Raw genomic sequence first — 72,089 nt, 5'->3', positions numbered from 1 at the left:
TCCAGGATTTATACTAGGTAACGAAGGCGGATCTAGCGCTGTTAATGCTCGACCAACATCAAGTTCGGTGCCACTGTCCGCAGGAATGACGGTTTCTAGTTTGGGAATTGCCAGGTGGTATTGATGGTTGATAACAGAAGATCAATGAAAGCTGTGCTTATATATTTAATTTGTTTATTTAAATCCAATACCGATCCTGCGTCCCATCGTGGTGTTCGCAAAGTGAGAGCTGTGATTATACCGTTTCTTCTACCGAGTAATTTAACTTTTATGGGTAGAAATGTAATGAAAAGTCCTAATTCCAGGCAACCGTGTGGGAGCTATTTTCACTGCCACAGCATCGTAATTTCGAAGCATTATTATTAATGTTGAACTGCTGGTGGTGTACGAAATTAATGAAGTCCAGCCTGGTAAAAATCAGCAAATCTAACTCGTCTGTTGGATTTCGTTTGCAGGTTGTTGAACCAGAATTAGATGGGTTTTTGGGTTATCTCTCCGCGAAATCGTGTTTTTATATTTCGATTGGACATAGAAATGCGTCGTGAAGGGGGCTATTCGCATTAATCGAAATCCAATTACATAATTTTGTGCATTTCATGGCTTCGAGAGTGAACCTTCAGTGGTACCAACATATACTCTCGCGGCGGAGTTTTTTGGAGCTGCGTTGTTTATGCGACCTGAACCGAAACTGTTGTGATTTCCGTCTGGATGAATTCACGTAGTGAGTCTGCTAATTAATTGCGCGTATCTCTGCGAATTGGCTTAACAATTGCTGAACTTGCTGCGTTAAGCGAAGAAGTGCGGCATAGACCTTGTTAGCTATGTCGACTACGATTTGTAATGGCCGGTCATCAACCGTCGCCATAATCGATTGAAGGGTAGATGGTAGGCGTCTTGCCCATAGAAAACGCATTAGCGGGTACTTTGATGGTTTCCTGGTGTGCTGAGAGGATTCTAAAGCATGTTGGAACTCTTCTTTTGCTATCCTCGTACGATATCTTTTTTCGCTTCTAAAGAAACCAACCCTGTAACTGTGAGATCAACTGTAAGTATTGCCATATTTTTTGATCGGACGATTAGAGGTGGAATATCTTGTTTAAAACCTACTGCACATTCAACATTTTTTTAAATTTCCGTTTGACAATACAAAAACTACATGTAATAAGATGGAATTCGATAAGCCTAAACATCTGCGAAGTTGCGTCACTCTAGAAGATTGAATCCAGATTTTAAGATAAGCATGGACCATGAAAGATCCTGCACAGTTATAACAGTGTGGCTTGTGATGCTGCATAGTTAACAATTAGTCTGTAAATGTTGATATTCTTTGTCGGTTGCATCTCTTATTTGAATCCTTTTTAAGGTTTTGTGTATCGATTAGTACTTTCCGCAACTGATATTAGTTTAGGCGTGAATTGCAAAGTGCGCGAATGAGGAGTCAAAATGCACGCACTTAAAGTGAGACAGGAGTCATTTTCGTAAACTACCCAACCTAAAAATCCGAAAAGAATCAGGGTGGTGCGTTTAGATGAAATCTAAGCTTCAAAATATGCCCCATTCCGATATCTGCTCAAACACACTTACTAATAGTATATTACCAACTGTTAGAAATTTACTGAAATTCATCCTAAGTTTTCCAGCATAGAGGACAATATTTCATATATACGTGCTACATTTCATGAAAATCTGGCCATTAACGCCAAAGTCTTATCTGGTGTAGGTAAAATTGTTGGTATTTGCTAATAAACTCAGAGTGTGAAGTGTATGAGGTTGACTATTATTAATACATGCCTTTCCATCAAATGATTTATTTAAATCGCTTTCTGAAAAATAGAGGGCAATGGAATTTTTAGCTATGTGACACGGAGCTGTTTTCCACTCGTCGCTCCTCACATCTTCTTTTTCTTCAGCCTTTGTCCCGTTCATAAACGGGGTCGGTTCGTCGTGATCGGTTTCACCATCTTATTTTATCAAATGCCTGCTCAGGATGTAATCGCGAGGCCCATAAATCCCCATCCAGCGTATCAAGCCACCGTTGTTTCGGCCGGCTTTTGGTTGCTTACCATTGACTTCGATGTCCAGACCAATATTGGTAAGTAAATTCTCGTTAGCGTCAATTACGTGACCACACCATCGAAAACGCCTCACTCGTAGTTTTTCCACGATCAGTGCAGCCCCATATCGATCGCGGATATCCTCATTTCGGACGTGATCAAAACGTATCACGCCACCAGTACAATGCAACATCTTCGTCTCCACCGTTTATTGTCTTTTATAATCAGCCGAATAGCTGAGTGGTTAGAGCACAAGGCTGTCGTACGGAAGGCCGCAGTTCAAATCTCATTGGCGGCAGTGGGATTTGTATCGTGATTTGACGTCGGATACCAGTCGACTCAGCTGTGAATGAGTACCTGAGTCAGATCAGAGTGATAATCTCGGTCGAGCGCAGTGCTGGCCACATTGCCTCCTACAGGCCATCCTGTAGTGTACCGTTACGGTCTTGAATGAAGTGCTCTAACACACTTCAAGGCCCTGACCCAATTGGATTGTTGCGCCAACGATTATTATTATTCCGCTCTAGTACTCTATCCCCATTAAATCATGGATTCCATCCTCTCTAAAGGCCGTGCAAGTCAAGACTATAAACTAACTAACCACTCGTTCAACAAATCTTTTGAGAAAGATTAAAAGCATTAGTTCTGACATATGTGTTGTCAGAGATATCACAGATCACAACATTTCCCATTAATTTAAGCATAAAACTCTGAGAAATAAATACTCTTGAGAATATGACTTCTTCCCAATATTTCCTAAAAATATAAACTCTGAGCACACCGAAGAGCTATCTAAGTCTATTCACTCAAATTAATAATTACTATGCAAGTCGGGTCGGGTCCCCTTTTTTAAGTACACATCAAAAGTTGACAAAGAAAAGAAAGTACAAAAGCTGTGAGAACACATCAGTTTAAGGGGGTCATCCCGTGTATCGGGTTGGAGGAATCGATTTTTTTTTCTTGCATGAATAGTATCTATATATAGTGAAGAATATGTGGGCAAAGGGATTTTCCGACATTCCGAGTCGTTCAGAAATTACAGTGTTAAACAGGTAGGGAGTTTGCATCCGCGACTAGAGTACTCGACGAGAAAGAGCATCGAATCATTTTTTACCTGGGCCTTATAAATTCGAACGCAGGTATAAATATAAAAAGATGGAAAACCAATCAATTGTCTAAACTTATTTGCTGTTTGGAATAAAAAGGCTAAGGAGCACTGGAGGGCTTTCAAGTTATACTCAGTTATATTTTGTTGTAAGTATTGTGCTGTTTGTGTGTTCAGTGATTTTTTTAAATTGATCGTACGAAAAGAGATCGCTTTAACGTTCAACGTCATGCTCGCACTAAAAAACGAGTATTTCATGGGAATCGATACTTATCAGAGAAGAAAAAAGACTTCGCATTAACATCAGCAAAGAAACTTTTAACAAGCGTGAACATGGATGTTCCAATTGCGACAAGTTTTGTATATTGGATTTTGCTGGAGTTTTCACCGGTATTTCTGCAAATAATAAAATATACGTAGTAGTAAACAAGTCGGGAAACCGGAAGCTAGACGCTTCAGGTATGAAAGGTTTTGTGTATTTCTTTTATAAAAAGATTTGAGTGTGCATTTGTCCCATTAGCATGTAGCACGTAAAATATGCATATATTATGTGAAAATAGCCACTTTCAAGTGAAATTGACATTCATAGTCTTGAATTTGCAGAGGAGCGACAGTTTTGACTTTGTATAACTCTGTTAGTAATAATGAGATTTTCACCAAATTTGGCAGGATCATGCTCTATACTGTAGCCTATATTGCTGCAAAATTTTGTGACTCTAAGCTGAACTTAAGGGGAGTTTTCCTGTCAATTACTAAAAATTATAGTAATATACTATTATTTACTTTATTTAAACAGATATCGGTATGGAAGGTATTTCGGAGCCTAGGCACCATATAGTGGCATCTTCCTGATTTTTTTCAGATTTTTCGGTTTGGTAGTTCCTGAGAATGGGTTCGTTGAAAAAATGACCACTTTCAACCCCCCGCACTCCCCAACTTTTCAAGAAAAGTCAAAACTAAGACCGGCATCGAAAAGTACTAACCAAGACCTTTAATTTGATACCGCACATGATTATATTTGATGAAAAAAAAATGTATACCTCCCTTTTGCAGGTATGGGGACCCGACCTTAAATTCATCGTAAAAGGATGTAACTCACTTTATGCATAAGCGTCCACAGTTCCCATCTTTCTACCAAATTTGGTGTCAATCGCTATAACCGTCTCCGAGAAAAATGCGTGTGACGGACAGACAGTAGACCGATTTTAATGAAAAGGAATGCGTAGGACATGTCGAGAAAAGAATGGGAACGCGGCTTAGAAATGCAAAGAAGAATCACAAAGGCATTGGTGGAAAAGGGGCTGGAAAACTTACTGATAAGGTTATTAACGACCTCGTTACATTTTTTGGACTAGCTATTCGTCGACACGCAAATTCGATAGAAGGAATGAAGCAAGAAATTTGGGCGACTTTGTTACATAAACGTTCTACACACGAAAATCCTCAGCATCAAAATTGTCCTGCAGGCGAGGACAGTTGGTGCAAATGGCGCAAAGCAGAAGCTAAAGGAGAACTGGATAGTTTCCACCACGAGAAGGTACCTTTGACTGAAGAAGTTCAAACAGTCATCAAACCAATCTACGAAGATTTGTCACGAGATGATCTCTTGAACAGATGTTTAGGAGCAGAGACCCAGAATAACAATGAATCGTTAAATGCATTGATCTGGACTTTCGCTCCTAAACACTTTCATTCTGGGGCCAAGGTCGTAGAAAGTGACCTCGCTAAAAGAGCCGAGCAATAATCGGCCTTACAAGACTTTTTTGAAGAAACGGAGGGTGCTTTCTATGGACCAGGTATAGCAGATTAATGGTGAGTTAAAATTTTACTGTTGATAATCATATTTAAATTTTCAAATGCGTTTTTCTCGAAACTGCATCTTGAAAATAGCTCAAAATCTATTCAACCAAATTCTTTGAAATTTCCACGACTTCTTTAATAGATATTTCTACCGCCCGCAAAATAGGATAATTGCAATCGGACGGGTCGTTTTTTTTTTATTCACAAAACCAAAATCCAAAAAATTAAGTTTAAAAGCCCACCAAAAATTTACCTTTTAATATTTTCTAATTATCCTAGTTTGCGAACCGTGGAATATTGTCCACATTAAAATACCGTTTAGTTTTTTTCCTCAGATGAACACAGCGCCCTCCAGGGTGGCAGCAGAAAAACACCTTTTTTTGAAGATGGGTGCATAAATTGACACGTATTCCAAAAACTAGCTACGATATCAAGCTGAAAAATTTATCATATATACTAAAGATATTAGTAAACATATGATGAAAAAATCACGTTTTTATCTTTATCCAGTCCTCCAAAATAATTTTTTAAAAAAAGGCAAAAAAAACGGCCTTCACACGGGATGACCCTCTTAATTCACAAAAAGATATTGCAAATGATAATTTAACTTCAAAATATATCGCAAATGTTAATTTAAGTGGAACAGTGGAACTAGGAATATAAAGAGAGAAGGAATCTATAAAATGCTACATCGCAGAAATAGAAGTGGACGAGAAACATCTCAAGAGGCCTAGACCATAACGAAACAGAATGAAGAGGGAACGTGTGTTGGGTTTTTTGTCTCTCGCTGGAAAAGTGGACACTTGATATTGTGAGCATTTTTCACATGATTTACTTTTGAGACTCACCTCTTGCTGACAAACTTCACGATTACTAGGATTCACTATTATCTTAGGTAAAATGAAACTCATTCCTTAAGATTTTTCAAAATAATTGCATTTACACGTAATCTATGGCCTATTCCGCTATAAACATTTATCACTAAAATCTAAAATGAAAATAATTTTTGTTTAAAATATCCTCAGGATATGTAAAAGTACTTAAGGGTGTTTTCGTATTTAATTTAAAAATAGTCTAAGATGAAAATACAAGTTGTCTTATTTTTACTGATTTTACTACATTTGGCAGAAATTGGTATGCATTGTAGATGTTCACAAAATAAACGAAAACTTGCTAAACATAAATTACTCCAATTCTAATTGTTAATATGTTAATGGTCGCAAATAGCCTCTTTGCTTTATATCGCTTTCACACAACTTCTTTAATTTAGAATGATTGAATTAGTGTTTTATGTATTTTTGGCTAAATTGCTTTAAAATTTCGTTAGTAATGACAAACATTGATTTATATATTAGAAACGTTAAAGAGACAAATTCTCATCAATCTACTGCTTGCATATCAATTTATGCCAAATTGAATCTTAACTTACTTTAACTATCTTCTATAGCTGAGAACTGCAAATCCGATGAAACGAATGGGGTTACGTTTAGTAGAAGCGGCACAAAGTTAGTTATGTTATTGGGGGTATATTATATGGAACACATAAATGTTGGTAAGCGAATAGGGATAGAAATTCTGGGCTATTGTCATGGATATATGAATCGCTTCATCGAAAATTTTTTTCTCACTCCCATAGTCTTTTAAAAAACTAGAGTTTATCTGTACAATTGTATCTTTTCTTGAGAGCAATTAAATACCTACTCTTTCATTATGATTAGACTATATTTTATTGTGAGCGGTTGGTAGGGTCGTTCTTAAAAGTTCAAGTGATAACTTGCCAATTGCTTAAATATATTTATATTTACTGCACACAGAATTTGAACTAAGGTACTTTTTGTATCTTCAGGGAAACCAATAACAAAAAAATTAGTTGGAAATTAAATGGTCTTTTCCAATGCTTTAAAATTAGGTACTGTATTTTGTCGGAAATAATTCTATAAAACTCAGAAAATGTGTAGCAATTAAATAAATTAGAAGCTACCTGTGATGAATGGTTTTCTTTGACTCTGGTAAGCATCCGCTTTCCAAATTCCACCACACCGGGGTCGCAATAAGAAAATATATAAACTCCACCTATCTTGGTTTCTCAGTAAACGATTGAAGCCATCTAAAAGAACAAATTTGACTACCCGAATATTCCAAAACTTAACTTTTGTTTAGTAAAATTTTCATTGCAAAATACTAATCCTAAAAACATCAAAAATTCGGTGGAGGAAGATGTAATCGAAAAATCTTGGCATTAGACTTAGTTTTTGAAAAATATGCTGCGTTTAAAAAACTTTTGGCACCAGTAAATGCCGAGCTCTCGAACAATATCTTGACCACGCTGAATCGTACCGTCGGAAATTGCGTGCGTTAACTCTGATAGCGCGGTGGACTAAAAACACGACAATTAACAAAATTGATAATACTGGGGGCCACGCGAATTTCCATGCAACTGGAGCACCATACGCCAGCAAAGACAGAATATCTCCTGCATAATTGGGTTGTCGCAAAGTTCCCCAATATTTGTCAAGCAAAAGACGACGTCCTTGGAAAGTAGGAACGGTGTCGAGAAGCAGTAAATTGCTCTGTTGTGGATTCATTCGGTATTGGTATTTAATTGAACTGCTTGCACGTTTGATGATCAAGCCGAGTAGGAAGATAGTCGATATGAGTGCATAGCCCCAAATAGGAATAGTAATTGGCTTGTTCAGGACAATGTAACGAGGAATGGTACTCAAGAGGAAGGGAGTCACGGCGTAGCGGAGGAGCAACAATGCACCCACACCTTCTTGCTGCAGATCGAAAGAGGAAGCCAAATGATGTTCGTTGAAAATTAAGTCGAGTGTGTAAATAGCTAGCAAACTTGAGGATAACAATGCTGCTGGATCCCACTGAATATTCTCAATGATGTATTTTGCAGAATCTACGTAGTTCAGTGGCTGCTCTTGGACTGGAATCGATGGAAGCTGGACATTGCGTGAGATCAACAACAAGCTGTAGACAAAAGTTGCAATTATCGATGCACGATAACAAGCTAATTTTATGTCAACCACTCCAAACCATTTTGGGGAGATTTCTCTGCCCAGGAAGAAATCGATAATGAAATTTCCACTTTTGGCATATGGATTTAACTGATTGGAAGGAGCTTTTCGCGCACGAACGTAACAACATAAAGAAAGGCTCAGCGCTGACAAAGTGCTTAAGATAAGAAACTTGAAATAGTTCTTCCAAATAAAACTTCCAACAGGATATTTGAAGTAATGACCAACTCCAAGACCTATGAGGACGATAAGTGATGCCAGAATCGAATTGAAGTAGTATTTTCCGGTGCCACGATCATTAGGAATTATCACCACACGTCCGAAGGGAAATGATGATAGCAAATGAATCAACACCAAAAACGAAACATAGGCGCCAGTAGCGTATCTATCAAATAAATTTGAAATTGTCGCCAGAGTTGTATTGAGCACATTCACGCACTTAAAGCGACATGCTTGGGTGTTGCAAGAATATTGCAAGTACAGAACGGTTGGTGGTACCAAAAGCAAGAACAATGCAGCACCAATTGCACCTCCAAATTCTCTTGGAACTTCATTCTGGCGCGCTAGCGACTTCTTTGTAAAAGACGTTTTACTCGGATCTAGCCGAACTGGCTCGTAATTTTCTTGTTCGTTGTCTGAATATTCAGTTTTTGAATAATTATCATCGTCTTCGTAAACACTTCGACTTACTGAACGGCTATGATGGGATAGTTCCGGAGTTGGGGTTGGGTTCTTTGATATCGAACGTCGGATGAAAGATGCGATTGATGTAAGTTTGGAGACTTCCAAATCGCCACCGGAACGATCGCTGGATTGATTTTGCCCAAAGTCAATTGTGTCCAGAGTGGCTCTTGTTTTAATTGTCGTTCGAGTTGATGAACTATAGGTTGACGACGAGACGCTTTGTATCGATGATGATTCTTTCAAGTCACGTTTTAATGGCGAGATACTGATCGGTGTACGTGTGATGGTGGTTAGTTTTACCGGTGATTTTTTCTGAAATAAAAACCGAGAATATAAGTTGATTATGTGGATATTTTTCCATAAAGTGTATTTAGAAATTTCTAGCCATTCAGTCTTGTGATTATCAACCATTAAAAAAATAAATATTTTGTTTGAGGATTGAGGAACCCTAAGTCCGTATCCACTTGACGTCGAATCGGGCCAAATGTGGAGGAACTTACTCCGTCTTTTTTGGTCGACGGACTCTTCGTTTGGGATTAGCATCCACGCTTCAAAAAATAGGCGAGGCTTTTAAATCCCCATCCAACGTATCAAGCCACGTTTCGGCCTGCCTTTTGGTCGTTTACCATCGACTTCGATGTTCAGACCAATCTTAGCAAGTGAATTCTCGTTAGCGCAAATTGCGTGCCCATCGAAGACGCCTCTCTCGCGATTTTTTTTTCACAATCGGTGCAACTCCATATCGATCACGGTTATCCTCATTTCGAATTTGATTAAAACATGTCACGACACTAGTCCAACGCAACATCTTCGTCTCTGAACACGCCATTCATTGCCTTTTATTGTCGGCCAACACGCAGAACTGTAGAGGTCGACAGGACGGATGACATTGCGGTAAATTTTCGATTTGAGACCTTCGTTGTTACGTCGAGCATGGATCCGAGGTATTTAAATCGCTCTGGCAGATCACTGCTGCTGACAGTGATTGTGTCTGTTTCATGGTGATCGCTCGTCAAAAATTCAGTTTTGTTTAAATCCAATTTGAGAGCGTTTTGCATGAAGCGATTATTTCATTTTTGGACAAGTTGCTCGAGATCATTTTTGCTATTAGATGCTAAGAAAACATCACCTGCATAAAGCAGTGTATAGGACGTTGGATGTCCCGTGTGACGGTGTCCATACCAAGAACAAAGAGGAGTGGTGATAAGGCGCTTCCTTGAGGAACACCAACAGAGACACGAAGCGGTTTTGATACACCCGCCATACTTCGAACTTTACTTTTCGGATCGTGGTAGAGCCATTGTAATCGAGCGTTTAAAATCTGCGAATCGCCTTGGTCACGCTGCTCCCATTGCAGAGGTGGGGCAGCGTATGACGAGTTGCCTCTGCCCTGGTAAGAAACCGTAAAGCCATCTTCACTTTTTAGTTGTTTTTAAATATGACAAAATAAAAACTACCATGCCAAGTATCGGTTAGTTCTAGCTGAAAACTTCGATATCCAGTCGTGTCGAAGGCAGATAGAGAATGCAAGAATTATGAAGTCCCGGTAGATACGAATACCTTACGGGATTTTGGTTTCTATTACATCGTCCTGCAGTACACTATCAGAATGTACAAAGTAAGGATCAAAATCAGTTGAGTTGATTGCGGATTGGCCTCTCAATTTTGGTACCTGGATTCGAATTTTGATTGCTCATGGATGTTCGCCTTCGTCTTTGTGCTCTTCTAACGGGAAATTAAATAGACAAAAAACAACACGGAGAAACGACTGGAGATACCGTATACTATACAAAGAGTGACCTGAGACATTGTCCCGTGATCGGTACTGATAGTAACGTTAGTCGCTCGTGAATAGAGATTTTGATCAAACTGGAATAAGTTATAGCAAACTCCACCCCTCTTCTCCAAATTCCACCAGAAATAGAGACTCGATTTCATTGTTATGACTTATAGGGATCCGATCAAAAACCATTTTAGTTAGTCGAAATTCCCCAGCTATTTCCGAAAACCTAAAAAGATGGCGATATTGACCGAGAAGATATTCCCGTAAATACTGAAGCTCCACTGAAGTGACCCGTCGACATGCGCATGCACGCCCCTATGATAACCAGACTCGAGAACGTGATTCTTTTAGAAACTTCATTCCCCCTCAAGTGCTAATATCCAAAAGTCATTTAACCAATGCGTGGGATCACAGTGCAGCCTGAAAACAAACGAAATATCGTGCGAGCTTAATGAAAAACATTCGCGAATTTAGAACTGCCAAACAAAATACCGGTTCAACCGCACGCATGGAATCGTAAAACTATCCTCAATCGATGTAGAGGAGCATCCTCAATTTTTTGGCCTAACGATATTAAGAGAGGATATGAATCCCAAATGTCAAGCCTCCTGAGTATCTGAGACAGGGGGAACATCGATTGAGGATCTCTCCCGACAATGTCTCTTGTGTATTAAGTTTTACGGCTCCACGCGTGCGGTCGGACGTTATTTTGCAGCAGAGGAGGACATCCAGAGATGTATATGCATGAGCAATCGTAGTATAGAAAACTATACGAACTGGATCGCCCTCGGAATACGAGAGAACTTCATAAAATGGATACATTAATCTAGACAAGAGCCCTCCCCTTGGAGTGATATTTTAAGGTGGTCTTACGCGAATAAATAAAGGGGGTCAGTTGTGGGTGTGAAAACACTACATATAGTAAGGAATTTTTCTGAAAGGGCGTAATTTGAGTGCAGATTATGCTAATTATATACCAAAATGCACATCGAAAGAAGGTACAGAACATTGAGATCAAGAGTCGTTCAAGAAAATTGTTTTCTTTTATCTTCGCTCAACACCACACTGTATTCGGAGGCTCAAAAACATAAGACAAATTACCCCCCCCCCCCCCTCCCCTGGCAAAATGCAAACGATAGTACTAGGTATACAAATTTCCAGTAAATTTCTAAAAAAAATAATAAACTGTTATTAACTTTATTTGAACCGCCATTGGCGTGGGGAGTATTTTGAGGCCTATATATTATAAGCCACCATCATATCTTTTTTCCAATTTTTCGGGTGCATAGTTTCTGAGAACTATAGTGGCCAGAACATTGCTATTCTAACTGACAGTCAAACGACTATTAAGACACTTAGGTCCTATCAAATAAATTCTAAATTGGTATGAGAATGTCTCAACAGATTGAGCACGCTCGGCTCGTTAAATCTCTGGAGACACTGGGTTCTGAGCCACATTGAATTAAAAGGGAATGAGGCAGCGGACGGCGCTGTACAGGCCAAGTTGATGGCTATGACATTGAAAAATGAACCGGTCAGCATTTGTTTCGGTTCCCATCAATGTCGATGCTCAAGCCAATTATCATCCCCATTTACAAGTGGTGATTGCAATCTTGCTGAGAGTTACCATCCCAATTCGCATCTTCTATTTCCAAATCTTAAAAGGCTGGTTATCCGCCCACTTTTGCCACCTCATAGTGAAAGAATAACACGACTTTCTTAAGCATAGGTGCACTGCCTCCAACCTAATTCGATATCATCAAATTTGTGGCCAAATGTCTAAATTCACGGCAGAAAGTGCATACTATATACCCTGCCTTTGCTAAAGCCTTCGAGGCTCGAAATCACAGGGTATTTCTGTGTAAACTCTCTTCTCTCAGTGTTCTCATATCATTTGTTTCATCGCGTGCTACTTCAGTTCCAACTGCACTCCCGTTCCTTCTCCTTATCTTTTGGCGTCCCACAGGAACCTGTTCTAAGCCCTTTATTATTTTAACGGGGAATTACTGTTTCCATTTTTTGCGTAACAATTCATCGGTTGTGTTGGCGAAGCGTGAATTTCGAGGTGTTTCCAAAGCTGGCCGACCCAGTCATTCTGCTGAGAATATCCATTATCCAGCAGTCCCTTCGCAGATTTGAAGATGTCCCACTACAAAGTGCAGACAGTACATCAGCTGTTAGTTGTTGACCGCAAAACGCGTCAAACCTACGCTCAAGTCATACAGAATATCAACGAAGAGGAGGGTTTTTTATCAAAAAACATCATTAGCGATAAGGCTCATTTCCATCTTAGCGGTTACATGAATAAACAAAATAATCGTTTCCGAGGCACCCAAAAAGGGTGCATCACCCATAAAGAGCCATTAAATCTGCTCAAAGTTACTGCGTGGTGTGCTGTTTACGCTGGAGGAGTCATCGGGCTATTTTTCTTTGAGAATACCGCGGACCAAACGAAGATTGTGGATGGCGCGCGCTATAGAGCCATGATTACCGATTTTTTCCTTTCACCATTGAATGAATTGGGACGGGAGAACATGTGATTCCAACAGAATGCTGCAATGGCGCACATTGCTCGAGCCACAGCCGATATTCTGAAGGAAGCATTTCCGGGTCGCTTAATCTCTCGTTTTAGTGATTTGCACTGGCCAGCCAGATCACCCAGTTTAACCGTTTCAGACTTATGGGGTTTTTGAAGTGAATGGTTTATGTCAGACTTTTGAAGCCTTTAAGAGAATATTTGCCAAGAATGCGAGAAGCTCTCTCTTCTGGCAAGAGTGATGAAAAATGCCATAGAACGGGGCCGTATGGTCATCAACTCTGGCGGCGACAACTTGGCCGATATCATTTTTTTGACTATTTCCGGATTAGATAGACAAATTTCACAAGCAGAAACAAAGCTTTTCATAACAAAAATACAGCATAAGAAAATCGGGTGATTATTTTTACCCCATAATCAGCTATGTTACTGGAAAATTGTGCGTATCTAATATTAAATATATTTGACCAGATATAGAGATGGGATGTATTTTGAGGCCTAGATTTTGTATAGATACACCACTGTGTTTTTTTCAAATATTTCGGTTGGATAGGTTCTGAGAACGAGACCTGTTTAAACTTTTTGGGGCATACATTTGGGGTGCTCATTCCGATGCGTTGCAATGTCAGAAATAAGACCAATTTTGAAAAGTACTACTTGAGCTCTTTTATTTGATACCCCACACGACCATTTTCTGTAAAAAAAATTTGCTCCTCTCTTTCGCATATATGAGGAGCCCTTTCAGCGGCAACACAAAATGATGCAATGCACATGTAGTGGTTCATAGATTACATATTCTCACCTAATTTCGTAACGATAACTCCAGTAAATCTCGTATGAAAAGCGGACAGACACACCATTGAACCGATTTTAGTAAGCTTTGTTTCACCCAAACCCTTAAAAATCATCGATTTTTTTTAATCGTAACCTAAGAGCCCCCTTAAATGGAGTTTCCCATATAAATTCATGTTATTCATTGGATGCATAGGATTAGACAGATCACCCATTTTGTTTTAATCGAAAGTGCGGGTGACAGATAGACCGCCAGAAAACTGATTTCGGTAAGGTATTGTTTCATTATACATAAATAAAAAAGACCGTAATTCTTATTTGAACCACACAATCTTTACTTGATTGCTTTGAAGTTTATAGCAAAACACTCAAGCAAAATATTACTGATAATAAATGCACCGCCAAACACACACAAGCGTCAAAACAAAGCTACCTTGTAATTTCAATACCCACATTAGTACGTCCCCCTCGGTAATTTCCGATAATTCACCCCATCTCAAGGTTGCTTGAAGTTCTTGATTAACATATCAAGAGTTACCGGTCGTTTGCTTGTAGATAGTGATTCCAGCGATCCTCTAATGCTGTTACTATTGATAGATACTTCAGCTTGAAGGTGAAGGGGCTTTTCGATTTTAGAAATCTTTCTCATAGTTTAATCCCCACCGTATCGAATACGTTGCATTAATTCAATGAGCTCCAAAGAAACCAAAACGATTTTAAACATTATGTGAAGGAATCTTAAACGATTGCTGTTTGAAGAATTCCATAAAGCCGAACTGCTTCGAAACCATGTATAAGAGTACATAAAAAACACACATTGAAAATAACGATTTAGCATACATAATACACTGATAAGAATTTTTCCAATGATTCACTGGTAAATAAGTGCAATAAAAATTCTAAGTTTAAGGCCATGCAGCAACTTTCAACATTTCCAACTACAATATTCCGTTCAATGCGTTTTTTGTAGATGCATATTCCTATTCACTCGAACGTGCTCGTAACGTAAACAGGAATAACAACTAGCACTTCAAGTGGAAAGAATTTACCTACATAGCATGGACACCAGGTCTGCTCCACACTCAATAGCGTATCAACTGGTAAAATGATGTTCAAGTGTGTAAATAGTCGCGTTATGCTTTGTTTACGTGTTTTCAAATTAATTTATTATCTGTCTAATATGGAATGTAAATATGAGTTTTTCTAACTTATGTAGTTAACACAAACATATGTAGCAGAAAACGCTCTTATTTTTCAGAGTTGTTTGCCTATGTTTATCAGTCCGATAACGTTTTGCAATTCGTTATGGAGAGCGATTGTGTTTAGCGACTGTTATTAGCTTCAACACAACAGCAAAATATTTGAAAATACTTTAAACAACAACAAACATTAGTGCTGTAACATCTAGCCAACAAAAGGACTATCTTTAAATGCTTTACTAAAATGTAGCTGGTTAAACCAAACCAAACTATATTGAACTGAAAATCTGAAGATTGTCTTACAAATATCTTTCGTAATTTTGACATCTTGAATTTATGCTTAAAATTAGATCTACTTTGCGCATTAACATATCTACACGCTCTACTTCTCTGCCCACCTCAGGCAGCACCAATGTTTGTCTATTATGCTCAATTTGGACTCCACTCGTCGAGTTACTCAATTGAACTTAAAAATACTATCGGCTTCGCCTAAACTTACGCGTGTACATATTTACTTTTGTTCCAAGCCCAGAGAAGCGACAATTCTGGTCTGCATAGAAACAATTTTTGGCAAACCAAATACAACATAGATTTTGAACCCACTATGATTTTCGGGAGGAAATCGAGCGTAGCGAGCATAATAATACATATATCATCATGTAACCAGACAAAAGTATCTTTTCAGAATGAAATGAGCCGTAGTTCAATGACTTTCCCTCGTCAATCTCGACCTACGTTTAAGCATATCATTACATCTCAAAATTCTTTAGAATTTGCCACTAATGATTAAGATAATTGGATAGGGCTTTGGCATACGTACGGGTAAAGTTGGTGCCTAAAAATAATCACTAGTTTCAAGTGGGATTTATTGTACCTATTTTAGTGGTTTTCAAGACATAAGGCGGGAAACTGCTTCAGTATTCAAAGCATATTACCTAGCTATGTTCAACATAAATTTTAATTACTGTATGATACACTTTTTAAATAATTCCTGAATTTCGTGACGTTTACTTTATGGTTCAATTTTATTAGAAGTACAATTTATCAATCTCACTCATTTATAAATAAGTTTAACAAGTTAACACAAGTAGATATCTGCATGGTCGAACATTCTAGGGAGGCTGTTATGGCACGTTTGGTAGATCTTAGACAAAGAAGAACAAGTCGGAATACCGGAAGCTGGCGCTTCGGATATAAAAGTTTTGTGTTCATTCTTATGTGAGAAACTTTCTAGGGACATTTTATTCCTTCATGCTTATTTCAAAGTACAAGCTATGCTCACCCTAAAAAAAACAAGCATTGCCTAAGTTTCGAAAAGTACTAATTCAGCCCTTTCATTTGATATCCCACATAGTCATATTCTGTGAAAAAAGAATGTTGCATCCTCCATATATATGTATGGGGAGCCCCCTTAAACTTAACACAAAATGGCGCTATTTACTGTATGTAAAGGGAACAATAGACCACATGCTCCCACCAATTTTCGTGACAATCGCTCAAGCTGTTTCCGAATAGATCGAGTGACACACAGACAGACATCGACTCGATTTCACACAAAAGCTTGAAAGGGGCCCTTAATATTTCATTCGAATGTCAATTATTCCCCTTAATTATGACATCAGCATCTTATTTGTATGGCTTAGGATGCGGTAAACTCGCACGAAATTGATAAGTTTGAACTGCTATAACTTTGAGAGTACTAGCCGGATTTTCATGAAACTTGGCATATTTATGCCCGAGACTGTCCTCTATGCCGTTACTTAAGACGGGTTCTTCAGTCAATTTCTAAAACATGGTAATATACTATTAGTATGTTTATTCGAGCAGATATCGGAATGGGACAAATTCCCTCAGAGAAACGGGGGGACGTCACTCGTCAATCGCAAGAGAAAAACCTAGAATGCGATCCGTGACGGAATGGATGAGCTTTCTGCGGCCTTTCCGCACAAAACAATCGGAAATATTGGAAACACTCTGCGCGATTGATCCCAAAACAACTGACAGAACCACATAAGCTGAACAGGCCTCCACAGTTTTTTTCTCCACCACGTTGTTACTGCAGATGAAACGTGGGTTGCTCATACCTGAACCCAAAAGGCAATCTCAACAGTGGCGTCACCTTGCCAGCCTTCGCCAAAAATTCAAAATTACAATTTCAACAAAAAAAAATCATGGTATCCGTGTTTAGGACCATTAAAGCATAATTTTAATTGAATATTTGACTCACAGGAACCCCATCAACACGGCAACATACTGACACCCCAAAAAATTGAAAAGGGCGGAATAAAAGGGAATGCTTACAAAGAGGACCTACCTGTTGCACGAAAACAATTAGCTCTCGAGATAATCTACGCCTTTTAAATTCAGATTATTACCCAAAATTTAATACAACCGTTCATCCAGCATCTTACTATTTGATATTCAGTACTTTGGTCTGAAACGTTTTAATTTCGAATCGATATGAAAGATCTTGTGTTTCCCTATGTGAGGAACTTTGGAGTTCACGGAAGTTGCATAATCATTTCAAAGTTCAAATGCGCAAAAATAATCAATAGCCATTCGAACAAATAATTTACTCTGCAAAGTACTCTAGCGACTATAGTTACTTTCACACGCTTATTAGCAAATGTGAAGAAATTCACCTAAAGCTGGGGTGAAGTAGATCCTTCAAATATGGGACTTTAACATTTCACTCGAGTGTCAATTATTCTCGTTAAATATGACGCCAGCGTCTTATTTGTATGGCTTAAGATGCAGCAAACTCGTGCGAAATGATAAGTTTGAATTTCTATAACATTGATACTAATTGCCGGATTTCCACGGAACTTGGCATTATTATTATTATACTATCCTCTATGCTGCTGTAAAATTTTGTACTCCTAGGATGAGTTTAAGTGAGCAGATAACCGACCAGAACACATTTCTATGCTCCATCGATCGTATAATTTGACAAATCAGAAAGCATGTTATCAATATCAGTCGCCGTATTGATCGATAATCGGTAAATGACTACATTTAGTTCATTACAAACCTGAACTATTTGAAATCAATTTAATTATTATGGTTACCAAAAGACAATCCAGCGTCTAAGCGACTACTTCACTGAAGTTCCATGCCGACGATCATTATTCGTCAATTTGTAATGCGATTTATTTTCACTCATTGCAATTAACAAAACTTATTTACAATGATTCATCCATCACCCTTATCAATATGCTGATTCAGAGGCAATAGTTGCAAGTTTTCGACGGAGTAGAGAAGAGGGACCTTATTCTTCCTCGTCTATGCCTTTGCCATGTAGTTGGCAAATCAAAATTCATGATGATATCAAAATTTAAAGAAGATTTTGACCTTTCGGATAAGTCACGCTCTGGGCGACCGTCTTTGATTGACGACAATATTTTGAAGACCCTGCGAGAGAAACATCCTAATCTGACAACATGGGATCGCAAAAAGCTTAATTCAACTCAAAAAACCATTGGTGTGGTTATATTAGCGTTGGGTGCCACATTAATTGAGAAAAATTTCAATGATCCGAATCATCACATCCCCATGCACAAAATCGAAACTTTTTTGGGCTGGTTCATTACTGGGGATGAAAAGGCGCAGAAAACCCCCGCCCTCCGCCTCCAAACCGAACTTGACTAAGAGAATGTCAGAGAAGCACTGATCTACCTATTCCTAAGAAGGGATGCTCGGGCGATCTCAAATATATGAGGCCTATCTCTCTTCCTTCCAATATTGGAAAAATCTTCGAACGTATCCTACTAACTCACCTCAATAGACACTACTCCCCTATCATTCTACATAATCAATTCACCTTCGAAAACCTCAGATTCACCGAGCAGGCAATCCTGTACCTGCAAAACGATATCCTCAATCAACTGGAAAACAGGCATCACATCGTAACCTGCGTCTTAGATCTCGAAAAGGCATTTGATTCAGTTTGGAAAGAGGGATTGCTCTACAATCTAATTCAGTCCAATTGCCCCCTCGCCTTATTCAGAATCCTCGCAGACTTCATCTCCAACAGAACTTGCCACGTGCGCTTCGATGGACTTCGCTCCATCGACTTTCCTGTAAACACAGGAGTCCCTCAGGGATATATTCTACGCCCCAAACTTTCTAACATCTTCCTCTACGATATTCTCCTCCCTCCCGTAAACTTATTCCCCACGCCAACGGGAACTCAGGCAGCCCTTCACCGGCCCTTTTCTCCCAAAGACAGTGGTCCTCCCGCGTCAGGAGAAATCCTCTTCGCTGATTACACCATCATATATACATACGAGTGGTATCAGGCCCTCACTAGCCTCCCTCTCTCTCAATCTCCTAACCAATAGGGTCTTCGATTATTTCAACCGGTAGGCCCTTACTGTTAATTCCCTTAACTCCGAGGTTATTTGCTTCAGAAACCCCAGTGGGAAGTGCCACTAGCGCACAGTGAGGGAAAGCAAAAACCTGCATTTACGCATTGCCAACCACACACTCAACCAGAAACCAAACATTAAATACCTGGGAATCTCCCTCAACAATAAACTTAAATGCAGCCTTCACGTCAGATTTGCTATTGCCAATGCCTCTAAGGTCTGAGCTGCCTTAAAAAACCTCCTCTCATCCAGGGCCCTCTTCTCTGCCACCAAAACCCCCACATGATCAAGTTGTCGCGCGTCAGACTGAAAAAGTGGCTATCCCACCCTAACCCGCTGATAAAAAATCTCACTAAACGCAATGCATTATTACGCGAGCAGAGGTACTACGTGTCAGGGCTGGCTCTCCTCTAGGACAGTAGTTCTCCTGTCCCATCACGCCTCCCATCCCTCCTTTTATCAAAGCTCCTCCCAGGACTTTCCGCGAAGGTATAGGTCACCTTTCATTATATTTCTTTACTTAGTCCAGCTTAAGACAATCGTCCTCATGTATTCTTCGGAAACTTGGGTTCTTAGCAAGAAGAATTGCGAACTCTTGGCCGCGTTCAAGAGAACAATCCTCCGAAAAATGTTTGGCCCCCTACATGAGGATGGACGATTCCGTAGCCTACACAATGACGAAATCTATGAGCGATACCATGATCGTCCGGTTGTAGATAAAATCCGGCTTAATAGGTTACGGTGGGCGGGTCACTTAATCCGTATGGATGAGGATGATCCAGCCCGGAAAGTGTATAAGGACAATCTCTATGGTAGAAAAAGAAGACGAAGCAGACCCTTCCTAAAATGGAGCGATAGCGTAGGTCAGGACGCCAGACAGCTTTTAGGGATATCGAATTATGGACCTCGGCGCAAAACCGGGATGTCTGGAGTTCCTTATTAAGGCAGGCCTAGACTGGATAGCGGTTGTTGCGCCGTTGATGATGATGCAGGATACGCTACGCACTGTAAATGTATAGGGTGTTAAGCACGAAGACTTCCATCGCGTCTGTGAATGGCTGCACGTTGCTGCTTTGGCATGTTTCGGTCAATACTTCGCTTTGCGCTGGAGAATTTTTGTGACAATGAGACATTTTATATATATACTAATAACGTTTAATTTTTGTATTGAAAATAGACATCGAAGCTTTGATTTATTTGGTCCAGATTTGCTTTTGCCCAAGATATATCTGTTACGTTAGATGCTGCTAAGTATAAATCCTGGTTAAGAAAGCATTTATCTTTTCCAAAGTGTGACCCTTTCTAATGAATCAGTATCGTCTAACACTTGGCTTGTCTCCGGAGCAGAAGCTCATAGTTACTGCGGACTCATACATTTTTTAGCACTGAGCTATCCTAATATTAAAAAAAAAATTTTATCCAAAACCACCTTCAGGATTTTAGGAAAGATTCATAACGCAGATTGCCATGTGTCTAGTTTTACTACTGACTGTATGTGATTGACAAAAAAAAATAAAGCCCAAGGCATAGATAGATTTCGCCACTAAAAAGTAACCCCAGACCTTGAAGATGGAAAGAACGTTGTACTAGCGAGTTTTTCTGTTCGCGTTTTCATCCGCTAGCCAACATGCTGTATCTAAATCGAATTACTACAGCAAGTGTGGCATGAATTGGCAAAATAGCCGCTGCCGTATCAAGTCACATAGGCAACAGTATATTTCGAGCGCACAGATCGCTTCAAGTGTAAGAATAGAACCTGTTCCACGCCTGATACGAGCACATTACATGAAAAAACTGAGCCAACTAGTCTAGGCAAATTCCAACGAAGAGATTTCAATTAGAATAAATGACATTGACTTTAATATGAGATAAAATCTCGGCGCTCACCTCAACCTTTTCCTTAACTTCCTTGGAAATAGGTGCCGATTCCTTGCCTGCTGGAGATGTTGGCGGGACCGTTGCTGTCGGCTTTTTGCGAGTAAGACGTCCGGGTGCATCCTTTTGGGTAGTTGTCGGCGACTTTGTGCGCGCTGGTGATTTCCTGCTGGGCGATTTTCTCACGGGGGACCTACGCGCCGGAGATTTTCTAGCTGGTGACCGACGTGTAGGTGACTTTCTGGCGGGAGATCTGCGCGCGGGCGATTTTCGAGCCGGTGATTTGCGCGGAGACCGTGCCCTCGGTGGCGGCTCCGATGCACTGAGTGTGGGGCGCCCTCGTGTACGGCGTACATCCATTTTTATCTGACGCCTTTATGCAACACTAGCTTAACACTTCAAATATGTCTTATTTTTACGGAATAATCCCAGATAATTTATTCTCGTCCTTAGCACTTTTTATTTCGCTAGAATTGTTTTTCGAAAACTAACTCGAAAGGGAACAAGCGATAAGAACACATTGATTACAATCAAACAAAAAAAGAACGCGCCAAAAGCGTCCCCCTCACGCGATGCAGTTTGAATCGTGTTTTTTGTATGAAAATTATTCGCACGGCAATCACATTTAATTGTAAACAGTTGGTAATAGTAAACCACACAATTAGTTACGCTGCCCAGGTATCCACATGAATTAAAAATAATAGAAACAGCAAAAACACAGAAGCAGGAGCACAACTGACAACCGACGCCAAATGCAAGTTCGTTGCTTTTGTGGAATGCGTTGAAGGGTGAGGACCATGCGCGGCGCGTTGGCTTGGTTTCGGAGAGCGGCATTGAACGTATTCAGATTGAGATGGCGGCAGGTGTATGTCTATTGCCAGATGTAATGACTTTGTAACAGATAATTTTCTTTTAACCTAATTGAAAAACCGGTACTAACTGAATTAACAAATATTTATTATTTAAATAAATTAAATAACCTCAAATGGCTTTAAGTTGTATAATTTTTTTTGGTTAAACTGGATAAATGGAAAATTTGTTACACTAAACGGAAGGTTGAGTATTCCCGAAATAATAAACCAAATTCTTAAAGAGGCTCTTTAGTTGCTTCAGGAAAAATCACTGCAGATAGTATATAAGTTATTCGAGAAGATATTTTTATCCGCTAAAGTCGATCATACCATAATATACTTGTCTGGTATCTGAAGTCGCTTCCAAACGTATATCTCATAAAATCAAATTGGGTCTATGGGCCAATAATATATAGGTAGGCACATTCTCCTCATAAATCACGGAGTAACGGAAGATTCAGCGAAGCTTCTTATAATACAATATGAACATAAGGCGGTGGATGGTTTTACAATGAGTAATTAGGTATAGCTTAACTTCAGCCGCTATAGGCGCAACTCCAAACTATACACAAAATAGGGAACAGCTCCAGTATAATAAGTCGAAACAGTTTGGTGAAAGGCTGCGTTTATTCAAAATTTGTTTCTTGAATTTATACATTAAAACTCTCTTACACAACCCTAGCTCTAATTCTAATTTTCTCACGTAATTCTAAATTCACATGGTTTATCCATTTCCAACTTTTCGTATTTACTCATTCATTCATGTTGAGTGTCCAATTACACCGTCATTCAACATTTGAGTGAGTTGACGATTAATTTTTGACTTATGAGCCCCAGGGATGCATCATCATAGATCATATTATTATATGTATACTTAACATGGCATTTATCTCAATAATAAATACACGCAAACTTGGCTTTTTACTTAAGGGAGTTTTTCTATGTGACGCACCATATTTCAACTTTTTTTTCTAATTTTTTTTTGGCAATAAAAATAAATGTAATTTTTTCAATCTTTTTATGTTCTCAATTGTTTTCAATTGACGAATTTGATAATTGTTTGTATTTAGGGGCGGGTTACTGTTGGGAAGCACATATCCATTTGTATTAATCTTAAAAAAAAATTTCAACGTTTTCTTGTTCTGCATATACCTGAATCACGATTATAATTCTACCTTACTATATATTAAAATGACGGAATTGTAAAGTAAAATCTTCAAAAATAGAGTCAATTTTTCATTAAAAATGAAAACATACATAATCGTGGTTTGGGCCCGATCTATGGCTATGTAGAATATTGTGTAAAAATTTGAGCCAGATTCATCGGAATTCTACCAAGAGAATTTGCTTTCAAAATATATATAAAGGAAAAAATCGATTTCTGGAAACCATTACATAGGAACAAACTTTAAGAATTTTTTCGGTATGAATGGTTACACTAAATACAACAAGAGGAAATCTAGGAAATTTGATTCTTGCTTAGACGTGCAGTTCATTTTCAGTAATCGCGGTGACATAAAATAAAAATAGTAATAAAAATTGACAACGCAGGAATTCAATTTCAACCTAGACCTAGAAATTTGTTTGATAACTTCATTTTAAGACCAGAACGTTGCTTTAGAAGAATTACGTTCTGCCGTGGTTAGATTGATAATCCACATCCGCTTTTCGATACGAACACCTCTGCTACACTAACATTTGAATTACACTTCACCCCTCCATCTTCTAAGCGATCCAGTTGAGTGACATCAATATAAATATTACATCAGTATTACATTTCCAACATTCTACGCCTCATTTACAACATTGGGGTGGATCTGATGCTGTTTTGCTTATTTGAACGAAGTCTTCCCAGAATATTTCTTGACATTCCAGTTTCCGTATTTCAAAAAACACCCTTATAACAGTGAGGTTATTTTTAAAAATTAATCCTGGATCTGCAGTTAAAAGTCGAATAGCCTATTAACATTCTAGACAAAGTAATTGCCTATAAGAATACTTGCAAGATGTTAAATTGCCTGCTCATAAACTTACAATAATTTTAGGCATCTATATAAAAAAACAAGTAATACTTCCTGTGAATTTATACAAATCAACCTAAGGGCAGAAAAGGGTAAAGGTAAGTGAATGGTTTATACCAATGTAACCAATGCCGTTTACCTGAATACACCCAAATTTTTTACGCATAATGTCTGCGATAATTCTCGTTCAAAAACAGGCGGAAAGCAGTGTTTTCAAATAACCTCACATCATATTAATATTATGTTCACCAATAAATTGAACATTTTGACTGCAAACTAAAGGACCCCGTATATACCTTTAAGAAGCATATTATTAATCTGCTCCATTATTGTCATATATAACTTATTCTAATTTATCAACACATTTATGGATATATATTTTTTGGAGGACGACAATGCAACATCCAGCCAAGGAAAGGCCAAAGCAAGGGAGGAGGTGCTTTGATGCAGGCAAGGCACATGTGTAAAAATGTTGTTTCGTTCAATTTACAGCAGCAGAAACCTAGTTTCAAAATTCAGTTGCTTCTCTCAGTACAGTGCACTTACGGAACATACCATATAAAAAGCAAACTGGGGAGTATCACAATATTTTTAACAATACAACTGCTACCAGTAGCACATATTTGCAAAACAAAAAGCGCGCACCATTCACGTTCATTTAACAAGAGCAAGTTGACTATCAACAACTGTTGAATATGAGAAATTGATCAAACGCTTCGAATGACCAATCCATTCCGATTGGCGAAAAAAAATAGTCTGAATTCGAAAACTTATGAGGAGCAGACTCGCCAAAACAATATGGGCTGTCGGGGTATTATCCCCAAGACAGTTCATGAAGGTCTGTGAACTCGAAAAGTACAGGGAGTAACCGCACACAGGCGCGCAAGTTTTATCAGCAAGTCAGCAGGATGAAGCCCTACACACCTCGATGCTCATCTTGCCGAGTCAAAGGGGGAATTCTGATTTCCGACAGAATGGGCATATTGGAGCGATGGGTTGAGTATTTTGGTGAATTGCTCCACAAGCAGAATATCGGCAAGTTGGAGGTCCCGCCAACTGAAGACGACGGACAAATACTGCCACCACCAAGTCTAAAAGAAACAGTCTGCATAACCTCAGGAGTCAATAGATTACAGCCGAACTGATTAAATATGGAGGCGACCAACTACACCGGTTTATAAATTTACGCTCAAGGTATGGGGCAGCGAACCAATGCCTGATGATTGGCAATGAGGCGTTACGTGTCCCATACATAAAAAGGGAAATATCACACAGTGCAGCAATTATAGAGATATCGCGTTGCTGCGTACCATCTATAATATATTCTTCGCTACCTTGCTAGGTATGATAGCCCCATACGCCCAGAAAATCATTGGCCCATACCAAAGAGACTTCACTCCACGCAAATCAGCATCAGACAAGATTTCCTCTTTGCGACAAGCGATGGAAAAACTTTTGAAATATGGACATCAGTTGCACCATCTTTTCATTGGCTTTAAAGGCGCCTATTTTAGCATAGGCAGGATAAAACTGTACACGGCCATAAAAGAATTCGGTATCCCGACGAAATTGATAAAGCTGACTAGGCTAGCCCTGACCAATGTGCGAAGCCAGATAAAAGCAGCAGGACCACTCTCGAGACCATTCGAAATCAACAACGGTCTAAGACAATGCCCTATCATGCACGCGTTTTAAACTTGCCCTGGAGAAACTGGTCCATAATCCTGAGGTAAATACGAGAGGCATCATCCTCTTTATGTCCACCCAACTACTGGCCTATGCTGATGATATTGACATCATGGGAAGAACGACCCGAGATGTACATACTTCATCCAGATCGAGCAAGCGTCGGGTGATCTTGCGCTGCACATTAGTGAAGACAAGACGAAGTATATGTTGGCAACGTTAGCACTAAAAACCAAACAACCAACAAAATCAAATCGCACTGGTCAAACGAGCACAATAAAGATAGGATACTACAACTTCGAGACTGTTGATAATTTCTCCTATTTAGGGTCGAAAATCACAACCAATAACAGCTATGACGACGAAATCCGTTCACGGTTGTTGTCAGCCAAGAGAACCAATTTCAGCTTACAAAAACCTCCGCTCGAAACGTCTCACCATAGGGTCAAAGCTCTTACCGTACAAGACAATGATGTTACCAGTTCTCATGTATTCCTCGGAGACTTGGGTTCTTAGCAAGAGAAATTGTGAACTATTGGCCGCGTTCGAGAGAAGAATCCTCCGAAGAATGTTTGGCCCCCTACGTGAGAATGAACGATTCCGTAGCCGACATAACGAAAACAACTATGAGCGTCTGATTGTAGATAAAATCCGGCTTAATAAGTTGCGATGGGCGAGTCATTTAATCTGTATGGAAGAGGATAATCCAGCCCGGAAAGTCTTTAAGTTCAATATCTATGGTAGAAAAAGAAGGCAAGGTGGACCCTGCCTGAGATGAAGCGATGGCGTAGGCCAGGGCGCCGGACAGCTTTTAGGGATATCGGCGCAAAACCGGGATGCCTGGATTTCCTTATTAACGCAAACCTAAACCGGATACCGGTTGTTGCACCGTTGCTGACGATAATGATGATGATTTCGACAGCTTACCGTTACAGAAGTCCAACACTTAGTACTTAAGCACATTCACCTACTATACCTACAAAAAAAAGAGAATATTGGAAAGATGGGAAATAAAACATAAGAAAAGCTCGGAAATTAGAACCATTTATTCTAATTTCAGAGCGGCACATGTGAGTAAATTGTTTGTTCTAATTTGTGCGAATTCTAATTTACGAGCGGCTACTGTATTTGTAAGATCATTCTTATGTTCTATTCTTTCATAATTTTCTTTTTTCACTTTATATCAACTTTCTTTTGTTTTTCAAGTTTTGGGAAAACTCTCCCCTATTGGTTGTCGCCAGCCAGTCATTCTGTCACTACAATTATACAAACATAAAGTAAAATTCAGATAAGGCTGGATAGGCCAAACAACTGTAATAGCCACCCATTGAAATAAAATTAAGTTAGATATAGGTAAATATAATGTTGCTAGGATTCTGCCAGAGCTCTACGGTTCTGCCCGGTCGATGCTCTGTACTCCTATACCTCTTCTCCTAGACCTCCATATTGAAAACGAGGGCGTGGACAGTGATGCCCTACGGGCATAGTAACACACTAGACGAAGTACCCCGGGGGCTCTGAGCATTCAACACGGACTTCACCACACGAAAGCCGAACTTCGGAAGAAACTTTGCTGTTTACTTTCCAACTAGGGCAGAGTGAAAGACCGGCAGCATGTTGCAAGGCTATAATATATTATTCTTCACCGATGGTACGGGAATTTTCTTAGATACACACAATGTATCCGAGTCGTAAAGTCTTCCAGGTTTCGCCAGTGTATTCCAAGCGGAAGTACTGGCGATACTGGAAGCCTTGATGGCTGGGGCATGATCCGAGCCTCAAGCATAGCATTCTGATCGACAGCCAAGCGTCAAGCGATACTCAAGGACGACATTCTCCAGGCTGGTGGAGCAGTGTAGAAATGCGCTGAATTGTTTGGGCCGCACATTCAAGGCCACTCTCCTCTGGACTTCTGGTCATAGGAACATTGAGGTGAATGAGCGGGAAATTTACTTAGCAGTCGCGGAGCTCAGATGACGAAGGTTCACCACTGCACCAAGTCAAGGAGGCTCTGGCCCGCCTATAACAAAATCCGATTGTGAGAATTCTTGCGCGAATGCATTCAAGATTACCACGGTCTGCATGGAGTACTGGCGAGACTCGACATACCCTACAATTCACATTGCTGGGGCTGCGAAAAAGAGGAAGAAACCCGTAGGCACTTCCTTCGTGATTGCCCAGCTCTAGCTAAAGCCACGCTACGGACACTAGGCAAAGCATTCTTTGAGGACTTCAAAGAGATCGCTAGGTGTAGGGTTGAAGAGCTGCCTTCCTTCGTGAGCGCTACGGGCTTACTTTGAAGATTTAAGCCGACTCGACTTTGTCTCATTGCTGTTATCACACCAGTCGTGGTCTTAGGAGCTTATGTCATCAAAACGGCGCACAACAGCGGTAGTTGGGCTCCTCGGAGTGGCCACTGATACCTATTATTTCTCATAACAATATTTACTGTTTAAATGTATATCACTATTAGAGAAATAAAATTAAAATCAAATCCTTGCCTACCTGTTTAAACGCGGGGAGAAAATTTTGTCATATTCAAGTTGTTTGCCTACATTTCATGCAATAATTTTCTGAAGAAGTAAATTTGAGTTGATTATGAAAGAACCTTTAGCCCTTCAGTACACGAAATTCAAATATGAAAGTGATTGTAATTATCAGAAGGTCGACATATTATAACAAGGGGACATAAAAAAACCCAAAATCATTATTCGCTGTTTGTTAATGACTTTAAACCCAATCACCCAACCGTTACGGCAGCAAGTGTTTGAAATTTCTACCGAAAACTCATCCATCAGGTAAACCAAAACAACGTCTGCACAAATTCGGAGTCATTAAAATGCCATAACAACAATTCGACAATCCAATTTCGAATCTCACGTCTGGCCCTGCTTATTGGCAGTCTGCTTTCTGCCCGTCTGCTGTGTTATCGCTTTGTCTGTATTGTGTCTGGCGGAGCAGTGTCTGCGCTGGTTTGCAGAGTGAAGGTGACGGTATGTAAAGCAAAAAGGAAGAGAAACACAAAAGTTGCAAATTGCCAAGAAAATTGTAAACAACAATGAAATGGCTAACGACCGTGTCGGTGCTCGAGTTGTCGTCTTCGCTGTCGGCATTATAGTGATTCAAGGCTGAGTGGCCGATAGCCGGCGATAATAAAAACCGAGCAATTAGCGTCGTAGGGCGTCGCAATTTCGCAAATTCCTGAGCTCATAGTCAGGAGACGGAGAGGTGATTTGTAGTGTTTTCGGGAGTCGAGTTTTACACCGCTAGCTAGCGTGCAACGTCTGGAAGTCGCGACCTGAAAGCCTAATTTCGTGGCTCGTCAGATTCCCTTCTGGGCGCCTGGGGAGGATGGCTCTTTTGCGGCTGGCCAGGTAATTTCATTACGTTCAATTGTTGGTGTCTGCAGCTATTTTTGGACTTGCTCATGTCTTTATTTATTTCGCTCTTAGTCGGTCAATTGATTATTTCCTTCGTCCATTGTGTGGGGGCGGCGCACTGAGGCCGTGGGAAGTCATTGCCCTTAGCGCTCTACGGCAGTTCTTGTTGTGCGTGAACTAGAGATTAAAGGAATGTTGTTGTCGCTGCTTAAGTGGACATCGCGAACGAGTCATTTAAAGGCATTTCATAGACCATCCGGCCCGGATCATAATTTGCATGTGTTTGTAAAGCGGTCCATCTTCGTTTGGGGATTTCCTGGAAAAGGGATAGCAACCTACAAAAAATGACCCGGGATTTCTAATGACGATTTTCTTTCTGAATCATTCATCGCCGTACCGAGGAGGCCTCATTTATAAAATTGCTAACCCCTTTGCCAACCTAAGGGTGGCTTGGGTACATTCTTTGTTATTTTAGCCAGAAGAAAGCAATCAATCAAATTATTGTATTGCATGATTTCCTTTGCAAGGAAATGGGTGGTACTGAGCACCAACAGTACACGGGAAATGCCGTGTTCACGGCAGGCATAGTGTGTAATTATTTCTCTGTGTCCTTAGGAGGTCAGTGGACTCGAGAAATGTCTTACGTTCGCTGAGGCCAACTACCCAATTCAATAGATTTCTTTGGTTACTACGAAAACGGACGTTACATTTGTAATAACGCAGAATAATAAACGAAATCCGAATTACTATAAATAACGGAAAAGAAAAATAGACTTTAAAAACGTATTTTTAAAAACTTTTCATTATTCCTATTTCCTTACTAGAAAATGGTTGAATATTCTCGCTTTTATTGTAAATTGATAGTTACAGCTTACAATAGATATGATGATATAAATATACCGGCATGGTGACGGTCTACGATGTAGTAAAACCAATTCGCCCAAAAATAAACAAGAATAAAACGAAAGTTGTAATAAAAACGAGAAAAAAGAGGCCCCCCCGGGCAAAAAGTGACGTCAAATGAGGATAGTCTCGAATAAGTCGATCGTTTTATGTACTTAGGTAGTAATTTGTGCATGAGGACGGGGCTGCGCAAAAATTCAATCGAAGGAAGATTGACATTGTTTCTAGGCGATATTCCGGATTACTGATACCTCTTCTTGCCTTCAGCCTTTGTTCCGTTCATTTTATTTTATCAAATGCCTGATATGAGTGCAATCTCGAGGTTTTTAAATCCCCATCCAGCGTATCAAGCCACCGTTGTTCCGGCCGGCCCTTTGGTCGTTTGCCATCGACTTCGATGTTCAGAACAATAATCTTCGCAAGTGAATTCTCGTTAGCGCGAATTACGTGACCATACCATCGAAGATACCTCTCGCAGCTTTTCCACGATCGGCGCAATCCCATATCGATCGCGGATATCTTCATTTCGGATGTGATCAAAACGTGTCACGTCACTAGCCCAATGCAACATCTTTGTCCCCATTACAGCAAAACGTTGTTCATTGTCTTTTATAGTCAACCAACATTCATAACCATAGAGAGCGACAGGGGCGGGCAACATTGCGGTAAATTTTAGATTTGAGACGTTCGTTGATACGTCGATCACAAAGAACATCAGTTGTAGAACGCCTCTTCATCCAGGTTGCGTTACTACGTGAAGCAATTTCGTAAGGCAGTTCTCCATTGGTTAATAGCATTGACCCGAGATATTTAAATCACTCAGCTCTGGGCAGGACACAGGCGGTGACAGTGATTGTGCCCGTTTCATGGGGATCGATCGTCAAATTTTTTTTTTTTTTTTTTTTTCAGGTTGAATTTGAGATCGTGTTGCATGAGGCGATCATTCCATTTTTGAGCAAGTTGCTCGAGATCATTTTTAATAAACCTTATTAAAATCGGTTTATTGTCTGTCTGTTCGTCTTTTTTTTGACTGGGGGAAATCCATCATGGGTACGCATCTGGAATCTAGGACAGGCATGCCGGACTCTTACCGACTAAAACTTCCCATATTTTCTCCACACTCTCCCCGCGGGACAACCGTTCCTGTATTGCTTCGCGGGGCTGTTCAGTTCTTGTTGTTCACTCTAAAGGAGCTCCTACCGCTTTGCGTGGCGTTAATTGCAGTAGTGTTCAATATATGTCTTCGCTGTACTTCTGCTGCTTTCAGCTGCTGGTGGATCGGTTTCACCATTGCAACTACCGCGGCCAATGCTGTATTTAATTGCACCATGTACCTTATCAGATTTTCCACCGTTAAACGGGTATTTAGCTCAAGCTTTCTCCTTGAGCTTCTAAATCTTGGGTGGGCTAAGAAAAACGTGTTCTGCATTTTCGGTTGCATCGGGCGATTCATCTAGACCGAACCTATAGAGGTAATTCCTGCATCCACCGTTTCCGGTTAAGAACTGAGTCAGATCGTAACTCGTATCATCGTGGCTCCGTATAGTACATATCCTTATGTTTGGGATAAGTCTGTGTGTCCACCGGCCATTCCCCGCCTGGTCCCATGTTGTGTGCCATGCAACCAATGACGGCATACGGTCACTTTACTCGCTCGCTTTCTGATTTTCGTAAAGACGACTTGCCTCATTGGTTAGAATATCTACCGGGATCATCCCCGCAATCACGCATGTCGCCTCATAATCGATATGCAGCTTAAACCTGTTTGCGATTTTCTCCGATTTTTATCGAAGACGCCCACATTTGTGCCGCGTATAAAAGTACAGAGCTGACAACTCGCTATAAGAATAATCGTCGACTGTGCTTTGGGCCGCCTACATTTGGAAGCATCCTTACCAATGTTGAGCCGATAGTCGCCGCTTTCTTCCCAGTAAGCTTTAAGTAGGGTTTATAGCTCAGCTTGGAGTCAAATATTACTCCCAGGTATTTCAGTGATGGCTGAGAGCTAACAACATGTCCCCGATGCAAATTTCAACAGTTTTCTATTTCCACCGCTTTGTAAACGGCACCAACTCCCTCCTGTGTTCGGCAAGCTCCAGCCCGTGGTCTTTAAGCCAAGACTTGGTCGTCCGTATAGTCTCATTCGCATATATCTGTACTTCGTCAGGGTGATTGGATGTTATGACCACTCCAATGTCATCTGCGATTCCAACGATACTGGCTTGTTTAGCTACTGGAAGCTGCGAAACTCCTGCGATTATTACCTACATCTTCGACCCTTCGTCCGTATCATAAAGTAGCGTGCGCTGTCGGAAGTAATCGAAGATTATATTTAATATATATTTTGGTGTTTGTGCCGCGATGAGTGCTTCGATGATATGTTTCCATCTGGCAGAATTGAACGCGGTCAAGAGTCACCAGTGCGCAGTATTTCTCTTCGTTTTTTTTCTGGTTAGTTAAGAAACCAGTTTGGTAGCATCAACCGCTGACCGAGCCTTCCGGAAGCCGAATTGCCTATTCGATAAATAACCGCCACTATCAGTTAATGGATATAGCCGGTTATAGATTATCCGCTCGACGACCTTGCCTATTGTATGCAGAAGACAAATAGGTCTATAGGATGGTGGTTCATCTATCGGCTTACATGTCTTCGGGATCAATACAAGCTTTTGTATTTTCCACTCTGCCGGATCCTTGTTTTAGGCAGTCTGTAAATACCCGTGCAAACATCGCTCCACCGTTCAAATGAGTTCACTTTATGGTGATATTGATGAATTGATGTATACGAATGACGTCATGTATGGCTTAGAGTGCAATAAATTCACATGAAACACAAAATTTCACCTTTTGAAACAGTTGGATTTCCTTCAAACTTCCCAGAACTATGGCTTAAATTATTCCTTATAAAGGTGCCAGATTTTGTACCAATAGGATGAACTTAACTCTCCACTGGGCACCGCACCAGGCGCGCAAGTTTTACCAACAAGTCAGCAGGATGAAGCCTTATACACGTCGATGCTCATCCTGCTGAGACAAAGAGGGAAATCTGATTTCCGACAGAATGGGCATATTGGACCGATGGGTTGAGTACTTTGATGAGCTACTGAACAACCAGAAAATCAGCGGTCCCGCCAACTGAAGATGACGGACAAATACTGCCACCATCAACTATAAGAGAAACATTCCGTGCGATTCATCGGCTAAATCATAAGTCGCCAGGAGCCGATGGAATTACAGCCGAATTGGTTAAATATGGAGGCGATCAGTTACACCAAGTGGTTCATCAACTTGTGCTCAAGATATGGGACAGCGAATCAATGCCTGACGATTGGAAACGAGGCATTATCTGTCTCATACATAAAAAGGGAGATATCACAAAGTGCAGCAATTATAGAGATATCACGTTCCTGAGTACTATCTATAAAACATTCTCCGCTATCTTGCTAGGCCGGATAGCCCCATACGCCTAGAACATCATTGGCCCATACCAAAGAGGCTTCACTCCAGGCAAATCAGCAACAGATTAGATTTTCTTTTCGCGGCAAGCGATGGAAAAACTATTGGAATATGGACATCAGTTGCACTACCTTCGACTTTAAAACCGCCTATGACAGCATAGCCAGGATTAAATTTTACACGGCCATGAGACAATTCGGTATCCCGACGAAATTGATAAGACTGACTAGGCTGACCCTGACCAATGTGCGAGGTCAGATAAAAGCAACAGGAACACTCTCAAGACCATTCGACAGCAACAACGGTCTACGACAAGGGGATGCCCTATCATGCGTCCTCTTTAACCTGGCTCTCGAGAAAGTGATTTCTGACGCTGAGGTAAATGTAAGAGGTACGATCCTCTTTAAGTCCACCCCACTACTGGCCCATACTGATAATATCGACATCATAGGAAGAACGACCCGAGACGTACAAACTGGCTTCATCCAGATCGATTAGGCGGCGCAAGATCATGGGCTGCACATTAATGAAGGCAAGACGTCAGCACCGAAAACCAACCAACCAAACAACATCAAACTGCACGGGTCAAACGGGAAGAATAAAGATAGGAGACTGCAACTTTAAGACCGTTGATAATTTCGCCTATCTAGGGCCGAAAATCACAACAGATAACAGCTACGATGATGAAATCCGCGCACGGTTGTTGGCAGCCAATAGAGCCAATTTCAGCTTACAAAAACCTCCGCTCGAAACGTCTCACCATAGGGTCAAAGCTCTTACCGTACAAGACAATGATGTTGCCAGTCCTCATGTATTCCTCGGAGACTTGGGTTCTTAGTAAGAAGAATTGTGAACTCTTGGCCGTGTTCGAGAGAAGAATCCTCCGAAGAATTTTTGGCCCCCTACATGAGGATGGACAATTACGTAGCCTACATAACGACGAAATCTATGAGCGATACCATGACCGTGGTTGTGGATAAAATCCGGCTCAATAGGTTACGGTGGGCGGGTCACTTAATCCGTATGGATGAGGATGATCATACCCGGAAAGTCTATAAGGGCAATATCTATGGTAGAAAAAGAAGACGAGGCAGACCCTGCCTGAGATGGAGCGATGGCGTAGGTCAGGACGCCAGATAGCTTTTAGGGATATCGAATTGGTGAACCTCGGCGCAAAACCGGGATGTCTGGAGTTTCTTATTAAAGCAGGCCTAGACCAGGATACTAGTCTGGGTGGACGCATGTCGCCAAGTATTTATTGGAACGGGATGTATTTTGAGGCATAGATTTTGTATAAATGCATCACTGATATTTCTTAGATTTTTTGTTTGGATAGATTCTGAGAACGAGACCTGCTGCATTTTTTTGGACTCATTTTTGAGCCCTCACTTCCTTATGTTTCACCCAATATCAAAAATATGCTTCGAAAAGTACTAATCGAGCCCTTTCATTTGAAAAAATGGAAAAAAATTTGCACCCTCTCTCGGATGTATGAGGCCCCTTCAACTCAAAGGAAAATGGCGCAGCTTGCTATATGTAAAAGGATTCACAGACCACACATTTTGTTCCACACAGAAACTTATTTTTCTATAAAATTATTAACAGTTAAATAAGTAAAAAAAAGTCTTAGTTCATTTTTCATAATGAAAACAAAAGTATATTCTGGACGAACTATATATGACTGGAAGCATCTAAGAGATAACGGAATGTTTCTCAGTATTAGAAATTTTGGAGGTTTCTCAGTAACAGAAATTTTGATCTATACCTGAAGACATAATTTGGACGAAAGTAACTTTGATCTTCTGAAAAAATTGCTAATAATCATAGCAACTTAAATGATTATTACAATTTTCGATTTATTGCTTATGTTGGTTCTGAGTGTTGACCAACTATAAAAGGCAATGAACAGCGTCTTGCGGTAATGGAGACGAAGATACTGTGTTGGACTAGTGGCGTGACACGTTTTGATCACATCCGAAATGAGGATATCCGCGATCGTTATGGGGTTGCATCGATCATGGAAAAATTGCGAGAAAGGCGTCTTCGATGATATGGTCACGAAATTGGTGCTAACGAGAATTCACTTGCCAAGATTGGTCTGAACATCGAAGTCGAGGGTAAACGACCAAAAGGCAGGCCGAAACAACAGTGGTTTGATACGCTGGATGGAGATTTAAAAGCCTCGAGATTGCACTCAGATCAGGCATTCAATAGAGCCAAATGGCGAAACCAATCACGACGAGCCGACCCCGCTTGTGAACAGGACAAAGGCTAAAGAAAAAGAAGATTTATTGCTTTTGTTTTATTAATCAAAACTTGAATTTTATAGTCAGTTTATACTTATGAAACATACTTTAGAGTACTTTAACTGTAATGCATTGGCTCCTCGAATTAATGACCTCCACAGCATTAAAAATTAGTGTCAATGCTTTGAAATATGATTGACACCTAGAATAGGAAACGGTTTCGACATTGATGAAGACACCGACCGTTCTGGGTAGTGGCGGTCTGCTTTAGAGATATGAGTACATACTTGGCACAAAAATCATATAAACGTCCAGCCGGCAGTAGCATAACCAAATGACCGCATAATAGAATAACAATGTAAATGCAATGCGTCGATAATGCATAGAACTAGATATCTTACGTGCTACAAAAGTTCGAGGCTCCACATTTCCCTGTGCAAAATAAAACAACATCATTTTCCTCAGGACATTTTTCCAAAACACACAATCATAGGTTTATTTTTAAGAATATATCCGTTAGTTTCATCTAAAGCTTTCTCTACAATATTGAACTCATCCCCAACACTATTGAAGGTAACGAACGCTTGTCCCTTCATCTTCCCGAAAAGCATTAATTTAATACTAATATCCCCATCGCTTGCTACGTATCTCCTGTAAATCTGTCTGAGGTCATCTTCGCTCGTATCTTTGCTTAGATTCTTAATATACAACTTGTTCGACTTCTCACCTCGCTGATAATTCTTGAACACAGGCAGATCCTTCCATTGGCTTTCAGGAATTTTGTTCAAACTCAACTCGACACCAATCAACGGAATCACGTCGGGGCTTCCTTCAGCCTGGACTGTTGCATTTTCGACATTCTCATGATGTACGCTAGTGTCTTCTTTAGGTAGCGTAACAGCAGAAACGTTGAGGGAAATTTTCCGGTTCAAATTGCGGACGTCGCCTTCAAAGACCTCTTCCAGCCTCTCTTCTTTCCGGGAGGCAGTCGGGGGATGTTTTTCATGCAATTGTGAAGAAATGATTTTCCGTACTTTTGATTTAATCACGGCATTGTCAATCTCTGGTTGTCGTTTCTTCCTTACTCGAACTTTGGTGTGCTCTTCATCAGATTCTAATTCGGATTCGTCACTTGCAAGAAGTTTTTCTGATTCGGGTTTATCGGTTTGTGTTTGTGCATCGCAGGGTTCGCCGGGCGGCACGAAAGGTCGAATCAGTGGCAGAAAAGGAGGCTCAAGATTCATCCGATTCATTAAATGTAAAACTTGATAGTAGAATTTGACGTTTGTTAGCAAAGCTATGGAGATACTGTCGAGGATTGTCCGGTTGATTGGAGGATAATTGTACTTGAGGTACGGCGGAGGAGGCTGCTCGAATCCATGCGGAATACTTGTCGCGTACAAATGCTTTAAGATTTCAGGCACTTGTGGTGATTGCTTAGGTTGTTCACTTTCTTGAGAGATCGCCGACTGCTTTCGTAGCCCCAAATATTCGACAGAAAGTATTCGTCCGAAAAATTCACTCTGGTGTAAACTTTGCAGTGCGAATGTGGCGCTTCTTTCATCCAGAAAATGAAGAACGGCACGACACCTTCCATAACTCCTCACGGCTGCTACGTTGAATCGATTTTTGAGCACATCTTTAATATCTTGCGTGATATTGGGAATATTTTTCACTAATAATTGCGTTTGCTCCATTGTACACAACCGAATACTTTACATTAGACTGGGTGAGGTTAGGATTTTGTTATGACTTTTCTGTGCTTATCAATGCTCACGACTGTGAAGTTGGCAGATTGAATAGTATTTGGCGGTAAGTATAGCGGTTGAATTTGAATTGAGATTTAATTTCTCAGATTCATTTATTGAGCAAAGAAAAGAAATACATGCGTGGTACAAGAAGAATAATACCTTAAAAGCTCACGCGTGACTAATTAAGTATGTTACGCTAACCTACGGAAATATCCGGCCTAGCCGGTTACATGGTATAAAGTGAAAAGTTGATGCATGCCAATGTTCATTTGACATAACGTGTGCTTAAACCTAAGAATAATTTAAGCCTTACAACTAAACAAACATAACATAAAATAATACTCCGTATTGGAAAGCAAGAAAATTGGAGTTTTTCGGCACCAGTGGACAGGATTGATCGACGGGTTTGGAGTAAAGTGCAGTCCTTTCTCAATGGCGGTTTCAATCTGAGAAAGGGCTACCTTTTACTTGATTTGGACCTGTGCAAGGACAGTGACCAAAGGCGGGAGGGCTATGGGATTGCGGGGATGTATTGTGGAGCCTAATTGGAGAAGGAGGGCCCTTAATTTAGGGCAGAAGTTAAGGGGGTCATCCCGTTTGAAAGCCATTTTTTTCGCCTTTTTTGGAAATTTTTTGTGGAGAAGTGGATAAAGATACGAATACGAATTTTTCTCCATATATTTATTAGTATCTCGAGCAGGCGTACCATTTTTCCAGCCCGATAGCATTGTTCATTATTGAAATGCAGAGCAGTTTACCCGTCCGTCTCCAAAAAAGGTGTTTTTCTACTGCCACGCTAGAGGGCGCTGTGCTCATCTTAAAGAAAAAATGTAAACGGCGTTTTAACGTACAGACTTAACTACAGTCCGGAAACTAGGATAATTAAAAAATATTAAAAACTAAATTTTTGGCATCGCCTTAAACTTTTCTTTGTGAATTAATAAAAAAAAAACTACTGAATGAATCGCAATTATCCTAGTTTGCGGACCGTAGAAATATGTTTTGAACAAGTTGTGAAAATTTCAAAGAATTTCGTTGCATCGATTTTGGGCTATGGTGGCAGCAGATTTTCAATATGCAGTTTCGAGGAAAACGCATTTAAAAAGTAGAATGTGATTTTTAACCATAAAATCTTAACTGATCATTAATCTGCTATACATAGTCCATAAACCTTAGGTTTCTTCGAGGAATACATATACAGCCTTGGCTTCAATTCTTGTCCTTTTAGTGAAGTCATTCGAACGTCGTTCCGACCGATAAATGCGCGCTTTATTACGGCGATCGACATAAATTTGGCATGTGACTTATTACGTTTTTAACACTATAATATCCGAACGACTCTGAATTTCAAAAGAGAAATTCGACCCCTCGGATCCGACACATGAGATGACCCCCTTAATGATTACAGATATCACATATTGTACAGGCTAATTAATGTTGATTGTCTTAATCTGGACAAGGTAAAGAAAAATAATGAAAAGTGATCTACACCTGCGCGAGTTTTGGTAAAAGGAGGAGATGAAGCTGGGAGGGGCTGCGTGATGATTTAGAAGAGAATTACTGTCCGAGAGGAGAGCCAGCCCTGACACGTGGTCCTCTGCTCGCGTAACAATGCATTGCGTTTAGCGAGATTTTTTATCAGTGCGTTAGGGTGGGACGGCCACTTTTTCAGCCTGACGCATGACAGCTTGATCATGTGCGAAATCATGGGGCAAACCCCGGAGAGGTGGTACAGGAGAGAGAATTTTGTGAAATTTTAGGTTTGGCCTTCTGTATTTGGCCGTGCATTTCTTGAGTATCGTCTTTTCTAAGCGTTGGAGGGCTTCTGCTACGTTTGGAGACATGGTAGCCCATGCTGGGAAACCATAGGTCAGGATTGAACCAATAAAAGTTTTGTATGATGGCATGGAACAGACCTGGAATGGGAGGAGGTTTTTTAAGGCCTTAGAAGCATTGGCAATAGCAGATCTGACGTGAGGGTTGGATTTAAGTTTGCTGTTGTTGGTTTCGGCTTGAGCGTGTGGTTGGCAATGTGTAAATGCAGGTTTTTGCTTTCTGACACTGTGCACCAGTTGCAGTTTCCGCTGGGGTTTCTGAAGCAAATAACCTCAGACTTAAGGGAATTAACGGTGAGGGCCCACCAAGTGAAATAAGTGATGACCCTATTGGTTAGGAGAGAGAGAGAGAGAGGCTAGTGCGGGCCTGAGATCGCTTACATAGAGGATGGTGTCATCAGCGAAGACGATCCCTCCTGATGCGGGTGAACCATTGTCGTTGGGGGAAAAGGATGGTTGAGGGGTTTGAGTTGCTGTTGTCGTTGGGGATAAGTTTACGGGAGGGAGGGGAATATCGTGGAGGAAGATGTTAGAAAGTTTGGGGCCTAGAACAGATCCCTGAGGACTCCTGATTTTACCGGGAAGTCGATGTAGCGAAGTCCATCGAAACGCACTGGCAAGTTCTGTGTAAGATGAAGTCTTCAGGGATTCTGAATAAGGGAAGGGGACAATTGGGCTGAATCAGTTTGTAGAACAAGTCCTCTTTCCAAACTGAATCAAATGTCTTTTCGAGGTCTAAAGCGCAGGCTATGGTGGTCTTGCAGATACAAGATTGCCTGCTCGGTGGATCTGAGGTTTTCAAAGCAAAATTGATTAAGTGGAATGATAGGCGAGTAGTGTCTGTTGAGGTGAGTTAGTAGGATACGTTCGAAAATTTTTTCTAATATTGAAAAGAAGAGAGATAGACCGCATATCTTTGAGATCGTCCGAAGACCCCTTCTTAGGGGTAGGTATGAGGAGGTCTGATTTCCATGATACCGAGAAGTTCAGACAGTTGTTGAAGAGGGTGGCGAGACTTTCACTGATGGTGGACGCACACTTCCGCAGGACAAAGTTAAAGATGTCGTCGGGGCCCGAAGATTCTTTATTGTTGGACCGGGAGATTGCAACTTCGACTTCTTCTATGGACGTAAAGAAGGAGGCAAATGGGCCTGTTTTGACTCTATTAGCCGGGCAACTGGGGGAAAAGGGACAAAGGTAAGACCCTTCCAAGCTCAACCTTTAATGGCGACCACCGAGTCCCAGATGGGGTCCGCTGACGATTTGGCTCTGAATAAGTGGCTGAAATAGTCTACGCAAGCGGGTATTTTTACCTCAGGGCAGTGAATCTGGAGGTTACCTATTTTTATCGGGATGTAGTTGACGTTAATATAAAAATTTTTTCTTCCAACCAATCGTTTAATTATTGAGAAAACTTGTAGGCCAGGTTTGAGGGATTTGAGGAGTTTCTTGTAAGATGCATTCAGTTCGGACCGAATAGCTCCATTGATTTTGTTGGACAGGTCTTTGGTGATCTCGTAGAGGAGACGATAGTCAGCGTTGCATCTGTTCCGTAACCGATGAAATAATCGTTTCCTACGCTGCAGAAGTCTGTTTCTATTGCGCAATAAGAGGGGAGTTGAGGGGGAAAGGCACCCGTATTTGTAGTAATCAGGTTCTTTAACTGGAGCGTGTTTGTCAATTGTAGTTTCGAAGGCAGAGTTTACTTTCCGGATGAATGTATCTAGTTCAACATTAGAGTGGACACACGATTTGTCCAGGGGAGGGCCCAGCGCACTGGCTAAGTCACGTTGGAAATCGTCCCAGTTTGTCAGATTGAAGAATCTGCATTTATGCGGCTGGTGGGGTTAAAGAGAGAATTTGCTGTAGATGCAGAGAGAGGCTGAGGGCATGATGGTCGGAGTCAGCTGCCGAAGAGGCGCAGCTAGTGACACATGCTGAGAGATTGGATGAGATTATAAAGTCGTATAGGAAAGAAGACCCACGAGGAAAGATGGCACTCCTGCGTTAATATGTCCACGCTAAGGAATGGGCCTGCCTGAAACCAATCGAAGAGCACTTTGCCTTTTTCTTTGTTAACCCATGCCACATGATACGTGGCTCGCGTTGAGGTCACCGCCGAGGATGAAGGCTTCGAAACTGGTCGCGATTGCCCAGAGTTCGACCAGAATGGGAATGAGGTGATGACCTGTGCCGCCCGGGAAGTAGAGAGAGTCGATTAGGACTCGGTGGTTGCCTCCACCCCTAACAGGAAGTCTGACCACTGCTAACAGGCAGTTTGAAGCCAATGCAACCGATGGGATGTTATTTGTTCCCGCTTTGACTAGTATGGCTGTGCGTCTTGTTCAATTATTCAATTTTTTTTAATGTTGGTGGTTGGTGCATATCCTGCACATATTCATTAGGAATTCGGAATTCTTATCAAATTGAAAACTTGTTTTTAGTTTTTCCTTATGAGTTTATTTCTTACTGGTTAGAAAGTGTTAAAAGTTGGACTTCAAAGAGGGGTCTGATGTGGTCAGCGATGCTGTTTTTCCTTGATACCATGATTTTTCTACTGCCCTGGTGGTAGTACGCCGAAAAAATTAATGAAATTCCTTGAATATCTAAGTAGATGACCTCTACTTACTTTCTCACCAAGTCTTGGACCTCGTTGGTCAGATGAGTCTAAATTTCGGGAAGAGGGTAAAAAAATCGGGCAGAAGTTATAAACTGCTTTAGTATAGATCCGATCACCACGATAGCAGCAAGTTATTCCTTTGGTATCTTAGTACTTTCTTTTTGGGCTTTTTTTTCCTCACGTATAAGTTGTTGCTTTACTGCTCTCTTCGAACGTCCCCCGATCCCACTGAGTTCCATTTTCATTATCAAAGGTCAGAGAGTAGTCACGCTACCCAATCCAACTGGTATATCATTCTCCGGGAATGGCCTGTCGTGTTGCCTATTTTTCTATCCGTTCGTTGTTTCTCGTTTTGAGTCACGACTCTTTCCATTCCATTCCCAATATTTACTATTTATATATCCCCGTTGCATCTGCTTCCCTTTCTTAATTCACTGCTTGTTCTATCTGTCCGTCTTTCCACTTTTTCTAGTCATTTCCTTACATCATTCTTATCGATAGTTGATGTGTTCGTATTATTCATACCGATATTTTCGTTTGATATGTGTGACCCTTTCATATTTACTTTGCCGATCGTTCAGGTGAATCCCCCCGTCTTCATCGGAAATTGCGCCGTGGTTCGTGTTCGTGCTCGTTTCTGTAGCGGTTTTGGAAAATTTCCGATGTTGCGGTAGTTTATTGCGTATCGAATCGTTTTCCTTGTGAATGTTTCGTAGTGTCGTCATTATTCACAGCGTGGTTTGATCGTGTTTAATCCTTTTTAAGGTTTTGTGCCCGCTTAGAATTTCATTTCATGTATATTGTTGCGGTGGAGTTTTGTTATCATTGTTATCCTTGCGATCCGTGTAGTGCTTTCTCGGTGCTTTGTACTGGAATTGTTCATTATCCTGGTTAGTTACGGTTTATACTTGTGGTTCGTAGTGCGGCTTGCCTTAATATATATAAAAAAAAATTGGAAAAATTGATTTTCCCGCCGACTTCATTCGTTGTTTGTTTGGCTCATATTCTCGAATATAGTGTTATTATAAGAAAAGGAACTATAAAGGCTATTGCCTCAAAATTTTACATACTTCTCTATTGAGTCCTTAAAATTAAAGTTTTGTGGTTACAAAAAATAAAAAACAAAAGGGTTATCACAGTATTCAATAGCATGCCAAAAGAATGAATCGCGCGTGATAGTACCTAGGTTTTCCAAGTAGTCTGTAACACAGGGTTCTATCGGAAGTCACCTTAATGCTTAGCCCTTTCATAAAGATTGCAACCTCGCATTTGGGGAGTATCTCACAGAATGCAATAATAATAATAAGCGAGTTAAAAGTAGTGGCGTCACACGTTTAGATCACATCCGAAATGAGGATATCCGCGATCGTTATGGGGTTGCACCGATCGTGGAAAAGTTGCGAGAGAGGCGTCTTCGATGGTATGGTCACGCAATTCGTGCAAACAAGAATTCACTTGCAAAGATTGGTTTGAACATCGAAGTCGATGGTAAACGACCAAAAGGCAGACCTAAACAACGGTGGCTTGATACGCTGGATGGGGATTTGAAAGCCTCGAGATTGCACCCAGATCAGGCATCCGATAGAGCCAAATGGCGAAGCCGATCACGACGAGCCGACCCCGCTTGTGAACGGGACAAAGGCTGAAGAAAAAGAAGAAGAAGAAGCGAGTTAAAAATTTATGGAGGAGAAGGGGCAGGTTTCCCTTTTCAAAGCAGTTGAAAACACAGATACTAGACAGCTACCCCACTCCCCCTTGCCCCTCAAGGGGGAAATCAGTGCGAGTACACACGATTTCAAATTGTTTTGCCCTTGAGCATGAGCGAGATGTACCGAAAACCCGATCAGTTGTGTTTGACATACCGCCCGGACTTGTCAATGCATTGGTGAGATTGGCAAGTTTTTGCTTATGTATAAATGAATACGTGAAACAACTTTTTGCTATATGGGTGAGCACGCTGTAGTACCAGAATAGCAAAAGCTCACCGATCTCTCTCTTACCAATACGATTTGACGAAGATTATGCCTTTTCCTTGTTTAGCGTCTCTAATGTGTACAGATAAGCTTCTGCAAGTACATTTGCAAGTCGGGTCATTTTTGTAAGGATACTGCCTATAGTAGATCTACTGTGGTTGAAAACTCATGGCGGTCATGTCCCTCACTTAAAAAAATACGACGGCTCAGTGTTTTTTTTATATCATCGTGATTGCGAGTTTTCATCGGCTGGGAAGAGGGGACCCCTGCTCTTCGCATAAACTTCTCGCTTCTTCTTCAGATGGGGTTGAAAATTCAACCTATGCCAATACTATAATATAATATGTTTGACAAAATTAGGATATTTTAAGATATATTTACTTGAATTTGAGTACTTGTTGCTTGTGGATAAGTGCTCAGTTCTTAACAGTGCTTCATGAGACCCAACTTATGTGAAGAGGATAGCTAGGGACAACACCTAGCACAACTCATAGATAAGGAGAGAATGGTGAATCATTTATTGCTTAGCTACGAATGCAATTTTATTATTTACAAAGCTATTACATAATTAGGAAGAAGAGTAACGATAAAGCTTCAGAAAGAAAACTGACGGGTAGGTATCCATGGCCGTTCCAAATTAGCACTATGGTGCATCGTTTTGATGCTACAAAATCCTAAGATCGTGATTGTTGTGGGAAGAACAAATGGAACAAGATCCAACCGGCTGAAATTGCCGGAGTTAGCCCGTAGCATTTACGCTCCCCCAATCTGCAACTAGAGATCTCAATGAATCGTTTGCCTAGCGTCCGCAGCCTGACTAATTAGAGCTGACCAATTGCGAGGGAAGTACCTGAGCGTTTCTCCCCCGTTTGCGCAGCTTTAGCAGCAATGTGAATTGCAGAATATGCCCAGTCTGGAGGCATGGTGCCTTATGCAGACCCCGTGCAAACCGCCGTGATCCTTTACGCATGTGCACGCGTCTGACAGAAAACTGCTGGTGAAACTTCCTCATCTGAAGTCAGCGGCTCCTACGAGTATGTTTCGCCCTTGACAGTGACTAGGTCGCCAATTGCGTCCACCGAAAGCTGCCAAGGGCAGAGCCCCGTCTGGCCAGTCCGTCAGCCCGCTCATTGCCCTCTAGTACCTAGGACCACCAACCCTTGACTTTGAGTATACCGTCGACTGTTCATTGCATCCTTGCACTGTCCGACCGGCCTGGAGGATTTGCCACTGAGCACAACGCCGCCTGGCTGTCGGTCAGAATGTTGTGTTATGATTGGGGCTCGGGTTATACCCAAGTACCGACAGACTTCGAGTATCGCCAGTAATTCTGCGTGGAATACACTGGCGAATCTTGCAACCTTGGTTTATTTTGCTTCGGAATGTGAAATTTGGGTGTCCTAGTCTTGGTAGTAAATAGCACCAACTATCTTTTGGTTGGGTTTATTCCGAGTCCGCAGCTCGCAGTCCACAGACACATTTCTCTTAGCGTTTCTTCTATGATTTCACTATAAGAGAGGGAAACATCTCGGACACCAATACAATCAAGTCGTCGGCATACGCCGCCCCCTTCGATCCCTTTCAGTCCAATTTGAGTAGGATTTCATCGATCCCTGTCAACCAATGCACCGTAAATTTGGCGCTACTCTGGGTGTTCTTCTGTTCACAGCTCTGATCAAGTGTTTACCTTGTAGATCACATTGGATTATCCTGGTTCTTAGCGCGGATACTATCCGATGTGTAAGACACCCCTCCAATCATATTCTGGTTAGAATTTTCTTAATAGCTTTGGTACAAACCACATCCAGGAAGGCAGTTAGTGTATATTGTTTTGATTGTAGCTCGACCGTGTTATCTGCCTCGTGAAGAGCAGTTTCTGTGGATTTTTATGCGGATGTGGATGTTAAGCTGATTTGTCTGAAGTTCTTTGGATTTGAATAGTCTTCTTCCCCAGGCTTAGGTATGTAGACTACCTTAACTTTCTGCCAAGAGGTAAGTACATAGCTCACAGCTAGACATTCTTGAAAAATATTTCTTAGAAGTTGATGTAAAGGCTCTATACCCTCCTTTGGCATCGCTGGATAGACAAAATCCACGCCAGGTGCTTTGATGTGTCCAAAGGATAGTATAACAGCTCTAGCACTTTCATTGGTAACAACCGCTTTTGCAGTGTTCCAGTTCACTTTGCAATGCTTACTTGTCGAAAAAGTGCAAGAATCGTCAACTTTCCCCCTTCGACTTCTCTCATTAGTTCTCCCGGATGATGTACTTCCAAGAGGATCTGTACTGACTCCAGTTTGGGCTTCGTGAAAGTACCATCCGATTTTCTAAGAGAGTTCAACTTGACCGACTCATCCCTTTTAAGACTGCACAGCCTGCAGGTCTCCCCTTCTTCCTTCTAAAGTAGTCTCGCTTCGAGCATTTTACGAGCATCTTATATTCACGCTGTTAATTCTGGAAGTTTAAAAAGTCTTCATTCTCATTGCTTTTACAAGCACGATTCAGAAGTCGTCTGTTTGATTTCCTGAGCCTATAGTTCTTGGTTCTATCATGAAACTCTATTACTGCTTTGGTCGTGGGAAACAGAACAAACCTCTTCGAAGCACTCAAAGTATTCGATTCGAACTTTCTAATTGATCTTCTATCTCTAAAGGAGTCTTTAATCGCCTAGGGAGCTGGATTTTGTTGCGAAGTAGTTCATTGAACGGAAACGGATGTGCAATCCGTTTTCCTAGGATTTCGCGCTTGTATTGCAGACTATTCGCCTGCAATAGTCAGACTAAATTCTAAGTAACGGTGATCTGAGAGTGATACTTCAACTAACACTCGTCAGTCTCTAATAAACTTTTAACGGTTTGGAAGTGCAGATTGTTAGGTCAAATACTTTACTTCTTGTTGGCTCGAGGAACTTTAGTCTTGATATGACTATCTCTAGTACTTGTTTTCGATTTGAAGCATAACATGTTTCTGTTGGCTTATAATACTTTCACGGTGGAAGCAATTGAAGATGAAAATCTTTTTTCGATGTAATTCTCACCCAAGCACTCTCTCGAATTTCATTAAGTTATATGTCTCCTGTTCACTCCTTTGAGGAAGAAAGTTGCCCCGAATCAAAGACAATGTAATCAATTTCCAACTTTATTATCTAAAACGGAACGCAATAAACTATTCAACAATGAAATTGAAATTATGAAACTGAAAAGTTCTTTATGGACTATCTCAAGTTCGTGTTCATTGAAAATCAAAATGTCAAATCACATTTTTCTTTTCATTTTTTTTTTCGACCCATCGAGGCCTACTCCGCCACAGAGAACGTACCAGCTCCGCGGGGCTGGCAGGAAATTCCTCTCACCGCGTTGTTCGTAGGTCGAGTAGGACGAAAGGCAAAACGGATCGTCGCGAGCCACAATGGCGGTTTTCAGCGTCCGGTGCCAACGCTTTAGCATCCCATTGGATTGCGGGTAGTATGCCGGGGTGCATCTTCTCGAGGAAATGCCAAGAGCGTAGCATCAGCCAGTTGTCGGGATTTATCAAGCACGCGGACAGCCTCTTCAGACTACATAATCTCTGGTGTGTGCTTTGTTTTGGGGTCAGACAAGTACCCGTTTAAAACGGACTGGTGTTGGACTTTGGGCAGGAAACGACGATAGAAGTTTAGCATGCCCAAGAACCTTCGCAAATCCTCCACGGTTTTCGGACCCGGGAAGCTTGAGATCGCTTGCAGCTTGTTTGGGCCGGGCTGTATTCCGTCAGGGGAAATGAAGTGGCCGAGGAATCTCACCTGTGTTTGAAGGAACTTGCATTTATCAACGTTTAGGACTAAACTGGCCTCAAGGAGACGTTGAAAATGCATTCGAGATGGGCTAAATGCTCAGACTCTGAGGAAGAAGCGACCAAAACATCGTTCAAGTATACGAAATAGAAGTCGAGGTTTCGCAGGACCGAATGAACCTTTGAAAGGTTTGCGCCGTATTGCACAACTCGAAAATCATCCGTGTGAACTCGAAGAGTCCAAAGGGTGTGCATATTGTCGTCTTTGGAATGTCTTCTGGAGCTACATGGATTTGGTGATAGGCCTTGGTTAAATCCAAGGTCGAAAAGCTGCGGCAGTTTGTGAGATGATGCGCAAAGTCGTGGATGAGCGGAATAGGATATCGGTCTGGAACAGTCTGTGCGTTTAGCCTTCTGTAATCCCCACAGGGGCACCATTCGCCATTTGATTTAGGGACCATATGGAGTGGGGAAGACCAACAGCTGTCCGAAGGTCGGCAGATACCCTGTTGCATAAGTTGTTCGAACTCTTTCCGTGCAATAGCCAGCTTCTGGGGTGATAGGGGACGCACCTTTGAGAAGATAGGGGAACCAATGATGCTTTACTGGTTTAGAGAGACTACATTATCGGTATTCGGGCTAAAGTTTTGGGGGAGTGCCCGAATACGAGCGTCAGTAATATCCTCCAAAAGTACGGAAAGATTGTTGTTGGGAAGAGATGAGATTCGGCCTGACGAATTAAGGTTGGTTGTGGAGTCTGTAAAGGACCTCTTTTGCAAGTCCACCAGCAACCCACAGTGACGCTGCTCTAATGGGAGGCACCTAAAATGGGAAAGCCGACATCCGCCAGGATGAATCGTCACGGGAACGTCCTACGCAAGCCAAGACTCACTTCTACTTGCCTGTACCCGTAGGGGTTAAAACGCGAGAAATTTGCCGCCGCAAGTTTCAAAGGTTGAGGAAATAGCCGATGATGCCGGGGTACGAGAAGTACTGAAACCTCCGCACTAGTATCTACAAGATAACTGCGCATGCTGAGAGGGTTATAAATTGTTAGGTGACGTGGTGCTGCGTTCTGGATGGCTGCTGCCAGAACCCGCCCGCGGACCTAGTTTTTGAGGTAGGCGTGAATTTACACGGGATCGTACACCTGGTGGCTTTTTCGCCGAATCTGCGATGGTACCAATAAATGCTTCAGCCCGTAGGTTGTCCTGACGACCTGCTACCCGATAGCCCCTTTCGAGCAGAAGACCGCGAGCGAGCTCTTCCATCAACTTGGTACTGTAAGTTGGCTGCAACTAGGTCCTGGGAACGAAAGCTTCAAGGAGTAGTTTTCTGCAGTGGCCTCTGTTAAGGATTGAAACTAATTGTTTTGCTTATTTGATTTTGTCTGATGGTTTCATTTGGCTTTGTATTCATAAATATGGAAAACAGACAATATTGTAATTATTCAGTAAATAATAATGAAGTAAAAGGAGCAGATGCCTTGTGAGGATGCCTCTAGTTCACATAGAATTCATCGGGCAAACAAGTTTTAATTTATTGACCCCAAAATAGTAGAAATTGATGGACTGAAACAAATAGTTCGACGAGCGTAAGCCACAACTGAAGCTCCAGGTTCATTGTTCGATTCGACTATTGAATTGTCTCCTTTTGAAGTCAGAAGCGGTAACACTAGGAGGACATTCACATTTCCTACCTTCTTGGATTGATGTTGTTGCGTGCATCATGAAATATTGAAATAAAACTGTTTGTAGTCTTTTCAAACCGATCCAATGGGACACACTTCTCTAGAGTTTATCTCCGAAATAACTGTAAATAAATATAATTAAAACTGTTATCAGTATTAATAGAAACAAAGGTATATTGGTGTGAACTTAATTGGGAGATATTCTTTGCATGCGGTGAGTAGTCCGTCGTAATTTTCGACACTTGCTGATACATTATTTTTAGTTACCAATAAGTCAATACATTTTCCATGAAAATAATTTGGTGATTTTCTCTATTACAGGCAACTGGGCCTTTTAGAAACGATTTACGTGGAAGGAACCGAACCAGTCAACTCTATGTCGTCATCATCAGATGCACCGCAACAGCGACCACAAATTGCGGTACAGCAATTCGACTATTTGATGATTATAGATTTTGAAGCAACATGCTGGGAAAATCAGGCACCACCCAGGTGGAGAGAATCCGAAATTATAGGTATGTTGCGTCCTTCAACCCTGCCATTCGGACTCCACTTCCTACTCTCAATCTTTTCAGAATTTCCGGCTGTTCTTCTCAATCTAAAAACAGGCAAAATAGAATCGGAATTCCAGAAATATGTTATGCCAATCGAATCGCCACGACTTAGTGAATTTTGCATACAGTTGACTGGTATCACACAGGACAAAGTCGACAATGGCATTCCACTCCAGACCGCGATCATGATCTTCCAGGAATGGTTACGTAAAGAAATTAAGGCGCATAATTTAGTATTACCGAAAATGTCTAAAGATAACAAATTAGGCAATTGTGCATTTGTAACATGGTCTGATTGGGATTTGGGATGTTGCCTGCAGAAGGAGTGTCGGCGAAAGCGCATTCGGAAGCCGCCGTACTTCAATCAATGGATCGATTTAAGATTGGTTTTTAGACAATGGTACAATTATAGACCATTAAACTTCAATGATGCTCTTGCTCATGTCGGCCTGATTTTTGAGGGTCGCGAACATTCCGGACTAGATGACTCACGAAATATTGCAAGACTTGCTTATAAAATGGCTCGAGACGGAGCTACGTTGGCAATAACTAAGGATCTTACACCGTTTGAACTGAATACGAATTTCATCATTTGAGGGATTTGGGTGTCGGGATCGTCGGAGTGAGCAGGGGCGTGATGCGAAACTGTTAATGTTGTTTTTGTTTTCGTTTTAAACTAGAAATGAAGGACTATTTGTTTGTTTGGTTACTTTGTTCGCTCATATACATTTAGACTACATATTATCAATCAAGAAATTACCAAAATCGACGAAAAGCTTTGAAAAGGCTCATTTTTGTGTAATATCATTTTAGTTTGTTTTGTGGTATTCAAACGCAATTTATTAGTTTGTTCCTCGAATTTTAATGTGCGGCTCCTTCTCAGCCGTTTAAAGTGTTCATTTTCATCAGAAATTGATATTGACTCATTCGCTTCTAGACAAACATCTACGTTTGTTTGGTCGGACAGAAAAGTGCAAGTAATCGCGTAAAACGTGGAACAAATAACGTCAGTGATCGCAATCACAATTACTTCTGGGCACACATCTTTGCACCACTTTTACTCTCGTATTAATATTATATGTGACAAACAAGAATCAACTATTCATAATGTCGTCTTTTGTATATTTTCATATTTTATACCAAAACTGTAGTTTGTAGCCCTTATGAAACATTTTTATACTGGCTTTTAAGGAAATAAGATATACATATTTCAAGCAACGATCGAATCGAACAACTGTGATTTATTCTTGTTAAGGAAGATGAATAATTATTTTTGTTTTGTCCGAAAGATTTTCTTTTAATTTTCAGTAGTGTTTAAAGTGTATACTCATGGAACCATCGATTTCGATGTTCAGACCAATCTTGGCAAGTGAATTCTCGTTAGCACAAATTGCGTGACCATACGCCTCTCTCGCAATTTTGCCACGATCGGTGCAACCCCACAACATTGTTTTACGTGAACACCTGTCTGGAAGACTTAATCCCACGGTCTTCTTAGGACACGGATTGATTTTGTGACCACAATCAAAGCCCCGCTGAGATAAGCAACAACGGTACCAGTCTATACCCAGGGCATGGCTTAGCATTCATACTGGAGGATGCAAGACATATCTAAATCTCTACCGAACTAAGAAGTACGGCACCCGTGTTGAAATGCAACACCACGCCGAGGCCCGAAGGTCTCTTCTCGTTTGAGCATAACTACAATCCCCATGAAACTCCCAAACAACCGAGCTGTACTCACATACAACGGGAGTTCACCCGAAGTATGAGAGTTCAGGAGCTATCCCGGTTCCCATGGTACCAGTATACTCCTGCTAAGGTTTCGTGACCAAATTGCTACATCAGGTGAGTCCCCGTGCAGATCTGAGCGCCCGGATTAGGCCTTTGGAGCATTCGCCCTGATTACGCCTTTGGAGCTTCGCCTACTGCATTACGGCCGGCAAGCCAAAGTGAGCCCAGCGTCTCCCGGTGCCACCACGATGGAGGTTCTCCCTGGCCACTTGGTTTTGGTTTGGCCGACAGGCTTGCCGCCCCGTCTTCCTCACCGCCACCAATCATTTCGGATGTGATCAAAACGTGTCACGCCACTAGTCCAACGCCACGTTTCCATTACCGCAAGATGCCGTTCATTGTCTTTTATAGTTGACCAACACTCAGAACCATGGAGGGCGACAATCCGGTAAATTTTAGATTTGAGGTTTTCGTTGATATGTCGACCACAAAGAACACCACTTCATCCAGGTTGCGTTAATGCGTGAAGCAATTTCATAACTCAGTTCTTCATTGGCTGATAGCGTTGATCCGAGGTATTTAAATCGTTAAATTCTGGGCAGATCACTGCTTCTGACAGTAATTGTGCCTGTTTCATGGGGATCGGTCGTCAAAAATTCAGTTTTGTTTATATCCAATCTGAGAGCGTGTTGCATGAGGCGATCATTTCATTTTTGGACAAGTTGCTCGAGATCATTTTTGCTATTAGATGCTAAGAAACCATCACCTGCATAAAGCAGTGTATAGGACCTTGGATGTCCCGTGTGACGGTTTTCATAACAAGAACAAAGAGGAGTGGTGATAGGGCGCTTCCTTGAGGAATACCAACAGAGACACGAAGCGGTTTTGATACACCCGCCATACTTCGAACTTCACTTTTCGGAGTAATCGTAATCGAGCGTTTAAAATCTGCGAATCGCCTTGGTCGCGCTGCTCACATTGCATTTTAAATAGAGTTTATATGACAAAATAAAAACTGCCATGCCAAGTATCGGTTAGTTCCAGCTGAAAACTTCGATATCCAGTCGTGTCTGCTGTTCTAATTGAAAATCAAATAAGCAAAAAAAACAACACGGAGAAACGACTGGAAATGCCCTATACTATACAAAGAGTGGCATAAAACAGACATTGTCCCGCTAGAAAATGACATTATGAGAATTCCTCCATTTTGAACATTTTCTCGTTATCGGTTCTGATAGTAATGTTAGTCGTTCGTTGAATAGAGATTTTGATCAAGCAGGAGCAAGTTATAGCAAACCCCACCCCTTTTTCCAAATTCCACCAGAAATAGAGTTTCGATTTCATTGTAATAACTTATAGGGGTTGGGTCAAACACGAAAACCTAACAAGATGGCGAAATTGACCGAGAAGGTATTGCCGTAAATTCTAAAGTTCCACTGAAGTGTCCCGTCGAAAGGCGCGGAAATGGGATCCTTTTGGAAACTTCATTCTCCCTCAGGTCTTAATATCCAAAATTTCACTTGTCGAATCTAATGAAAAACATAAACGAACTTAAAACTATCAAAAAAATATCGGCGCGACCACACGCATGGAGTCGTAAAACTCAGCACTTAAGAGGCCGCGCGCGATCGAAAGGGAAGGTCCATGACAGATCATATACTCAATCAATGTAGAGGAGCATCTTCATTTTGTATGGCCTAACGATACCAAAAGAGCATTGGAACCCCAAATGTTGCATCTGCTGAGTATCTAAGGCAGGGCGAATATCGATTGAGGATCTCTCCCGACCATGTTTCTTGTGTATTAAGTTTCACGTTATTTTGCAGGAGAGGAGGACGTCCAGTATATGCGGTCCGTATATGCATGAGCAACCGTAGTATTGAGAAGCTATACGAACTGGATCGCCCTCGGAATATGAAATAACTTTATAAAATGGATACACTGATTTAGACAAGAGGCCCTTCCCTTGGAGTGATATTTTAAGGTGGCTTTACGCCGATAAATAAAGTTTTTCTGAGAGGGCGTAACTTGAGTGCAGATTATTGCTAATTATATACTAAAATGCGCATCAAAAGATGGTTCAGAACATTGCGATCAATAATCAATCAAGAAAATTGTTTTCTTCTTGGCGATGATAGGGAGCACGTAAATAGCCTTACAGTTATCGCAATCAAGTCAGGTGCCCATTTTCGATATCTCAACCACCATCCACTTCCTCCACTCGTTAGGAAAAATCTTCCCTTGCCAGAATTTCCTAATAAGTGGAAAGCAGCATTTTGTAGAGAATGTAGGGGAACAGTTCCGCGGGGAGACCGCCTTGCTTAAGAGTGTTGATTTGGAAATGATTTCTTTTGTCGATTGAGAGCAGTTCGTACTCCCATGTTCATGGAATGTTATACGATTAAATATCACCGAAGTAGATGAATCATCGACTTTTTTAGCTACTTGTCAACTTGGATCAAGGGCCTGCTGTTGACGGGATCATTAAATCATACGGCTTGAAGCCATTATTGGTGACAACCTCTGCCTCCCTAACCAGCGCAATAACAAATTTCTTTTTGACGCAGGGCACGTTATTCTACCCTCTACGAGATTTATCACCGTATCAAAGTTTGAGCGCATATGGTCACCACCACTCGCAGTGATCTGCAGACCCTTCATCCTCTTTCCCTTTGGAGGCTGACTGATGTTTGCATCCCACTTGATACGCACATCCAGAAGATAACTTCTAAATCTTCTGCGGATCACAATATGGTTGATTCAATTCAGTTGCTTTTAAAAAGCTTCTTTTTCCTCTGTATCTCCGTCGGTAGGTAGTACTGTGCTAATGAAATGGTCGTAATACTGAAATCTCGAAGACAGTATCCTATATTAAATGGGCTCCCAACCAATGAGGGCGCACCTTTCGGTTGCCATAAGCTTTAATCCAACATTAGGTTCATACTTATTTCTATCAGGTTTTTGGAGGTACAATAACGCAGTGCGAGCAGGAGAAGCTGTCTAACCTTGATTAACCCCAGAATGTCGATGTTGTTGTACTAGAACTTTCGCTCAGAGACCATACGCACATTACAAAAGCGGTCCGGGTCCTTGTACGACAGCTGAATATGAATAACGTTTCGTTAGCGAAGGGAAGAATTGAAATTTGCAGGTTATTACAGGTTAGGCGGCTTTTACAATAAGCAAGGAATACTTTGAGTGTATTCTTAATCCCCAACTGAAAGAGAAGTTGCTATTTCAGCAGCGTATAAGATCCGGTAAGTTGATAGTGAATATCCTAATCCTAATTTACTGTTCAGAATGTGTTGCTTATTGCAGTTGCAACGGTGAGCTATGAAGGATACACGCGGTAGTTTGCTTTTCCTTTGAAGTCTGTGTATGCTACCTACCTAATGAATTATTTCAGCTCGGAGAATTTGGTAAAATGCTACTCTGAATAGAACGAATCGAAATGGATTGGTTTAGAACGAATTTTTAAGAATTTTAAATAATGAATTTACGGTTTCGTACCATCAAACGTCAACATCAAATTATACAAAACACAACATGGATGTGAATAATATCGAACGTAAATCCGTCCACACATCAGACCAAAGTTTTCCCGGAGCTGGAAAACTTTTGTTTAGGGATTGAGGAGTCCTAAGTCTGCATCTACTTGACATCGGACCGGACCAAATGGAGAGAAACTTACTCCCAGTTTTTTGGTCCAGGCACTCCTGTTTTTGGGCTTATAACATAACGCCTATGGACCACTTCGGTCACGCTGCTCCTAAGGCAAAAGTGAGGCAGCGTCTGATGAGTTGCCTCTGCCCTGGTACAAAACCGTAAGCCGTATTCGTTTTCTTTTCATTTTTTTATATCTTGAGTGTTAAGCCCAAAAAGAGTAGTCTGTGGACAAAAAAAAGTAAGTTGCTCTCCATTTCTTTCGGCCCGACATCAAGTGAATGTGGACTTAGGACTCCTCAATCTCAAATCAAAAGAAGGTTAATGAGGCATTCGAAAAGTGATCGACTATCAAATTTCGGGGATCAAACCATTTCGGTGTTAGCAGAAGAGGTGGAAGCTGGTTTGCTCTAACTTTTGATTTGTTAGTCTATTCCATAATTAAGAAAAACCAATGATTTCAAACAAAACCCATAACAACGTCTGTGTATATTAAAACAAGTGCGAATATTTTCGTTATAAAATTAACCGTATTTTTGGCTTGAGTTTCAAACTGATTCTTGTGCCATACGATATTCATAAACGCTTCCGCGTTCCTGGAAAGCCTTTGTGTTTCCAGTTTCTGTGCTTTCCTTTTGTGCTGTGTTGGAATCTTTTCCGTATCCACCACCACCTGGAGTCCGCATTGAAAATATATCCTGAAAGTTAGAAATAGATTTTAATGAGAAACTTAATTTAATCTGTAATTATTAGGCTTTAATCTATAGATTCAAAAACTTACCCCAGTTTCCAACTCGACTGCAGTTTTCCCACCCAAATTAATTACGCGTCCATCATTTCGAATGAGCAGATTTATTCCTGACTTCCCATCACATCCTCCAGCCATACCGTAAGGTCTTAAACTACGTCTTTCTGTCAATACAGACAACGTGACTGGCTTTCTGAAAAGCATTTCACGTTGAACTCCCTCTCCACCACGATACAATCCTCTGCCACCTGAATTATCATCACGCAAGCAGAATTTGTTCAAAATGATTGGATAGCGAAGCTCCAGAATTTCAGGATCTGTGATGCGTGTGTTTGTCATGTGCGTATGCACACCGCCGACTCCATTCCAACCAGGACCTGCTCCACTTCCTCCAGCTACTGTTTCATAGTAACCCCAAGTTTCGTCTCCAATTGTTATATTATTCATACAACCTTGTGAAGCTGCACAAACATTAAATGCTTTCAGGACAGTGTCAACAATTCGTTGTGAGGTGAGGACGTTTCCACCAACGACTGCTGCCCCGTCAGATGGATCGAGAATTGAATTTTTCGGAATGATGACCTTGATAGGGGCCAAGCATCCTTGATTCAGCGGTACATCATGTCCCACCATACACCGGAGGCAGTAAATAAGTGCCGATAGGGTAATGGCCCGAGGGGCATTGCAGTTACCCCACACTTCGTATCCAGAGCCAGTGAAGTCACAGATCGCTGAGCCAACATTTTCATCGATGGTAATTTTAAGCTCAATTGGTGATCCATCATCCATTTTTTGCCTTGCGTAGAGTTCGGTTGTGCCAGTTCTTTGGGGAAAGGTTGAAAATGTATTACTGGTTGGTTCTGAGTAGGTTTGAATATTGTTTTATTATACACTTAGAACTTAAGGAAATTTTTAAAAAAATATTTTTTCCGGTCAATATAAACATATTGGGTTGGGGGAAAAGAAGTGTCGTATTTTGTCAATAGATGGCGACACTTAAACATATCTTATGTTGTACTTATCGCATCAAGTTATACTGTACGGCGATTTGAAGACGACAATCTGTGCTACAAGTGTCTCTTTGCCAGTGTTGCGATCGTACGTTTCAGTCTCAAGTTATAGCGCGTCAAAGATGGAATCCACTAAGCAAGAAATTCGTCAAGTTTTACGTTTTTACTATCTGAGAGGTAAAAGTGCAACGATGGGCCCGACACTGTAACGATTCGCACAGCACAGCGTTGGTTCGATCGATTTCGTTCTGGTGTAGTGGATGTCGAACATACACCACGTACTGGCAGGCCAATCCTCGTAGAAACCGATAAAATCCAAGTAGACCGGCATGTGAGCATTCACTCGATTGGCCAGGAACTGGGTATAGACCAAAAAACCGTTTGGAACTATTTGCAAAAGATTGGATTCCAAAAAAAGCTGGATCTTTGGGTGCCACACGAGTTGACGCAAAAAAATTTCATGGACCGAATCAACGCCTGCGATGCACTGCTGAAACGGAACATTTTTGAAGCGGATGGTGACTGGTGATGAAAAGCGGATCACGTACGACAACTTCAAGCGAAAAAGATGGTGGTCGAAGCGCGTCGAGCCGGCCCAAACCATCGCGAAGCCCGGATTGACGGCCAGGAAGATTTTGCTGAACGTTTGGTGGGATTGTAAGGGAATCATCCACTATGAGCTGCTCAACTATGGCCAGACCCTTAATTCGGTCCTCTGCTGTGAGCAACTCGACCGTGTGAAGCAGGCGATTAACCAGAAGCGGTCAGAATTGGTCAATAGGAATGGTGTTGTGTTCCATCAGGACAACACCTTGTCTCATACATCTTTGAAGATCCGCCAGAAGCAGCGGGAGCTCGGAGGGGATGTCCTATCGCACCCACCGTATAGTCCGGACCTGGCACCAAGTGATTACCATCTCTTCTGGTTTATGCAAAACGCTCTTGGTGCTACTAAGTTGGCCTCAAAAGAGGCTTTTGAAGTTGCCTGACCTCATAAAAATGATCAATCAAATTAACTTATTGATTCTTACCTTTTTCTAGTATCCCTTGCGATTTCTTTCAGCATATCTCGTACAGCTACTTCTGCATTTTCTTGGATATATTTCATATACGCCTGGACTACATTCAACCCATAAATATCTATCAATTCCGAAACTAATTGAATGCCTTTATGATTAGCGGCGATTTGTGCTTTAAGGTCAGAAAGGTTATCTGCTAAATTTCTAGTTCCGACAGCTCCTTTCGCACCTGTTGGTGTGGTTAATCTCTCAGTAAGTTCCTTTTCACGGAAGACACCACCTTCGACAATGAGGAAGGACTTGAACGCTGCTCCTTCTTGTGCAAGGGATGTTGAGTGCGGTGGCATTGACCCCGGTGTTATACCACCAATGTCAGCGTGATGACCACGAGATGCAACAAAAAAGACGGGCTTTTTATTGTTTCTGTGGATATAAGATAAGGATTCAGTTAATACAGTAGATATCGCTTATATATTTGGCGCGTATTACTTACTCATAAAAAACTGGTGTTATGACAGTCAAATCGGGCAAATGACTTCCACCCGCTTGTGGGTGATTGGATAGCAAGACATCTCCTTTTTTGAGCGTTTCCCCACGTACACGAAGCTGGTACTGTACCGTTTCTTGCATAGCACCTAAATGCACAGGTATATGAGGCGCATTGCTTACAAGTCCTCCGTCAGGTCCGAAAAGTGCACAAGAGAAGTCCAGACGCTCTTTGATATTAGTCGAAATCGACGTTCGTTGGAGAACCCTGGAAATTCACGACTTTCTTACAAAGAAAACACTCGAAAAACGCATACACTACCTTCCCATCTGCTCGGCAATACTCATAAAGCGATGGCTGAATATACTCAACTGAATGGCATCTAATTTTTCATCAACCAGCCAACCTTTACTTGATTTAATGTCAATAACTAAGTCTCCTGCAGGCGTAACATTTGCTATGCAGTCAGGTTCAACAACAATTGTTGACAATTTGTCGATTATAATTGCTGGTCCATGAATTTGATTTCCAGCTTGGAATTTTGACGATAAATAAATTTTGGATTCACATATACCCCCATCGAAGTAAACGGGCGTTACACCCTCAGAAATTGCATCTGTTACGTTCTGACCTGGAATGGTTCCTTCGGAGGGGGTGGCCATTTTGCCCGAGCCTCGGACGCGAATATCATCAACAATAATTTTTCGGTTTTTCAAAATGAATCCAAATTCATTTTTGTAGCGTTCAATGAACGTTGTATAGAAATCTCCATAAGTTGTGAGTAGAATGTCCTTAGAATCGGCAGTTGTTGAAGATGTTTTCTTCGAAGAACACATCAATGCACAATCTGTCCCTTCGTAACGTAGATGAAGATATGGTTCAAGAACGATTTCCTTGAAACCTTGAGTACCAAGTTTTTGATTGCATTCCTCACTCAAGGCATCAAGTCGAATCTTAATTGAGGATGAGTTTTGTTTCGAATATTCTCGACCACAGGGTTCTTGTGCTTCATGAACAACATCGGCTAGAGCCATCCCATAAGCAGATAGGATACCAGCATATTTGTGAATTAAAACCTTAGACATCCCCAGCTCCCGAGCAATGCTACATGCATGTTGACCACCCGCTCCTCCAAAGCAGGCCAAGACATGCCGCGAAGTATCTAATCCTCGTGCTTGTGTTAACGCCCGAATCGGTCGGCACATAGCTTCATTTGCAACACGGATAAATCCCATGGCGACTTCTTCAAGGCTCAATTCCCTGTTTTCCTTCTCTTTCAAATAAATATTAATTTCTGTTCTTAAAGCTTCAAAATTCCTCCTTGTAGCTTGCACATCGAGTTCTTCATTTTCTTTAGGACCGAAAATTTTGGGAAAGTATCGTGGTAATAATCGTCCAAGCATCAAATTCGCATCTGTAACAGTCAAAGGCCCTCCCTTTTTGTAGCAAGTTGGTCCAGGGTGAGCTCCAGCCGATTCAGGTCCGACAACGAAGAGACCAGAACGGAAGAAGAGACGTGATCCTCCACCAGCCGCGACAGTATTAATATCTAGCTGAGGTGCTTGAATCGTTACGCCTGCAGTGGTTGACTCGATGACATGTTCATATTTGCCAGCATATCTGGAAACGTCGGTTGAGGTTCCACCCATATCAAAACCAATCAATGGAAGGTCGGTTTCTCGGGTTCCAGTTACGGCATAGCCAACAACACCGCCTGCAGGTCCACTGAGAATCGCTCTTGCTCCACGGAAGTTGGACATTCCAGTAAGGCCTCCATCGCTTTGCATGAAAAGCACTTCAATCCCTTTGAGTTCATCTTTGAAACCAGCCTTGAAACTGTATGAAAACAACAATTTATTTGAACAAAAAACTTATGCGTAAGATGAAAGGAGTTCAGAATTTTGAATGATTACCTCGAAATGTAGCGTTCTACATGTGGAGTCAAATACGCTTCAGCACAGGCTGTGTATCCTCGGGGCACAACTCTACACATTGGCATCGCTTGATGAGATAGAGTTACATGACTGAATCCCAACTCCTTTGCAATTGCTCCGATTTCTAATTCCTGAATCGGACATGCATAGCTATGAGCTAAGACAATGGCAATTGATTTGATTCCTTCCTCCAAAACTGCTTTTAATTGTTCTTTAATTTTCTGCCGATCCACTGAACTTTTCTCAAGGTATTTCGCCCCACTAGCTCCATCCAATTGCTTCCAATCGTGTTCTGCAAGTATGATTTTAAGTATGCTTTCTACGACAAATTGAGTGAGTCTAATTACTGAGTTGACAAACATCCTGGGCAGGAACGATGCGACAATCAACTTCAACAACTTTTTTATACAAATTCGATGGTTTTTGGATATTCAATGCGAAGATTTTTGGTCGGGCTTGGTTGCCAATGAAGAGAAGATCTTTGAAACCACGATTCACCACTAAAGCAACATCGTCTCCTTTTCGTTCGAGAAGGGCATTCGTAGCTACTGTTGTTCCCATTCGGATCCAGCCGATTTGGGATGTGTTAACAAGTCCATCAGGTGTCAGGGCATCACTGGTCTCCTAGCAAAAGACCGAACATATAGTTAGATTACCGTAAGTTGTGTTAATTGGTTACAAAAAATACCTCTTGGAGAATTCTCTTGATTCCCTCCCGTGGAGCATCTGGATACCGTTCTGGGTCTTCAGATAAAAGTTTCAAAGTTTTTATTTTTCCATCGGGGCAAATGCAAAGCAGATCAGTGAAAGTTCCACCTCTGTCAATAGCAAAGCAATATTTTCCTGACATTTTTAGATGAGCTTGATCTGAAATAAAGGAAAAAATAGATACCGTTTTAAAATCATTTCCGCCAATCCCTATGAAATTAAGTGACTTTTGCCCTCTCCGTGAAGCACTTTGCAATGACTTTATAAGTTGGAGGAATGTCCAGAGTGATAATCTGATTCACTGCGGGCAATCACGGGGCCCAAATTCTCCCAGAAACTTGAAGGACTACACGAAATTTGCCTGCATAAGTGTTAGCGTGCAGTTATATGTCGGGTTCTTTGGATGCCTTAGTTTTTCACGTGTATTATATAAAAATACACTTGACATTAAATCGGATGCATTTAGGGCTTGTATGAGGATAGGCTTTAGGATCAGACGAAAGGAAAGTAAGAAATCCTTATCCGCGCTTCCTTTTCATATAAGTTAGGTGAAGTATCGTCTCCAATCGCAGTATTCGAGTCCATTTTTTTACATATTTCAGCGAGAACAATTTTCTTACTCTTAGGCTTTCACCTAAGTATAGTTCCACCGAAGGATTCGTCAACCGCTTGTTCGAAGATTTGCAAGGCAGCTCGGGAAAATCAGTTAAGTCCTTCCTTCGAGCACGCGAGGGGAGCGGAAATGGCAAGAAAAATATTATAAAAAGATCAGCACCTCTCTGAATTCGATGGTAGCACTGCACATTATAGAGTAAGGACGTAGTATCATCTGGGACAACGTGTACGTACTTAAGGTATGGGGGAACAGCAGAAAGCTAGATGTGCAAGAGAACCTGGCATTCTTACTGGAACCAGGAAGGAAATAAATTAAAGGACGACACGGGCAAATTCTATCGAAGCTGCTCAGAGGGGTGGCAAATGGGACACCAGGGAACAATCACCTGGTAGCAACCTAACATATAGTATCCGTCGGTTTTACCAAACAACCGATCTTTTGAGTTCCCTTATTAATCCAATTAAAATTAACTGATATTTTAATAATAAGATGTCATATATAAATAGCTGAGGAGGACACAACTGGTTCTGGTGAAATGAGAGCGTGGATAAAATCGAAAACTTCGAAAAACCTTTCCGAGATTATTGACGAGGACTAGGGCCATCATCAAAGGTGCCTTTCCGTCTAGCGCGGGGTAAGTTGTTGACCATGTCTAAAAAGGACATCTCAAAATTTGGCTGACTACAAAAACGTGAAAGTGGATCAATGGGCGCAAGGATTGGAGAACTCTGTTGGTCGCTTTGATAAAATACAAGAAGTATAACGTAGCGGTGCTGTGACAAAAGGAATTACATTACTGCGTTGACCAAAGATGATAATGAAATAATCCTGGCACACATCAAAAGATACCTCGAAAGATTGATTACACAGCGTGTAGGCTGGTTTCCCTTTTGAATCTTGGTGTACCAACTATGTTCTGAGACTTTAGATCCTTGTTCCATCTGATTTTCGCCTATTTCGACAAGGAGCGCAGCAGGGGCATTTCGGCGAAACTACTAGCTATTATGTGAAATCTCGCAGGGATTTGAACTGCACAGCGGAGTTTGAGAGGGATGCATTACATACATTTCTATCTCATTATAGATGAAGTCCTTCATGCTGCCTTGGCTCCAGGACGTTAAGGGTTTCAACAGACTATGTCATCTCTTCTCAGAAACATCGACTATGCTGACAACATTTGCTCGCTTGATCATCGAGGCATAGGCATTAGTCAAAGAGCTGCGGATGTGGAGAAGAAAGTGAACAAAATCGGATTGCAGCAAGACCAAGTTCTCAGTTTGATGGATTATCGCATTCTTGTATTCCCATCGCATTCGATGGATGCATCTCAAGACTAATATTAAGTCGAGGTTCTTTCGCGTCAATGTTTCCTCTATTCTGCTGTATCACATAGAAAGTGACAGCTGACATTATTCGAAAGCTCCATCTACTCATTTCTGCGCCGTATCATCGGGATACGGGGGATCAAATGAGGAACTTTGTCGGCGTATGGGTTAGATACTCTCCCTCGAACACCATCTTCCCGTGGTGGGGGAGTCTGTAGTAGCTGTGGTTCCCATAGGTAACTCCAGCTTGGAGTTCTGGCGGTTGGTCCAAATTTTTGTGAATACTGTGCAGGACGGTACACGATGTTAGATACTTAGTTTTTAAAGCAACGCAGGAAAAGTCAATCACATGCTGGGTGAACAGAACCCGGGCATTGATTTCGCACACTGGAGGGTAAAACTCTTGAGTGCCAGGAAGGACAAATCAACAAACGCTTTCAACTTGGTGTTCGAATTGTCGGAGAAAGGGAAGGTAAAGGAGTGAACGAAACTGGGTTGATGCCAGCTCGTGAAATCAGTTCTACACAAACCGGAACCAGAGAAAGTGTTAAGTGGAAAACTGAAGAATGATGTGTGTAAATAGATTAGATCCAGCATGCCAAAAACCTCTTACTATATGCTGACAGCGAGGCTGTCAGCTTGAACCGGCTGCTGAGATATTAACGCCAATGCTTGCTCCTGTTGATTACTTTTGTGACTGCAATTAGCTTTGTGCTGACTTCGAACGTCTCTTTTATATGGTCCTTGGTTTGTGGAGTATGAATAAATGCATATATTGCCTCGTTGACGGGCAACTGTACTTTCGTACTCTAGTTGGACATAATCAGGTGGCGTAAAACGGACGAACCGGTGTCATTTATATTGTCCGAAGTCCAATTACATAATAATATTGTTACTATTCACCCTCGGTGAGGTATAGCGCGTCAAGTATACCTACGCGCCATCGTGCGCGGTTATCTGCGCCTACATTCCTTCTGTGTGACCTATCCACTGCTACTTCCGTCTTCCGATCACTGTGTGTACGAGTGCCATCCCTGTGCGCCGAACAAGTTCTTTGTTTAAGATAGTATCAGGCCAGCATACTCCGGTTCATTTTCCAATATAGCAACACAGAAATAACATTAGCACAGAATAGTCTTAACTTGATCTTGGTGTTGAGATAACTTGCATTTCCACCATAGGCGGAAGCCGCGCTTCCTAGGTATACAAATTGGTCCACGCCTTCGATGCACTGCCCACAAATTGTTGGGAGAATACCATGATCCGTCAGATTAAGAACCTTGGTTTTGTTGGTGTTTATCTTCACTGGAACTCTATTTGCCGCCCTTTCCAAATCCAGAGCTATTTGCCCACTATCCACGACCCGATGAGAGAGCAAACAGATGTCATCAACGTAGTCGTGGTGTTTGAGGAAAGATGTAATCGTCCACTGAATTCCTCCACGTCCGCTCGACAAAACAGCGTAAAAAACGTGGCCTAAATCCTCTGCGATTTTACCACGGTGCAGCGTGTAACATTTTGCGCAATCATATGTCGCTCTGATAATAACTATAAGTTTCTCCGGAATGCCGCTCCTGCGTAGAGCACGTTAGATATACTCTCTCTTCACGCTATCGAAAGTTTTCTCAAAATAAATGAAGAGCAAGGCGAAGATTCAAATTCCGTGCACTGCTCGTAGATAATCCGTAGGATGTTGATGTGACCAATGCAGAAGGATCCACGCTGAACACCAGTCTCCTCTCTGTCGATTGAGCGTTCTATGATTATTTTAGCTATTATATTTACAACGGCAGAGAGCACAGGAACCCCTCAAATTGTCACACTCAAAACGAGTGACCTTTCTTGAAATCTTAACAATTATACCCTTCTTCCTGGAGAGGAGGAGATTGTCAAGTCCAGCAGCTTTACTCCGCTTTAGTGCATGGATGGTCGTCCTGCTTGGAAGAACAGTCCGTATCCGCATGTTACAGTGATTAGCCATTTTATTCACAAGAAAAGGAACTTCACCGGATGTGATAAATTACGAACCGTGGTCAAGTGTTCCTTTTACCTCTTCAGTTGTCCGCAATCGTCGCTGAGAAGTCGACCGTTAACGTTCTGCACAGGACCATCGAAACAGCGACCACATGCAAGCTTTTTCGAAATCACTGCGTTCTGCGGCATATTTCGTTTCCCAAAGACGATCTTCCAATTTCTCTTGACCGAAGAATGCTAAGCATCACAGGAGATGAATTGTTCTTTTTGAAACGTTTCCAAAAGTGCTATTAAGTGAATGGTTGTGAATTCATTAACCTCGTCCGCCCTTTTATTAGAGGAATCCCGAATTCGCAGGGTTCTTGTCGTGCTGTGTGTTTGTCAAAAGCCGATAAAAATATATCAAAAGTTTCGAAAGACGGAGAATTAATTGCGAAAATTTCCTCAGGAAAATATTGTTTTTTTTTTGTGGTGAACAGATTGATTGTGAAGAATCCAAAATAGAAAAGTGGAAAAATTTTCATGAAGTGAAATCAAAAGAGAAAACTCTTGTTGGTACGAAAGGGAAAAGTTTTTGTGGCAACCTGTTGGCGTGGTTCAACCGTACGCAGCGGGACTCATCGAAAACCAGCCCCAGAATAATCCACGAACTCTTAAAGTGATTTTGGGAAGAAAATTCGGTGGAATTTTGGTGTCTCCAGGAAAATTGACATTCATACTGGACGATCTAAATCGTTAAATTTCAAAATAATCTTCTAGAAAACTAATGAGAAACGACGAAATCAGGAATGAAAGATTACTTACTCAATAGAGAAGAAATTTAAGAATATTTGAATTAATAGAGAATTAAATTTTGCAAATAGCAACTTACAACTCCACGCGCGCGGTCGAGCCGTTTTTTTTTAATTTTCCAGTTTTAGCTCCCGTTCTGGTTTTTATCGTTAGACTGTCGCGAATTTCTTTGTTTGTGGTCTATTTTTAAATCCCCACGCATTGATATAAACACGTTAATTTTGTACTAATGACACGTGAGGGATCAAAGCGCTCAAAGGACCCACGATATTCCCGAGCACAGAGGTGTGCAAGAACGTGTCAACCGAGCATTTTGATGGAGCTTCAGTTTGCGGGTGGACTTTCACGGTCAATTTCGCCAACTTTTTAGGTTTCTGGGATAGCTCTTCCCGCTAGGTCATTTTCGGCCACTTAGGATGATCGTCCGATCCTCCTACTTCCCTTAAGTTCATTACAGTTTTAGTGGACGAACTTAACGCTATAATACCTGAACGACGGAATTGTTACCAAGACTGCTGTTTCGCAAGCAGGGCATCAAGAACATTACACGTAAACCAAACAGTTTATTTTCGTGCGTAGCGTTGTTTACTGCGTAATGGAGCCACGGAATTAGCATGATACATATTTGGAATTACTTCCAAGCATGGGGTGTTCGGTTGCAGATTTATCTTTTGAAATGCCTTGGGGGGAGTGTTTTCTAACTCACTAAGAAGAGTGCGGATATCTATCAATAGTCGGATGATTATCGTGTGTTCCATTTTGAAGTGCATTTCAAAAGCGTCGATTTTTACGTGGACGAGTGGCGGAGCGATATTTAACACACACTTCACGGCCTTGACTACGACGAGCAATGAGCACGCTCACCGGGCCACGCCACCAACGCCAGCTACTGCGGCAAATGAAGGAGCTGGTTGGGGATAAAATTGGCCTGGAGCTTCGGAAGTCCTTGTTTCTTCAGCGGCTGTCGAGGGCCACACAGGCTATATTAGCGTGTGCCGACCAATATGAATCAAATGAAAGGAACATTCAGTGACAGGTAAAGGAGTTTCTTAAAATTAGCCAGACATATGCTGGAGAGGAACGAAGCTTACCATGCTTCTCAGTGTGGAAAAGATCGACCGTTTTGACAGAATTTTCCATGAAGTTCCAAAGAGAGATTTACAAGTGTCTCTTCTCAACCTTCCTTCCACAAAGCAAGAACTTGAACAAAATATTTCTGTGCATCAGTGGTGCAGATATAAGGCAGCAATAAAGTTCACTTTTACTTAAACGAGTACGTTATCAAGCCAAACTAACGCTAATGTGCTTCACGATAACATAATCTGCAAATGAAACACTATCGATCTTTATAGCCCCAAAGTTGCTGTTGGCTGGCGCTTATCGACACCGGACCATACATCAAAGAACAAACGATAATGGGACCAGTGGCTATTTGCGAGCACAAATATTAGTCACCAAGATAGGACCTACATACCGTGAAAATTCCCTTGAAATTTTATTGTGAGGATCATCCCAAGGAAAGACAAGTCGATCACGATTTCGAGGTGGCATCCTTCGACCATCTTCGGAGCTTTTCATGTAATGTATTTCAAAAATAAAATCTACGCCTGTAACCTACGATCCTACAGGAGCTGCAGGGAAATATTTGTCGTAAAGTTCAACACGAGTTATGAACACACTTGAAAGAAACACATAAGGGTAGAAGAGGTGGTCTCCCAAGTCGATGTTGGGGTTTATTTTATAAATAAGTGTTGGTTATGAATTTATTTGAAGACTATTTTTCTATTTTCAAAATCTTCCTACTTTGAAGTTCACTTTCTCCTTATTCTACTGCGTGGAAGTAGAAATCACACGGAAGTCCTCTGTGACACAGCAGGAGCGGTTAGTCGTCCATAGAACGAAGGGATAATAGGAAGGCTATTTCCATCAATATATAATGGAACCGGATAAGATATGATGTGTGAAAAATTTACTGTCTAGCGAGATGAAAAAACGTGCTTACCTCCTCGGTCTGAGAGCGGTAGAAAAGTGGCTATAGTAGTAGTAGTAATGATAGTAATTTACAACACTGACTCCTTGTTGTTATATTAGAGTTCAAAAGAAATATAATTGGGGTTTCAACACTATCTCTATATTTGGTTCAACACTATCTCTATATTTGGTGTGACTGACAACAGCAAGATTTTTCCTAAGGACAGACAGACGGACATTTGGGGCTATAATTTGATACCAGTACATTTTGCAGAAAATTTCTGAATCTTCAGCTTTGGTAGCGATGTTACGAATCAAATACTTTAGTGTCATTGCAAAATTGAAGATTCTTACTTAGTATCCGCCAGATTATCAGTCATTGCATTGTCTCAAGATAAGCTTGATTGTCTCTGTGGAATTTTACCTACAAGCAGTGAATGTCTGATGTAATCTTAACGATTGTGATAAATCAAGTCTAATTATTTGAATAGATAATAGGTGGATATTCGGAGGGAAATCTCTCATATGAATCTTGGTGGATCCATTCGGCACTAGCGTAGAGATTCCAAGGAAGGAGGAAAATATTCCATTATCATCTGTGAATATCGGATGTTGCTAAAACTTCTGACTCAGTGAATAAAGTGGAAACATCAGTCAATAAAGTGGAAATATGATAATACTAAACAATTATCTGCAAACTTATAGCAGCACGTTTTGCTTGAGTTATTATAATTGCGATGGTGATTTGAATACTTATATGGTTACCACAGAGACGTCTTTACGAAAGCAATTATTTTCAGCAAACAATCCATAATATCACAACAAACACATAACTTCTTACTTAATCTAGTAACGCTGAAACTCACCTTGCCGGCTCGAACTGAACTGGTTCAATGGATGAGATTATTTCCCTCGTATCTGAACTGGGTCCTATCTAGTTGCAAGAGTACGTCATAAGGGGCCACCACCTTAACACAATTAATTCCAGTCTGTCTGTGATTATATGTAGTTATTATGTACGTTTACTGTCTGATTAGATAAAATGACTACTCTACAATGCTCACCTCAGATGTGCTTATAAAAGCCGCACTCCATTGCTAATATGCTCTTGCTGAGATGCTGGGAGCCTTATATAGTCTTATCACACGCAATCTGCTTAGCTCTTAATTAAATTATTTGTGAAATTAACTTAATTGGCCCCTACCTAGTGGACCATCCTTCATTCAATGAAAGACTACTAAAGATTCTTTTGGTGATAAGGGGGCTTCGAGCTGACAGTCATCAGATGTTTTCATTGAGGCGTTTGTTTTGATTGTCCCGGTCTGATAAGATTGTTTTCTATTCTTGACAAGAGATGGTGTGCGAGGACTGAAAGCAGAAATAAGAACCACAAAAAAAGTTTTCTCTAACCTTTAAACGTGTAAACATTCCACCACAATTCGACTGATGTTTATTCTGCCTGAGAGACAAAGAAGAAAATCTGATTTCCAATCGTATGGGCATATTGGAGCGATTTGTTGAGTATTTTGATGAACTGTTCAACAACCAGAATATGGGCGAGGTGGACTTTCCGCCAACTGAAGACGATGAACGAGTGCTGATCCCACTAAGCAAGAAAGAAACCTATTTTGCAAGGACTTAAGAATTATAATTCGCCAGGAACTGATGGAATTACAGCCGAAATGGTTAAATATTGAGGCGACTAGCAAAACAAAACAAGCTTATGCTGATGACATAATTTGAAAATTAACCCGAAGTGTATAAACGGATGCTATATCCTGGGCTACACATTAATGAAGGTAAGACGAAATACTTGGTGGTAACGTTAGCATCAAAGATGAAAGAAACAACAATGTGAAAGTCGGGAGCAGTAAAGATATAAGAATACGAGGGGTGAATCCAAGATAATGATAAACGGTTATTTCCAGTTCATATAAGAAGCCAAAGTTTTTTATTGCTTCCTCGTGCACACCTCAGGTCAGAATAAAAAAACATATTAATAAACCACGATTCATTCGAATACGAACAGTCTTCCTAACAACTACCTGATCAAGAAATCAGGCAGTTCACACCAGATCCTGACCAAACAGCCGAAAGATCACTCGACCGCCAAAAAAATCCTTGTGGAGAACCATAATAAGTTCTTCACAAACACTATCCTTTCCAATCTCCAATCCAGACTTCCGTGAGTTTGTCAGGAAATCGCAATAATTCTTGGAAATGTTTAACTCAATGGTCGGTATCTTGGCATCCATTAACGGACGTTAAGATAATCGAGTTGAACGTTAACTCCATCATCGGCCGAGCCCGCAGACACTGGTTCGAGCTATTTCTTGGTGAGCACGAACCCGACGTAGCTCTCCTATGTGAAATTAGGTTGCACTATAGATACAATACTTCCTTTCCCTATTTCAACCTTTTCGCACTGACCGATCACAGGCCAATCCTCAAGGTCGCAACACCTGTGTTGGAAGGGCCTTTCTCATCGCCGACAAATTCTTAGTTACGCAAATCCACCCACCTCCCAATACCTTCAAATCAATTTAAACCACCCTAATTTCCTTCGAATCTCAATCAAGCTTGGTCTTCGTCGCCTCTGTTTACTGTCCCAACCAATCCCTCGATACACACGATTTTCTCCGTATCAAGTCCCTCTGCGCTTTTCAACACCGCCCTCCGGAAAACAATGGTCTCTGATTATCGGTGGAGACCTCAATGCCAGACACCCGTCCTAGTTCGATGCACAGCCGAACAAGAACGGGGACCAGCTCCACCTTTTCTTCACAGTCTCAAATCCCACCATCAACCTAGCCCATTTCAGTCCGGTCCTTTCAACCTTCAGCAGAATGCATTACCATTCTACCTAGACCACTTCCTGATTAGCAGTAACCTGACTGTTATTCCCAACTCACTACTCCCATCCAACTGTACAGTTCCCAACGACTCCATTGACCAAACGGTCCGTTAATACACCGAAGCAATTCAGCAAGTATGTGACGAACTGATCCCATCCCGTCCCTTAAACTACCGCAACTTAATCACCCTGCCCGACAACATCCTAACCGACATCCACTATAAAAAGACCCTCAGGCGGAGATTATTTAGAAATAGATACTCTCCGCAATCCTCTCACCTCCTCTCCAAAATCCACGAACTGGGCAGGTCCATCCGCGAAAGAATCCTCACCCTATACAGCCAATATCTCCACAACTGCCTCTCCAACACCGAACTGAACCCTGGTATATATAGGATGCTAAGGAAAACCTGCCCGCGTTTAGGCAAATCGGTTCAATAAAATGCGATACTACCCCAAAACATCCCACCCACAGAAAAGGCGAACGTCCTCGCTCACCACTTCCTCCAAGCACATCACTGCAGTCTACACTTCTGTGAACCGCGTTTCGACAGCGACGAAAACGGAAAAATCTCCCAACTCCTTCTCACCCTTCCTTCCTCATTCCCCAACCCACACAAAATCCACGCCTTCGCCGACCCAAGTCAGCGAGAAAATATTCTCCCCATTCACTTCGTCAGTCCACACTCCGTCAGAACACCATCGCCGCCTCCAAAAAAAAAAATCGGTTGGACTTGACAAAATCCCCTCCATCGCCCTCAAGAAATGCGCCTCTAGCCTCTAGCTCTAACCCTAACAGACTGGAAGAGTGCTCGGATTGTTTCTATCCCAAAAAAAGAACCAACATTCTCTGAATCCCGATAGCTACAGGAGTATTTCGGTCCTTTCATCCTCTGCCAAAATATTCGAGCAGATCATAAAAGTCATCATTGACGAGCACTGTGATTCCAATCATTCACTCTCACAATTTCAATTCGTCAACCGACCTAAACACTCGGTTGAGCATGTACTCCTCGTGCTGAAATCGGACGTTCTCCTGGGCCTCAGTCGGAATGTGCCGACCATAGCCTGCCTCCTTGACATAAAGAAGGCTTTCGATTCCGAATGACGATACGGACTTGCCTATAAGCTTTCCGAAGTCCTCCATTTCCCTTCCATCCGCAACTCTGCAAGCTAATTCTTAGCTTTCTTGACGGGCGGAAATCCCAAGTCCGACTCCATGAACACCTCTCTTCTCCCTATTCTAGTCCGGCTGGCATCCCTCAGGGATCAGTCCTCTCCGCTGCCCACTTCTCT

General features: G+C 41.4%; 4 protein-coding genes across 8 annotated transcripts; 1 reads left to right on the top strand and 3 right to left on the bottom strand.

The window, feature by feature from the left end:
• Positions 1–5,873: 5,873 nt before the first annotated feature.
• LOC119655002 (lamin-B receptor) lies at positions 5,874–22,111 on the bottom strand. The gene is made up of 2 exons (XM_038060670.1): positions 21,234–22,111; positions 5,874–8,981 (listed from the first exon to the last, which is right to left on the bottom strand). Exons 1-2 carry the CDS (start codon positions 21,579–21,581, stop codon positions 7,230–7,232), a joined length of 2,100 nt encoding a protein of 699 aa, XP_037916598.1. The 5' UTR covers positions 21,582–22,111; the 3' UTR covers positions 5,874–7,229.
• A 6,636-nt stretch (positions 22,112–28,747) lies between these two features.
• LOC119654420 (ERI1 exoribonuclease 2) lies at positions 28,748–51,189 on the top strand. 4 transcript variants are annotated; one of them, XM_038059813.1, is made up of 3 exons: positions 28,748–28,772; positions 49,726–49,919; positions 49,980–51,189. In XM_038059813.1, exons 2-3 carry the CDS (start codon positions 49,781–49,783, stop codon positions 50,552–50,554), a joined length of 714 nt encoding a protein of 237 aa, XP_037915741.1. In that variant the 5' UTR covers positions 28,748–28,772; positions 49,726–49,780; the 3' UTR covers positions 50,555–51,189. The 4 variants fall into 4 exon arrangements, with proteins under 4 accessions (XP_037915741.1, XP_037915738.1, XP_037915740.1 ...); XM_038059810.1 differs by lacking the exon at positions 28,748–28,772 and adding an exon at positions 28,779–29,153; XM_038059812.1 differs by lacking the exon at positions 28,748–28,772 and adding an exon at positions 42,725–42,860.
• On the bottom strand, positions 35,877–37,482 carry LOC119654419 (RNA-binding region-containing protein 3). Its single transcript, XM_038059809.1, has one exon. The coding sequence runs from the start codon at positions 37,459–37,461 to the stop codon at positions 36,226–36,228; it is 1,236 nt and encodes a 411-aa protein (XP_037915737.1). The 5' UTR covers positions 37,462–37,482; the 3' UTR covers positions 35,877–36,225.
• A 4,624-nt stretch (positions 51,190–55,813) lies between the features above and the next one.
• On the bottom strand, positions 55,814–69,192 carry LOC119654182 (5-oxoprolinase). 2 transcript variants are annotated; one of them, XM_038059369.1, is made up of 10 exons: positions 69,004–69,192; positions 68,806–68,932; positions 61,242–61,420; positions 60,901–61,177; positions 60,533–60,845; positions 58,941–60,455; positions 58,626–58,886; positions 58,145–58,555; positions 56,137–56,926; positions 55,814–56,053 (listed from the first exon to the last, which is right to left on the bottom strand). In XM_038059369.1, the coding sequence occupies exons 3-10, from the start codon at positions 61,401–61,403 to the stop codon at positions 55,904–55,906; spliced, it is 3,879 nt and encodes a 1,292-aa protein (XP_037915297.1). In that variant the 5' UTR covers positions 61,404–61,420; positions 68,806–68,932; positions 69,004–69,192; the 3' UTR covers positions 55,814–55,903. The 2 variants fall into 2 exon arrangements, with proteins under 2 accessions (XP_037915297.1, XP_037915298.1); XM_038059370.1 differs by having other exon boundaries at positions 68,806–68,928.
• Positions 69,193–72,089: the final 2,897 nt, after the last annotated feature.

This window comes from Hermetia illucens, chromosome 4 (assembly GCF_905115235.1).
Source record: "Hermetia illucens chromosome 4, iHerIll2.2.curated.20191125, whole genome shotgun sequence".
Lineage (NCBI taxonomy): Eukaryota > Metazoa > Arthropoda > Insecta > Diptera > Stratiomyidae > Hermetia > Hermetia illucens.
This window is presented reverse-complemented; position numbering and strand designations above follow the sequence as displayed.

Bases quoted from the DNA above. Each gene is read 5' to 3' on its own strand.
- LOC119655002 (XM_038060670.1), bottom strand. From the start codon at position 21,581: ATGGATGTACGCCGTACACGAGGGCGCCCCACACTCAGTGCATCGGAG. The intron at 8,982-21,233 runs GTGAGCGCCGAG...TTTTTATTTCAG, and splicing joins AAGTTAAGGAAAAGGTTGAG to AAAAAATCACCGGTAAAACT.
- LOC119654420 (XM_038059810.1), top strand. From the start codon at position 29,131: ATGGCTCTTTTGCGGCTGGCCAG. The intron at 29,154-49,725 runs GTAATTTCATTA...TCTCTATTACAG, and splicing joins GCTCTTTTGCGGCTGGCCAG to GCAACTGGGCCTTTTAGAAA. The intron at 49,920-49,979 runs GTATGTTGCGTC...CAATCTTTTCAG, and splicing joins GAGAGAATCCGAAATTATAG to AATTTCCGGCTGTTCTTCTC.
- LOC119654419 (XM_038059809.1), bottom strand. From the start codon at position 37,461: ATGGAGCAAACGCAATTATTAGTGAAAAATATTCCCAATATCACGCAA.
- LOC119654182 (XM_038059369.1), bottom strand. From the start codon at position 61,403: ATGTCAGGAAAATATTGCTTTGCTATTGACAGAGGTGGAACTTTCACT. The intron at 60,846-60,900 runs GTAATTAGACTC...TCATACTTGCAG, and splicing joins CCAGGATGTTTGTCAACTCA to AACACGATTGGAAGCAATTG. The intron at 56,927-58,144 runs GTAAGAATCAAT...CTTTCCCCAAAG, and splicing joins GCAAGGGATACTAGAAAAAG to AACTGGCACAACCGAACTCT.